Here is a 72,089-nt window from a genome sequence, read left to right as displayed (position 1 = left end):
CCAGCCTTTCAGTATCTTCCATGTGCCTTGTCTCACTTTGCCACTGAAAGGGATCACCTCAGGTTTCAAGATGACCCTCACCATACCTCCTTACATGTACCCAATGATTCACAACTCATAGAGCTGTGTACTCAGGCTAATCTTGGAACTGTCAACATAGAAAACATACCATTTTGTAAAGAAAACACTAAGGCCTGGGTAAGCAAAGAACAAGGGCAGGACCTGGAACAAGCTGTTCTGAGACAGGGTTTGTGCTCTTTATATGACCTCACCTGAACACCTATGCCAAGTCAAGGTGAGTTAAAAAATCCTCAACTTGATGTATATGTATTTAACTCACCTTCTTTATGGTGACTGTGGCCACCAGGGCACAACACCATCTGGCAGGCTAGCCTGCTCATCCATCATGGCTGCACCTCACACCACCACCAAGCAGGATGAACTCCTAAGCCTGCGCCCCAGCAAAGCACTGACACTGGTGTTGCTGGGAGGAGGCCCACCCAAGGAGCCCATAAAGCATGTCCCACTCATCCCCAGGAGAGGTGCTAAGGAACACCTATCCATCCCTTCCAACTCCCCTCTCACACCACCATAACATAAAGGATTTGGATGTCATGATCTCCAAGGACACTTTTGGCATTAAAGTCCTTTGCTTCTGTGACAGAGGTCATCTATCTGTGCATGCACTCATGAACAATGTCACAGCAAGGTCTGGATTAGCCAAACTCCATTCCAGGCGGAAGCATACCTACCATCAGGGTCTTTAAAGGTCAATGTGATGAATTTGCTAGCCACCATGAACATGAAGATCACCCAAAAGCATGCGGCCAACAGAAGCCACTGGTGGTGCATGTTGTCAAATGTCAGCCATTCAGTGATTCTTCCTGGAAAACACAAGCAAAATGCCCCTGGTGCTTACAAATAAATCGATTCAACAAAAGGTGATTTTAAAAAACAAAACAGATTATTTCAGTGAATAGCATCAATAATAATATTTTTGAATTTTCTGATATGATGGGTATTTTACTTAGTATTTAACATAATTTTACTTTAAATTAATAATATTAACTTTCAGATTTGGTAACTAAATCAAATGTAAGATACCTGAATGGTAAGGGATCGTTTCTATTTGTTTTTGGAATCCTGGTAAGATTTTTTTCAGGTTTGCCCTGTGGGTGCTTTCTGGCTCAGGCTAAAGCAAAATGTGTTGTTGGTCTCCAGCAACAGCCTGGAGTCTGGAAGTGGGTGGGCAGAAGGAGGTGCCAAGGGCTAGGCCTTTCCTGCAATTAATTTGCAGAGGGCAGAAGGTATACTGAAGCAATTATGAATAGGCTGTGTTTAAAGTCCTGACTTGGTGGCGTACGCAGTTAAGCGCAGCACTGTGAAGTTGTTCACAGCCTCTACAGTGAGGGTTCGATCCCGGCTGGCCTGGGAGATACCCACATGGCACGGCAGACCTCTCCTGTCTCGCCTACTGCTCCCTTCAGCAGTGTATTTCAGTCAGTTGGCCTGTTCTATTCCCCGCTCTGTCTCTGGTGAATCCTCTCACCCTCCAGCACATCTGGCCTATACACCAGTTCTTGTATAAATAAATAATAAAAAAATCCACTCTAACTTAAAAAATAAATAAAGTCCTGACTTGCTGACAACCTGTAGCCACAACTAGAGATTTTAAAACAGAATGGAAATAAATGCCAGAGCCTCTTCATCTCCATTCACTTGCCTGCAAGGGCCTGTGTAGAACCTTGGGGGTGGGGGGTTTTCATACTATCACCTCCCAGGAGTGATGCAGGGCAGGTCAGTCCTCAGCACAGCGCACAAGTCACACTCTGCTGCAGGGGACACACAACCGGAAAGTAGCAGTCAGTTCTTGACAAGAGAAACAAAAAAAGGGTGTTTTATTTTACCTTTAACACAGTGTTCCTTCAAGTCAAAGCAAAAGTTAAAGAGATGGGGAGGAGCTGGGCTGGTTTCAATCATCTGACGGAGGCCATCCAACCCGGTGGCAAAACACTGGTTCTTTCAAAACAGTGTTAGTGACAAATGATTCCAGAGAGCTTCTGTGCACTAGGTGGACAGAGCTCAGCCCTCACTAAGGACTTGGGTAATCAAGTCTCCTCCTAGTCTCAAATTTTACTGCTTATAATCTCACTGAACCCAGGCATGTGAAAGCTAGTTTCTCTCCACAAAACCCAGCAAGTGGGCATCTAGACTACACCTGAATATATCCTGTGATCAGGAGCTGATCATCTGTCATGCAGCCTATGACATATAAGGAGGGTCCTGAGTCAACCTCTATCATCCTCAGGTGCTCATTGGTTAGACCCAGTGTGTTTCCTGGGGTCTCCAAGTAGAGTTGCAAGATTAAACAAATAAAAATGTAGATAATTAAATGTCAGATAATTAATAATGTTTAACAGTAAGCATGTCCCAAATATAATATCAGATGTACTTATACTAAAAAATTATTTCTTGTCTCTCTCAATTTCAAATGTAACTGGTTGTCTTGTATCGTATCTGGTAACGCTACACACCGAGGGGATGTCAATCCCTCTTTAACTGCTGAAGCCAGCAGGCCTATCTCAGTGGCATCTCCCTTTCTCCCCTCTGCCACCCCTTGTTTGAATTTTGAAACTATTTCCTTGCCAGCAGAGTCAAAGATGTAACTTGTCCACCTGGCCATCTCCCAGTCTCCAAGTCATTTCCATAGGTAGAGCAGGGAGTATTCTAATCAGGCACAAGCATGGTATAACATCATGCATTGATGTCTAGGTCTCTAAAAACCAGCAGAAGTACCAATAAAATCTAAAATCTGCTAGGTTGGGTCTTTATGAATTCTAAAAGTAGTGTGTCTAGCTGGCTGTAACATGCTTTTGCTTAGAGATTATATGCATTCTGAATCTAGTTATCTACCTAAAGGTGTGGTTACCAGTCCTGGCTGAACATCAGAATCACCTGGGGAGAGGCAAATCAGTAAAATTTGAGAGGAAAACCCAAAAACAAAACTGATGACTCAAAATACTTAACGAAAAAAAAAAAAAGAATCAGCTGGGGAGTTTTAAAAAACTATAATAATGTCCTGGTCCCCAAAAACATCCCAGCTAAGATTACACAAATCTCTGGAGCTGTATCCTGGGAATATTTTAAAAGCTCTGCATAGGATTCTAAATGAACAACCAGAACCAAGAACTACTGTACTAGGCCCCCAATCCCACACAAATTCCCTGGGAACCTTGTTAAAATGCAGATTCTAGGCAATCTAACATAATAGCCATTCTCCCACCTCCTTCCATTATAAGAAGGAAAATTAGTAGCAAGAGAACATCTCAACAACTAGAGTCCATTGATACTCTGAATTACATGCACGCTGAATAGAGAACTTAAGGTTTAATTAGAATCAAAGACCTTCCATCACTGTTCCCAGTTACTTTCTTTTCCAGCCCTCCCTGGAACTAGACTCTGTAGAATTAGGATTTGGTCTGATCTTAGAAAAACCATAACAATTTGCTACATTTTTTTTTCTAAAGAAGGAATTTCAAATTCCCTTGGCCCCAGCACCTCCAAGCCTCCCCTACTGTCTGCATTGTTGCCTTGATTACATAAGTTCTCCATGGACTTTTCTTGAGTCCAAAAATGACACCCTCAAGGCTCACGGTTTCTGTCTGCAAAGTCTGGGGTCTTAATATCACAGTCCTTATCCCAAGGCTCTGCCAGGAGCCACTGCTCTCTCTGCAGTCCAGTAACAAATGGCCTTTCAAAAGCCTGACATTTTCTGTAATTAATTCTTTGTTCAAGAGCGAGACAACACCCAAAGTGTCTCTTGTAGCTAATGGTAGCAAATCTGACTGTCCCCTGTGGTCATGATGTACACTCTAAGCAAAGCCCTTCATACCCCAGGGGTGGGAATATTCAACTTCAGAGGAAATCCATCTTTCCTATTTCCAGTCAGTAAATGGGATTTCCATGTGGTCAAGATGTCAGGATCTGAAACCAAGTCCTTTGGAAACCCACAAAGCAGGCTGGTGGTAAAAGAACATAAAACCTCCTGGGAAAAGCAAGAGCCTAACTGAACCTAGAAAAAAAAAACAAAAAAACATTTTTTTTCTCTCTAAGAGAAGAGCAAAAACAGTACACATTTTACATGTTTATAATTACCAATACTGATACTATTATATCTTTTGGCCAAATTCTCCCTCCCCTGCATTTTCAAAAAGCTTCTTGTAAATTCATTTCGCTCAGCTGCCAGTAAGTTCCTGTCAGGGACTCCCCCCACCTCCCCCACACACACTGCGTTTGAGTTGTCATGTAAAAGCATAAAGCCTATGTGAATGTGTGCTGAAGACTCTGACTCCAACCTTCCATGTTCAATGTTTACTATGCATATTTGCTTATTAAAAGTTCTGAAAAGTCCTGGGGTCAATAAGCCCACCTAACTCAGCTGTTTAAAACGGTTTTTTCCCCAAATGTCACTCATTCATTCAGCAATATATACCAAGTGCCTACTCTTACCCAGGAGTTGTTCTAAGACCTAGGGATGTGGCAAAACACACTCCCATGTACTTTGATCCAACAGAGGGAGACATGGCATAAATAGTCATGCACGTATAGATCACACCAGGCACTAACTGCCATGGCTGATGACAAAGAAGGGTGTGAGGATAAAGAGGGTGATATTGAGGAGACATGGACTAGAGTGAAGGAACAAATTATGCAACCACTAGGAGCTTGGTTTGGGTCCCAGAATCCCCAAAGCAGTAAGGAGGCCATTGTCCCTCATGCAGAGTGAACAAGAGAAGGAGTGGATCAAGTGGGGAGTCCCATCAATGACACTTTATGAAGGTGGAAACTCATGGATCCCCATCCCATCACACGTGCACCCTAGAAGAAGATCCTGTGTCCAGAGTTCAGTTTTTAAAACATTCTTTCAAAGTACACCCAGATACTAAACGGAAGGTCATGAAGTAAATATGGTAACGCACAAGGAACTAGTAACCCTGGGAGGATGACCAGGGGAAAGGGAAACGATAGCTAGCTGAGGACTGAAAAAAATGGGGACATCTTATCGCCAGCACTTTTATACCTTTTAATTTTGAGCAAAAATTCATTAACTAATCAATGACATTATTAAACTACAAATTAATAAAATACTGTGCATTTAGCATATATATAAAGTTCTATTACTTTCACTATAATTTTTAAATTCACAGTAAGGATTTCTCTCAATCTAAGTTCAAAAATTTCCTCTGCTTATTGTGCCATCGTCATCATTTGCCATCTTAGAATGACTGATTGTCCTTAGTTACCAAAACGAAATACATTCCTATCTCTATCTGGCCAAAGAACATAGCTGAGTTAAATAGGTTCTCAAGAGAATGAAAATGAACAGCAACCACCTGTATGTGCTCCCTGCCCCTAAGGCACTGCTTTTCACAGGTACTGAATTCACCTAATCCCCAGCCTGAGAGAATGTTGCCATTATTATATTTAAGAAAACATTCTACTTACATGTGTACATACTCCTACTTGAAAGTTTTAAGTTTCCTAAAATTTCCATATGAACAAGAAAGGAGTCAGTAAGAACACTAAATAACATGGATCTCAAATGACTTTCAAGTTAACATTCTCCTCCCTACGGTCTAAGGCCTATGATCCACCTTTCCTTGTAGTATTTGCCTCCCCTGAGGTTCTTGGTTCCTCTTGTTACTGAACTGAATAACTGAAAAAACAGTAAGTACCATTAGAAGTTGTAAGATCAACTTACTGCACATAATTTGGTTGATATGTGAACTAGTTAACCACTTGCCATAACTCAAGCTTATTTTGCACAACAGGTCTCTCATAGAGATGGGTCATATTTTGATTTCTTGGTAAATAAATAAGTATCCTAAATATACCAAAAAATTTAATTGTTTTAAAAGAATCTTCCCTTGAATAAGAATGAATTGTTTGTAGCAAAAATAATCAATCCTATTATACCTGTTTTACATGTTTGATAATGGGTGGAGGATACCTATATAAGATGATCAAATCGTCCAATGGAAGATGTTTTCTGGGTTTTGTATTTCTTCAAGCTTTAGCAATCTGACAAATTTTAGTAAAATGTCTTATCATGGTCACAGAAGTAAAGAGATTTCAGATTTAATAGAATTAGCTGGCAAAATAAACATTCAACTTAATGAATACATGATAGAGCCCAAGCTGCCTGTAACACAGTTTAGCTGTGTTTCCCTCTACTCTTAAGTTCTTTATATTAAAATTAAAAGCAGGGCCTCCCCTGGTGGCTCAGTGGTTGAGCGCTGGGCAGCACCAGTTCGATCCGCCGCCACGAGTGAGGGTCCCACAAAAAAAAAAAAAAAAAAATTAAAAGCAATTTCATGTTGCATAGGTGGAAAGATTAAGCATGCTGTACTCACATCCAGAATCTTCCAGATCTACATCAGAAGAAAATGGACTTTTTGGTTTCTGTAATCTGAAAGGTCCACATTCACCTTTCTCCCCATTTTTATTTCTGGTTTTCTACCATCTTTTCATTGTGCAGCCTCAAACATTTAAAAACTGAGCCGAAAATAACTGCAAATTATTCAAGATAATTCTTTCCTTCCTTTGTTCACTTTTATAGACACCCCAGTTTTCATTCCAGGAAGGCAAGAATTCCTATCAGGTATTTCTTTGAGAATCTATTATTCAGGGTTAAAAGCAAAGGTGGATTTGTACTTCCATCTTGAAATTCCAATTTTGATCCAAGGATTAAGCGTTTATTATAATGAGGGAAAAAGAAGACCATTTCTCTCTTTGTGTCTTTTCTTTTTAACTCAGTCCCTGAAGAGTGAATTAAGTAGGTGTTGCAGATCGGCAAGCCACAGCTAACCTGAACTGCCTCATTTTAAGAACGCCTGTGCCATTTTTCACTCTGGCAGTTAAAACTAACCAAGACCCAACTCTTCATGGCCCAAAACCTAAGACTTGTTCCAGACAAAAACAAACAAAAAACCTTTTATTGACAGTCCTCCCATGTGGTTAACAAGAACCTGGCTGCACTGCCTGGCCCTTTCCTGCTTGGAGCATACTTGGAAAACAAAACCTACAGCTTTTGGAAAACCTGCCTCATCTTTCCCAACCAGTAGAGCAGAAATTTATGCCTCGATCTCTAACTTCTGACAGGCCTCGCGGATTGTCAAAATCAGAGATAGTCAAAAGCAAAGGCCAAAAGCACCCCGGCAGGAAACAGGCATTCCCAAGTATTGCTTCCTTCTCTCCCACCAGAGCAGCAGCGCTCAACTGGGCTCCTCCAGGATTGCACACGCTGGTTCTCTCTCCCCTGCTCCTGCTCTCTCTGCATGCTCCCTGGACGAGAGTGGAACATTTTCTTTCTTTCAACTGCACATTCTCACTCAAGGACCTCAGAAGTGCATCAGAGATCACCTAGTACCAATTACTCCACCCGACCCTGCACCCCTCAGCAAGGACGCCGCCTTCTTGCATAATTAACGTGAGAAGGTTGCTCTCCACAATCCCACCGACTAGAAGGTCCCCGAGTAGCCCAAACACGCCGGCGTGTAGCTCGGAAAGATACTCCGCCTCACCCGCTTCTCCGTCCCCCCGGGGGAGGCCAACAGCCCGGGGCCCGGGGATGCTCGAAGCTCACCCTCCGTGGAGCCGGGGCTAGCCGGGGTCCTCGGGCCCTCCCGGCCCTGGGCGCGGCTCCGCCGTGGCCTCGCGGGCCTGTGGGCAGCGCGCAGGGCGCCGGCGTCCCGGGAGCGCGGGGGGCCCGCCCCGCCCGGAGGCCTCCGCGCCGCCGCCCGCCAGTCCGGGGGCCGCCGCGGCGCACCGGAAGGAGGAAGACGGGGCGCGCGGCCCTCGGAAGGACCGGGGGGTGGCGAGGCCGCCGCCACACGCGACCCGCGCCCGCCCGTGCGCGCCGCCCGCCGGCGCTCGTCCCCGCCGTCCCCGCCGTCCCGCCCCTGCGCGCACCGCCCGGCCGGGGGGAGGCGCGGGGAGGCGCGAGGAGGCGCGAGGAGGCGCGAGGAGGCGCGAGGAGGCGCGGCCGCCCGGCCCCACGACCCGGGCCCCGCGGCGGACGCGCCGCCCATCCCCGCCCGGCCCTCTCCGCTCGCTTCCGCCCACGGAAGACGAATCACATTCCAGAAGGTTGCGGAGAGGCGAGGCCACGCCGAAGCCAAGCGCCGCGGGGCTCGCCATCCGGTGTTGGAGAGGGGAATAAAAGGCCCCATCCGAAACTTGAGAAAACGCGAAAGAGAACAAAAAGCCAAAGTTGGAAAAAGGCGAAATTGTGTTTTCTAATCAGCCCACCTCGAAAAAGCCCCCCTCTGCTGACAGGCTCAGGTGTGGAAGAACTGATGAAGGCCAGAACTGCTGATAGCCCCTTGGAGTTGCAACTTTTTTTTAAATGACTTTTTTTTAATTAAAATTTGTTTATTTAAAAAATATACATATATTTAGGGGCCTTCCTGGTGGCGCAAGGGGTTAAGCACCACACTGTGAAGCAAGCCGCAGCCTCTGCAGCACGAATTCGATACCTGGCCGGCCAGGGAGCAGCCCACATGGTGCAGCAGACCTCTCCTGTCTCACCTGCTGCTCCCCTCAGTAGTGTGTTTCAGTCAGTCTGCCTGTTCCCTTCCCCATTCTGTCTCTGGTGAATCCTCTCACCCCCTGCATCTCTGGCCTGTACCCCAGCTCTTGTATGCATAAATAAATAAATCTTCAAATATATTTAAAGATTTATTTATTATATTAAAATATATAATATATTCATATATATTTAAAATATATGTACGTCATTGTTCATTTTTGTACAATGCTTGATTTCTCCTCTCATGTGCAGTCCCCATAAAATCCCCCTATGACCCAGCAATCCCACTCCTAGAAATCTGCCCAAAGGACATAAAAACATTAATTCAAAAGGAAAGTTGCAACTTCTTAATCCATGTAAGTGGATAAGGTGTCAGGATTTTAGAGCCTGGTAGAGAAGGCAATCCCAAGAATGTTGGGGATTTTATTGCCCTGGAAAAGGTAAACTAGTTTTGATCTAACCTTCTTGTTTGTTAACTACCTGACTATAATCTACATCCGTTTAGCAAATCAGTGCAATAGATATGTGTTTACATGCACACTGTACATGTACACACATAAAATTGTCAGGTTTTCAAGGAACCAGTTTTTGTTTTGTTTTCTCTGTTGGTTCTCCTTAATTAATTAAAATGTAATATTGATGGGGTTCACCATTTTAGAATTTCATTTTAACATGATTACCATCATAGTTTTAAGATGGGTTTACTTAGTCTTTTGTTTGTTCATTCAGACGATTATTGAGCCTTCTATTTGACAAACATGACAAACCTGTTTGACAAACATTTGCTTTCTCCTTAAGGATTTGAGGAAACTAATGCACACAAGCCCTCAGGGCAAGGAGCAAGTTCGCCCCAGTAGTCGTCCTCCTAATAGCACTGACGTTACAGCAAGTGTCTTAATATTACAGTTGCTTTACAGTTCCAGTATTACAGCAGAAATTTACAGCAAATTTTACAGCTTGATTTACAGCAAATGTTTGTTTATTCATTGGGAGCTGCAAGACTGTAGTCTATGGGATACAAACTCAAGGCGCAGTTGATACCATGTCCAAGGAGTAAGCAGAGGAACAAGTTTATATAGGCAATTGGTGCGGGGCTCCATCCACTGTATGCACATGAAGTGTTCAGTCCCTGCAGTTCTGATTGGTGAAGAGTTTGTCAAGCAGTAATTGGTGGAATTTCAATCTGGGGTGTGGCTTGCCAGCATGGTTTCATTTCTTCTGGGCTGTGGACTTCACTGTGGACTTCACTGTCCATACTTGGACATCTGGACAGGCTTTGGGACCTGACATCCCCTATGGTGTGGCTCTTCATGTCTGCTGGGTGAGTGTAGCAGTTCTGCATCCCTTCTATTCCTTCATTGATACTTTCCTGGCTGGGTGATTAGGGGTGCTTTGTTATTACACCCCATGTGGTCCCCACTGACACCATAAGAGGCCCTGACTCTCCACTAGACATTCTCTAACACCAGCCAGTAGGGTATGAGAGGTGAGTGGGATGAAAATTCACACTCCTCGAATGGTCTCCACTGACACCATGGAGTGGGTTTATTCCCACCCAGTGGAGGTGAAATTCCTGGCTCCCTATTCTGTTTTTTCCTGACATTACCACGTCAGTTGGGTTGGACATCTGGCCATATCCTAGTAAGGGTAAAATCCTGGGCTCCCCATTTAGCCTTGCTTGCAGGAGTTAGGATGGGGCACTAGTGTTTTCTGTGATTATTTTCTAAATGTTTTCTGTCTTACTAAGCTGACCTTTTTTTATTCTTTGGGATATAAAAAGCAGGGTTTTCGTAGAGCTTTTTTGTTTGTTTAATCTGTATTCATTGGCCTTTCTGGGTTGTTCTAGTCTGGGATAGTTGATGCAAAAAAGAAAACCCAGAAAAAACACTACCATGTCATTCTTTAGGTCGGAAGGTTCCCATTCACTCTGCCTTCTCCCCTGTGCTTTTCAGAGTCTTCTCTTTTATATACAATGCTCAGTGTTTTCAGTTGTACATAGTGGGAAGAATAAAGAAAAGTGCCTCTGCTCCATCTCTTTGAAAGAAGGAATAATATGCACACAAACTGTGCTTCTAAAGTTGACTTATAATGACACACATGGAACTGAAAGCACAAAACCAAAATACAACGTGGGGGAAAGCCCTCTGCCTCAGTTAACCATTGCCATTACCTTTACAATACTTAGTTGTGTCTCTTAAATCACTAACATTTTAACTTCCCTAGTGTTGGGGGGAAAGGATGTCCTGAACAAACTCCACAAATAGGCTTTATGGACCACCATAAATGGACCACCATCACCCCAGACCAAAGAGATCCAAGACACCAAGGACTGCAAATCCCATAATGTCATCACCACTGAAGGGAGGATTTCTGGGAACTGAGGGTGAAATTAAGCAGCCAGGCTTGGTATATAGCCAGACATGTGGGCCTTGGGGGCCCCTTGGTTATTCACTGACTTTCAGCGTGCTATTGGAGTTCCAGCTCAGCAGAGCTGGTAGGACACATCACCAATTTATCTCTCTTTCTCCCTGAGTCATTCCTTTCTTCATTTTCCACTTTTTGTAAATAAACCCTTTATTAACCCTTTGTGTGTGCCTGCAGTTGAGTCTCATTATAAGTCCCTTTTAAGCATGTAGATGAGAACCCACAATCAGGCCAACCCATTTCACATAGGGGTTGCTCTGTAACACCAGAAAGTCTTAAGCAAACCTCCAGGAACTAACTGCATTCCCACTGAATTGCTATTGACAGGTGAATGACAGAGATTTGACCCAGACCCCACCCCCATTCTCCCCAACAGTACCAGTGCAATAACTGTGAGCTTATAAAAATGTGGAAAACAACAACCAAAAGACTAAAGATAACAGTAGTGACATAAACAGTCAGACTGATGTCAGGCTGACTGAAGATACCCTCATATAAGCCCTATGGGTGCTTTGGTGGTGGGTGTGGTATAGTAATAACACCAGACAGGGGAGATCCTACACCTCTAAAATACAATGTTTAAAGCCATGTTTCTGGGCCTCCCCGGTGACGCAGCGGTTGAGCTCTGGGTTGCGAAGCTGCCTGCGGCCTCTGAGGCACCGGTTCAATACCCGGCTGCTCCCCGGCCACTGGAGGAGGGTCCCACATGGCGCGCAGACCTCTCCTGCCGCCCTCTGCTCCCCTCAGCAGTGTACCTTGTTCCTTCTGCCTGCTCTGCTCCACGCTCTGGCTCTGGTGAATTCTCTTACCCTCCCGGGCTTCTGACTGTACCCAGTGCATGTATAAACAAACAAACAAATAAATAAACATGCCTCTATTTAAAAAAAAAAATTATATTAAAGCCCATGTTTCTTCATCAATAAAACAATAACAACAACTACAAAAAACCTACTCTAAACCCCAAGAGGGTAGGTGGTTTCTTTTGGATGTGCAAATCCACTATTTCCTCAGAATACTGGTTTTCTAAATAAATCTAGCTTTCCCAGCCCAGCTCTTGTCTCGTGTTTGTCTTGTGAGTGGTGGGTGGCTAGGCCTGGTTTCTTAGCAACAGAATGAATTCACTTATCTAACTAATTCCCTTATAGCATTCCATTGTGTGTCTAAACCTCAATTTATACCTTTCCCCCCAGTGATGGACATTGATGTAGCTTTGCTCATGTCTCCTTGTGCACATGTGAGTTTCTCTAGAGGACATACCTACTATGCTTTGAGGCATAGTAGGGTCTATATTTTCAATTTTTCTAGATATTCCCAAATTAGTTCCAAAGGGATGCACTAATTTTCTTATCCACCACTTCTTTGTCATGATATTGTCAGATTTTTTATTTTTGCCAGTCTTATTTGTATGAAATAGTATTTAATTGTCTTAATTTTAATTACTGCTAGTCTTTGATAATTAAATGTCATCTTCTCTGAATTACTTGTTCAGATCCTTTCCCAAGTCCTGGTTCAAGCCATTAACAGCTGTAATATCAAGCAAGTTATCTAAATTCTTCATGTTAGTTTCTTCATCTGTAGAGTGAAAAATGTATAATAGGACTCCATTATAACTACCAGCTGATAATTAGGATAAAGTACCTTCATGCCTGTTTAAAAGTTGACCAGTACATAGTAAGCACTATATTATTGCTAACTAGCATTAATTTGTAGCATATATATTAATCTATATGTGGACATAAATTCCTCATTTGTTATAAATATGTTCTCTCTGTGGCATGTCTTTAATACATAATTTTTCATGTAGTTTATAATTTGTATAATAATATACATCAACATTTTTTCTAGTCATTTCTGCTGTCTTAGAAATCACCTTGCCCCCCCTAAAAAGGTTATAGCATACTTTCTTCCAGTTGTTTTATTTTTTTTTTAAAGCTTTTTTTTTTTTTTTTTTTTATAGAGGCATGCTTTATTTATTTGTTTGCTGGTTTGTTTGTTTGTTTTGTTTATACATGCACTGGGTACAGTCAGAAGCGCGGGAGGGTGAGAGAATTCACCAGAGCCAGAGCGGGGAGCAGAGCAGGCAGAAGGACCGAAGTACACTGCTGAGGGGAGCAGCGGGCGGCAGGAGAGGTCTGTACGCCATGTGGGACCCTCCTCTGGTGGCCGGGGAGCAGCCGGGGATCGAACCGGCGCCGCAGAGGCCGCGCGCAGTTTCGCAACCCAGCGCTCAACCGCTGCGCCACCGGGGAGGCCCCTTCTTCCAGTTGTTTTAAAGTTGTGAATTTCACATTTAGATTTGCAATCAGTCTGGAATTTGTTTTTGTATGGTGTGAGGAAGTATAAATCTAATTTTTTTCCATGTATAAACTTGAGCTAGACAAGACCTCAAGTGCTGGTTGTACAAGGACTTGTGAGAATGATTACCTGTACTTAGCTTGGTTACTTTTCTGTTGTTTATCGTGATCCTGTTGGTGACCAGAGCAAAGGATCACAGGAACTGAATGGCATGCATGCGAAGAAACAGCTTTTTTTTTTTTTTGTGGGACACTTGCACCACCACCCCCCCCCCCCCAACCCCCCTCACCCCTGTGGCCTGGGAACTAACCAGGGCTGCAGAGGCTGCGGGCAGCCTCGCAGTCAAGCGCTCAACCGCTGCACCACCAGGGGAGGCCCTGAAGAAACAGCTTTTTAAAATGGTCTTGTCACTCAAGCACATCTGAATATTTTGTTATCTCAGAAGCCCTGGGGGGATTAAAAAAGAGTGCCAGAGGCTGCAGAAATAAGGCAAACTGTCTTTACTATCACCTTGGAAGTTGACAGGGCTGGGGGAAGGGTTTACGAAGCAACACTTAAGTAAGGTCCTGTGATCTCACAGAGATGTCAGTACAAATACTTTCCATTCTATTTCTAATCTGGCCTCCCTGAGACTTCAGCTCCATGACATGACACAATTGTCCTACTTCCATTTGTGACCAGTCTTTCCCTATGTTTTGTAATGTCTCCCATCCCAAAGACCCCTATAGGCTAAGGTCTCCTCTCTTTATGAATATAATAGTTAATATAATCTGGATAAAACAGAAAACTTCAAATGTTGACCATAATGATTTGAGTTTGTGGATTCTGAAGGTCAAAAGTCCAAATGCTGAAGTGGAAGAAAAATCAACCCTTACATTCCTTCTGATGATGCATTCCAAAAGATTCAAAGGACAGCCCAGAGTCTGTTCATCATACAGATGTCTATGGTTATAGTGTGAGTTTGTGCCTTAGATTTGTGCTCCCTGATAAATATGGTGATATCAGATATTATAACAGGGTACTTATAATTCTAAGAATTTTGTAGCCTCCTCACAGTAGAAAACTAAATCAAGTCATGAATTGGTTAAACCAACTCTCCAAACAGAAAACTAGCAGCATGAGAAGTGGAGGAATAAATGTGTTGTCGCAGTCCAGTTTTACTGCCTGTGAACTGATTACTTGCTTGGTGCCTTCTGGAATCATTTTCCTATAATGTCATGATAGATATTAAAAAAAGCAGAATCCTGAAGAAGATCATTGTTACCTGGTGTTAAAGTATAGCCCTGGGATGAAAAAATTATGAGCTTGTGACATATGACTAACAGGGAGATGGAGAATCATGAGAATTATTCATAATGGGTCATAAAATAAAAAGGCAGGATGTCCTCAGAGCAGAGCAGTCAGCAGTGCTCTGGTGTTATTTGCACTCTGCTTCTCCAAATGGCAAATTTTAGTCATCAAAACCTTCTTGAAACTTCCCATGTGCCAGGGCTGCTTAAGTAGGTGAACAGATGTTATTTGTACACATATAGATGACTGTGGACAGATCATGTGGAAGCCAGCAGCTGTGTTGGGGCCAGGCTGTGGTACAAATCACCCAAGACAGTACATATGACTTCTGGAGTTATTTTATCTGGTGTAATATTTATATTTGTGTTTATCCAAAACCAATATAAAAATACCTTTGTGTGTCCTGAGTATCTCCAAGTTGACAGCATGAGAAGAACCAAGGATCATGCTAAGAGAAGACAGAAAGAGTCTAAAATAGACTGAAGATGAACTGTCAGTTAAACAAGAGAAACTGCCTATTTCTGCTTAAACTGAGATCTTCAACCTGGGTCCCTGAACCTAAAAGCAGGTTTCTCAAACTCTGATTGCAACCTCATGAGCTATGTGGAAAGATAATCACCCTCCCCCCCCACGGAAATTTGTTTAAAATGCTGATTCCTGGGCACCACACCAGGTGATCCTAACTACAGAGTCTAGTATTTGTCTCAGAAACATGCATTTTTCATTACTGCATGTGTTTCTGAAGTCTGTTTCTGGGGGCTACATTTAGAGGAATGCTTTCCTGTGCAGATCCATGGCTATTTGTGGTGGGAGCTCATGAAAAAGGACTATGGAAAGAACTCTGTGTCTGAACCCCTGAAATGATATGAAAAAAATGGGCACCCTGATGTACCCTGGGCATTTTTCAGGAATGAGGATCCAGTACTTTCCTCTCAAACTCAGATGGATACATCTCCCCTAGGAAGTTACCAACTACAATAGTATGTGTTCCCCATAAAGCTAATGATTGGTCTATTTCCACAGGGGGTATTTAATTTCTTTCCACTCCCAGCCTCAAATCACTCCCCTAAATCCATCCAACATCTCACAGAAGTAGGGACATATTTGACATTGAAAGGTTTTACTCAAAGGAATTGCTGGGTCTCTGTAACACTGTCACAACTATAAGGAAAGTGACTCAAAAGGGACATCCTACTGAGGTAGATAGGCAGCTCATTTCTGCAAACATAGATAGCGGTACAGTCTACACACCAGACAACCTTGCTGATGGTTTCCAAAAATAGCCGGAGGAACATGAAGGAACAGAGGGGCTATTTCTCTCCATCAGTGGCCAGGAAATGACTTTCAGAGGTGGTCTGGCTCCCCATCAAAAGTCTGATCAGAAAGAGGGGACTCTCTAGCCCCCTCCACAGCTCCTAGAGCTTCAACAACTTTCCTCTCCCAGCTCTTGAGCTGCGCAACTGTGAAGAATGACCCACAGTTGTGGAGGCCCAAATTGTCCATGCTAACCTTAACTCTGACATTAGCCATTTTTTCATTTCCAACATGGTTTTTCAAGCATCTGTTACTGCTAATTTGCATGGGTTATTCTTTCAAATTCTTTGTTTAAATAAGATAACAGGAAAATTCATTTATTATTGTTTTACATCTGCATAAGTGAGATATTGCATAAGTGCCACAACCCTCTCCTGATTTAGGAAAAACACTCACAAATAGGTATGACTTTCAGGAAATAGAGCTCAATGAAACATTCTGCATCACATTTTATTTTTTTTTTTATTTTTTTTTTTTAAGATTTATTTATTTATTATTTATACAAGCACTGGGTACAGTCAGAAGCGCGGGAGGGTGAGAGAATTCACCAGAGCCAGAGCGGGGAGCAGAGCAGACAGACCGAAGTACACTGCTGAGGGGAGCAGCGGGCGGCAGGAGAGGTCTGCGCGCCATGTGGGACCCTCCTCCGGTGGCCGGGGAGCAGCCGGGGATCGAACTGGGCGCTGCAGAGGCTGCGGGCAGCTTCGCAACCCAGCGCTCAACCGCTGCGCCACCGGGGAGGCCCTGCATCACATTTTAAAGATCACTTAAGATTACCACCTTCGTGGAAGCTACAGGTTATTTCCACAAGCCATAGCAGCTACCTCTGAAGTTTAGATGTTTTATTATTCCTGTGTTAGAAGTGACATTGGCAAGAATATTTATATGATATAGAATAACACTTCTTTGAGTTTCCACTTTGTTTTAGTTAGGAAAAAGGGGATTTTTTTTTTCTTAACTGAGATTTCTTTCACAAGCAATTAGAAACATCTATTATTGTAAGCCCTGGATTTTCATTACTTAACACTGTGAGGAATAAAGCAAGTTTGCTTTATTGAAATATTTAAAATAAAAAATATGCAGTATGAGAAAGAGAATTTAATAAATTGAATATGGAAGATATGAGCTTTGGTATTTAAATTACCCTTTTCTACCCCTTGTATCTTCCCACAAAGTTCCAACTAGGTAACTTAGCCTACTCTTTCCAAGGAAAGTAGAGGTTCTCTGTCATGTATACTGCTCAAATTCCTTCCTACCTCTTCCAGACTTGCGTTTGTCTTGACCTCAGTCCATCCTGTTTCAGAGGCATAAGAGTCACCCCTCCTCTTGGCTTGTGCCACTATCCCCTTCCGTGACTCCCTCCTCTCCTTTGTCTACAAATACACTCACCTTTAATTTATTATGTAGGGGCAGGAACAGACATGGTGCAGGTTTTCTATGATCCAGCAGACCAGGTAAAGGAGGAGTCAGAGTCCTCAGTGATTTTTTGCAGGTCCTTTATTGGGATTTACCAGGTACACAGCGGGCAGGGGGGCTGCCAGCCTCCCAGCCCCCAGCAAGTCTTTACTCTATCTGGGCTCTCCTGCCTTCTCTGCTTCTCTCTCGGCTTCTGCTGCTGGCGTCCCGTGACGCCGCCCTTAAAAGCCCAGTCTCAGCCCAGGTGAATCCCATCTACCTATGCCCACACCTTACTCCAGGTGCCCGCCATTAGGCATGCATTCAGGACCACAAGGATCCATCATCTATCCTGATGGTGGGAGGGCAGAAAAGCCTGACATTTTTTCCTTACTCTACAATTATCAAACTTTCTTGTACCCAGGCTCTTAACCTCTCTCCTTATGGAAATTGTATTTGCCTCCTCTGCAGCCTCCCAGTTTGTGAATCCCCATCCCAGCGCCTGCTGACCAATAACACACAAATTGTTAAACCAAATTCTTCCATCCAGTTCCCATCCAATTAGGATCTTTTGGACCCTCTTCTTTTCGAAACTCTCCTCTGCTCCAGAGCGCTCACGCTCACAATTCCTTCTTGGATCCCTTTCTGGCTTCTGTTCCTCCCATGCCTTTGAACCCTGATTGTAAGGGCCGGACTGGGCACAGTGCAGGTTTTCTGATCCCATGCAGACCGGGTAAAGGAGGAGTCAGAGTCCTCAGTAGTTTTGCAGGTCTTTTATTGGGGTTCACCAGGCATATGGCAGGCAGGGGTGCTGGCTGGGGGGCTGGGAGGCTGGCAGGCCTGCCAGCCTCCCAGCCCCCAGCAAGTCTTCACTCTATCTGGGCTCTCTGACATTCGTTCTGCTGCTTCTCTGCTTCTCTTTTGGCTTCTGCTTCGGCTTCTGCTTGGGCTTCTACTGCTGCTGTGCTCCTGCTCCTGCTGCTGCTGTTGCTGCTGCTGCTGCTGCTGCTGCTGCTGCTGCTGCTGCTGCTGCTGCTGCTGCTGCTGCCCCCCGTGATGCCGCCCTTAAAAAGCACAGTCTTAGCTCAGCTGAATCCCATCTACCTATGCCCACACCCTATTCCAAGTGCCCGCCATCAGGCATGCATTCAGGACAAGGATCCATCATCTATCCTGATGGCGGAAGGGCAGAAAAGCCTGACATTTTCTTTACCCTACACTGATATTCCCCAGGATCTCTCTCATGTGCCTTAGTTTCATTCATTCTCTCAAAATGATCTCATCTCTAGTGACATCAGTTGACATGTGCTCTCATGACTTACTCTATACGCAGGATTTACTGTTTGCAGCACTGATTCTCAGCAACATCTTGGGTGCCTCCATTTCCTTCCTCCCAAGGCAACACTCCAACACATCAACCAGTGTCATCCCTCCAAGCCTGCATTCCAGGTCTCAGGATGGTCAGTCTCTGCTCTGCATTGCAAGCCTGACCCCTTGAAGGTCTGTTCTACTCCTTCCTTTCCTTTAACATTTAAGAGAGTTATCCCCAATACCAGCCAATTCTCCTGTTAAAATGTCTGAGCTCACCCCTTCCTTTCATTCCTAGTAACACTCCCTGGGTTTGATCCTCACCACCTTTCACTTGCAGGTGCCTGCTAGCAGATTTCCCACTTCAGGTCTCATTTCTCCAATGAGCTTCTGCTGTAGCCACAGGTGGCTTAGAACCATCGTCCTCTGCTTTCAAACATTGATGACTTCCTGATTACAAAACACACTCCTCACACCTGAAATTAGCTAGAAAGCTTTTCAAATAAAGCATTCTATACCAGCCCACTTTTAATTTTTTTTTAATTTAAATATTTTATTTTATATAATTCTTACATCTTTTTTCATCTTTGCACAATGTATGCATTTTTCATTTTGGTTATATTCCCCATACAATTGCACCTCCCCCCTTATTTTGACTCTAGTCCTTCCTTTCCCCGCCCATCCCTCTCCCCCACCCCCATAGTGTGTCTCTGGTTTATAGTTGGTTGATTTTGACTTTTACTTTGTATTGATTAGTCTTTTTCCCTGGTCTCTTATTTAGGTTTTCTAAATTCCTGCTATGAGTGAGACCATCTGGTATTTTTCTTTTTCTTTCTGGCTTATTCCACTGAGCATGATCCCTTCTAGCTCCATCCATGTTGCTGCAAACTGCATGTGTTTATCTTTTTTGATTGCTGAGTAATATTCCATTGTATATATGTACCACATCTTCTTGATCCACTCATCTATTTTTGGGCATTTGGGTTGTTTCCATAGCTTAGCTATTGTAAATAGTGCTGCTATAAACATAGGCGTGCAGGTGCTCTTTGGAATTACTGTTTCTGCGTCATTTTGGTAAATACCTAGGAGTGGAATTGCTGGATCATATGGAAGCTCTATGTTTAGTAGGTCAAGAAATCTCCACACAGCTCTCCATAGTGGTTGGACCAGTTTGCACTCCCATGAGCAGTGCAGGAGAGTTCCTTTTTTATTTTTATTTTTTATTTCTTTTTTCTTTTTTTTTCTTTTCTTTTTCTTTTCTTTTTCTTTTTTTATAATAAATTTTATTTTTATATTCCCCATACAATTGCAACCCCCTTATTTTGACCCCAATCCCTTCCCTCCCGCCCCTTACTCCCCATAGAGTGTCTCTGGTTCATAGTTTTTGTTGATTTTGATTTTCACTTTCTTATAGTTATTCATTTTCCTGGTCCCTTATTTAAGTTTTCTAGATTCCTGCTATGAGTGAGACCATCCGGTATTTTTCTTTTTCTTTTTGGCTTATTTCGCTGAGCATGATCCCTTCCAGCGCCATCCATGTTGCTGCAAATTGCATGTGTTTATCTTTTTTGAATGCTGAGTAATATTCCATGGTATATATGTACCACATCTTCTTGATCCAGTCATCTATTTTTGGGCATTTGGGTTGTTTCCAAAGCTTAGCTATTGTAAATTGTACTGCTATAAACATAGGGGTGCAGGTGTTCTTTGGAATTGATGTTTCTGTGTCCTTTGGGTAAATACCTAGGAGTGGAATTGCTGGATCATATGGAAGCTCTATGTTTAGTAGGTCCAGAAATCTCCACACAGCTCTCCATAGTGGTTGGACCAGTTTGCACTCCCACCAACAGTGCAGAAGGGTTCCTTTTTCTCCACACCCTCGCCAACATTTGTTGTTGCTAGTTTTTTTTAATATGTGCCAAATAATCCAGTCAAAAAATGGGCAGAAGGGCTAAAAAGAAACTTCTCTGAAGAGGAAATGCAAATGGCCAACAGGCATATGAAAAAATGTTCAACATCACTTGTAATCAGGGAAATGCAAATCAAAACTACCATGAGATACCATCTTACACCAGAGAGTTCCTTTTTTAAACGGTGGTTTCTTCTTCCTTCTCACACCCTTCCGCATCAGAGGCGACCGAGCTGGTGGTGGGCAGCTTCTTTGACAGATGTGGAGAATAAGCTTATAAAAATGACACCACTCTTTTCCTGCTCACTCTAAAGGTCTGAGACCTGATAACCCTGTTTCCACCGTGCCTTCATTCTGCCTCCCTAAGATCTTTGTCACAGTCCAAACAACATCCCAAAAGATGTCATAGCTATCACTCACACTGCAGCTGTCAGCAATGCCTCTGTCCCCAACCTCTGAAAATACAAACCACTTTTTTCTATTGCTTTCTCATCTCTTTACCTTTTATATTCCTATCCTATTCCCTGTCCTCTGCCTGCTCTGCTTAGCAAATCCCCATTTGTCCTTTAAACCCCCTGCCAATGCCACTTTGGCTGTAGAGATTTTCCTGTTTCCTTCTGCAATCATTGCCCCATTCTCACATACACTCAAAGGGAATCAGTGATGTGTCCATCTTTCCTGCTACCCTGAGACTTCTTTGAATTCAGGGCTTATGTGCTACCCCGTCTTCCTATCCCCGGTGCCTGGCATATAGCAAGAGTCCAATAAATGTTATTTGAAGAAATGAATGAATGAGTGAATGACTGTCATTGTTCTAGGTACCATGTGAAAGCAACAGAACTTGAAAACACTGCCCCTATCCTCCTGAGGGTTAAAGGTGATAGAGGAAGCAGACAAAATACATAGGAAGCCCCTTAAGACAGATTGGGCATTGGTATCAACTAATAAATGGTAAGGTTGAAAAAAGGAGGTACTGTTTCAGGTTGCCCCACATTCCAAGCAAGACCCATCCCCTCCTTCTTGATCCTACAGTCTTCTCCAATTTCTGAACCACCGAAGAGAAGGAATTATGCATCTGTCCTCAGCAAATCGACTCATGCCATCACCCAGTCTGTCCAGAGGGCTGGGGAAGCCACTAGAGCCAGTGCCAGTGTCATTATCAGACCCACCATTCCCATTTCCTGAGCCTGTCCTGAGGCATGTGGGCTGCTCATAACCTTGGTTTCTCCGTAATGAGTATATTTTGTTGATAGACTATTCAGCATTTAGTGGAAGCTGTTTAGATTTTCTTGCCTTCAGCAAAATTCTTATTCTAATAAGGCCAATGAAACCCCTACTTTTTAAAATTTGTCCTTACGTAGAAGTCCATTTGATGTAAACCATCATCTTTTCAGTTAATTGCCATTCCTAATTGCTTTCTTTCTTTCTAAATTAGTAACCTTCATCCATATAATTCCATTACTTAGTTTTTATTTCCAAACACTAGTTTTCTCTTACCCTTAAATATTTTCCATTCAATATCTCTGAATTTCCTCCATGTATTTGCTAGAGATTTGTTGTTTCTGTCCTATGTTTACACTTCAAATAAAATCTTTATATTTTCATTTCATCATAGCCTCTACCTGTCTATACATGATTCTTAATTTTTCATCCTTTCATAGCTCTGAGAGTTTTTCTTTCAATATCATTCACTCATTCATCTCACATATACTGAAAGTTGAGTCATTCAATAATCATATTGAGTCATCATCCAACAGGAAAATTAAATCACTCTTGGTATTTTAAGCAGAGGAACTTTAATCAAGGGCAATGGTTACAAAAGTATTAGAAGGTGTAGAATAGTTAAAATAAAAAACATGAATCATATCAAGTATCGATTAAGATGTAGATCAATTGGAATTCTTATGCCCTGCTGGTGGGAATATAAAATAACATAAATTTGGAAAACTATTTGACTGTTTCTTAAAAAGTTAGATACACAGCTACCCTATGACCAAGTCATTCCAAGCTTAGGTATTTACCTAAGAGAAATGGAAACATATCCATACAAATACAAAATAATAAGAATCATACAGCTTTATTTGTTATATCTCAAAACTAGAAACAACCCAAATATTCATCAAAAAGTGAATAGAGAAACAAGCTGTGATACTTACATACAATGGAATACTATGTAGCAATAAAAAGGGATGAATGATTTATAATGTAGCAGTATGAATTTGTTTAATTACACCAAGTAATACATTCTAGATGGCTTGGTGACCTTGGACAAGTTCCTTAATCTCCTCCAGCCTAAATTTTCCCATTCAATAAATTAGGATAATCATTTCTTATGGGTGCCTATGACAATTATCTGAAGCAATTATATGAAATGCCTTAAACAAATAAGAACTTAGTATATTAAGTCATTTTATTGTTATTAATGTCATGCTTTCTTGAATACTAATTTAACTTGAAGAAACTTTTAAAGGTCTAATTTCCAACAATGACTTAGAGATAAAAGAATCTTAATTGAAATTTTTAGTTTCTTGTAATTTTATATCCAGGGCTCCAAACTATGTTCTTCACAGATGTAGCAAAAACTACAAAATATCTTTTGTTAATGTTTGGAAATAAATGACTTCTTAGAAACAAGACTTCATCACACAAGTTTCTAAAGATTTATGTTCAGTTCTTTGATTAGAAAGAGAGAAAAAGCCTTTCTTGAGTCAGAAATGTTTCTCAAAAATCACTATAGAATAACAATTACAATTCTCCACTTTTTATTTTTATTGCTGGCTTAAAAAAGATGATTCTACAATACCTACACCAGGAAGATATTATTCTACAAATAGGGCCCCAGCGTGACATTTATGAGAAAACCGAAGTCCTCCTGTGCAAAACTGATTGGTGCTCAGTCAAATGGGCTCCAGGGTGTTGTAAAGGCACCTTCTCCACTGGGCAGATGACACATAGGTTGAAGGGCTGCCTCTGCCTTGAAACTTGGGGAAATGCTCCATTCCTGTCTTAGCAGCACACATCCATGACCAGAAAAAAGTAGGACTTTGAAGATGAAACATCTCCCCCAATTTCCTTCCATCTTGGCCATCTACTGCTTCTGCATGCTACAGATTCCTTCCTCAGGTAAGGTTTCCACTTGTCTTGAGCTCTAAGGAAGACTGAAATAGACCTTAATCCTTTAGGACAGTTTAGAAGGGAGTTATATTTTATTTTCTCTCCTGCCTCCATTTTCACCCTCTCTATGTCTGGCTTCCTATTTGTTGCTAATGTTTAAGAGAGAGTGGACAGAGGTAGATGCTGCAGTCTTTTGCTACAGGAGGTAACATGCTCCAGAGGACTGTCTTTGAAGAGCTTTTGCCACAGGGCTCTCCAAGAATTGTCCCTGAAACTGTGAGGGATGTGGGTTGTGGTGACTCCCAACATCTTAGCCACTTGTGTTTCCAGAATTGTGAAGAAAGGCAAATAAGGAAGGTAAAACTGAGTTTACAGTCCCAAACACTGAGGATTGTGGGACAGTTGGAGAGGGATGGGTAAGAGCACACACAGGAAAGGGGAGTCTTTTCGTACTTAGCCTTTGGACTCCTGGAAGGCAGGATAGCAGTGAAGCAGAAGCCCCAAGTCTTTCAGGACTGCTGCGCTCTCCAAGGTGCTGACCTTACAAGGCCTTGCCTTCACTAACTTTCCAGAACTGATGTGTTTGTAGGTAATCAGGGTTGGGGTATAGGTTCCACCGTGAGAATCCATTATCCACATCCAGTTAACACCATATGATGCAGGGAAAGATTTGGAAATGAAGCAGCTATGATTGGAAACACTGATATTTCAAAGTTGTAGTTGCTTCCATAGAATTTGAATTTAGGGGAGTTAAAAATTTTTGAAGATATATTCAAACAGAAATATATTTCAAACCATATGTTTGTTACATCAATTCCTGTAATGTAACTGCAATCTCTAGGCATTTTTTTTTGTGGGACTTTCGCCGGCCACCGGGGAACGAACCCTCTCTGCAGAGGCTGTGGGCAGCCTCGCAGCCCAGCACTCAACTGCTGTGCCACCAGGGGAGGCCCAATCTCTAGGCATTTTAAGGAACCATGAGGGTCATGTAGTTTAACATGGGGAACAGAGATTGCCTCTATGAGTTTCTTATTTGATTACTTTCACTCACACCCAATTCACTACCAGTCTAAGGAAATCAATAGCTCCACTAGGATCTTGTTTAAATCATACTTCTTGAAATATCTTTATATTTTATCTGTCTATATATTTATATTCACCTTCTTTTTCTTAATTAATTTAATGTTTCCTGAGGTTAAGGTGCTTATGGTATTTGTTATCATATTGTTAACACAGAACCTCTTAATAAATACTTACAGAATTTATTTGAATTACTTTGAATTTTTGAAATTGCTCCAATCTTTAAAAACCTTTTACCTTAAGGTGAAGTTTGATAACATGTAACTTCTAAATGTTAGCCCTCGTTCTGTTCTTTGGGGATATACAGACTAGACTGAAGACAGTCCTAAAAATATTAAAGCAGTTACCATACACATCTTAATTTTCCAATTTGCCAAGGAAAACTATGCTCAGCTTCTTAAACACTTTCTTCAACACAGTCTGTCATTTCAAGTAGAACTACCACCTTTCAAAGACTGGATACTGTTATTTAAATATAACACAAAATTTTCCAAGCTTTTTCTTGACTCATGCAGAGACTATAGATAACAAAATATTACTCAATAATTAGAAATACACATATAGTACTTTTGATCTGGATATATCATGTTCCATGTTTTAAAAAAATCTAAGTACAGGGTCTCATTTTTCCCATTTAACTTCATCTTACTAGTTTTGACTTATCCAATTGATACATTCAATTGTAGGATTAGCTATTCCTCTAAGTGTTATATCATATACAAATGAAATGAAGACTTCATTTGGATAAGATTAAGGTTGACTTGCACAGGATCCAGTTGCCTGCTGTTAGCAACCTACCCAGAATCTAGCCCCCAAGAGTCTGATGAAGTAGAGAGTCATCTATCCATATTTCTTAAAAGTTCCATGTCTGATTCTGATGCACTTACTTTGTTGATACTATTTTCTAATGTTCTAACCTCATAAATTCCATGAAAATACAAATTAAGTTCCCTAGGCATTTCCCCCCTCTTTTCTGAGTTGCTAATTCTTATTCTACTGCTAGCTCCTGGTGAATAAAAATCAATATTGTTTTAAAATAATTTTGCTATATAGCTCACTTTTGCTAAGTGGTAGGTAGAAGTGTGAGTTTTCTTTTTTAAAATCCTTTTGATAATATAGTATTAATAGACTCTCGGTATGTTTTTCATGGCAAAGATTTTAAAGTTAATGTCGTTTCTCCTCATTGACATTTTTATGATTTCTCACAATAGGATTTCCTAGACCTTTAGCTGATCCTCCAGATGATTTGGATACTGTACAGCTTGAGGTATGCTGTTGTGCAGTAAAGAGCGATATTTATTTAGTCTTGGCCTTCAAAATAACATGTGGATAAAGTTTACTTACATTATTTTAAGAGCAGATTCTTGGCTGCAATAGTAACTCACTGCTGCCATTTCATGGCCTCATTTAAGACATTTTGAGAGTTGTACTGAAATTCACTGCCACTGTGTAAGAAGATAATACAAGGTTCATAAATGGGAGAATTAAAATTTTTATATGTGTTGTAACAAAATTCTATTGACTAAGGAATTTACAGTTATCTTTGATTCATTTTCCTCTCACTTTTTAGCCGCTGGCATATTGGGCAACTCTTTCTAGACAACCTAAGGTAAAAACATTAATGTACATATAGTATTAATTTTTAATTAATCTTTCCATTAGAACAGTTCCCATGTTTATGCCATAATTGACATCTGTAATAGGCCCATTTTTCACTATCCACAGAAGAATTCTGTGTGTGTGTGTGTGTGTGTGTGTAAATGTGCAGCAAGAACATCATTTTAGGAGATAATAAGTGAATTTCTCAAGAATAAATTGCCATAAAATATTAGTAATGCATGTATATTCTTATAATTATCAGTATCCTATTTACATATATAACCACATTAATTGTGTATTTTATGACATACATTATGGATTTTATACTATGTTTCATCAATTTTTAATAACCACTTCCAGCAATTTTATGAATACAGACATGAAAACATGTACTATCATTGTGTAGGATGCCTTCTTCAGAGCATATTCTAGAGTAGGATATATTATCTGTACAGCTTTTCCAGGGCTCTCATCTCTGCAAATAAGGGCAAGTTGGTACTCTAACAAAGCTTTGGGTATTAAAATCTGGTCCCTCTGCAAAAACAGTGAAGATTCATATGAAAAGATTTTGGGAAAAAGAATGTGGTCAATTTGAGTCAATCCTAAAAAGTGAATATACACAACAGCAAATAAAAATTTTTCCACCACTTAGTCAGATAGTTACCTTGGAATTGATTAGGGCATTGCTTCTATGAATCATACAGTATATTTTCCCCCTAGAGAGTGAAAGATAAAATTAGATTAAGTTTCAAATTAATGATGCATTGCTGGTAACCTTTTTATGTAAGATCCTGGATTTCATTTTTGCCAATTTATTTCATAATATTCAGATACATTGACAAGGTCCCTCATATAACGTGTGCTGAAAACCTCATCATTGCTCGCCCCAGTAAAAGTCCATGTAATATACCCTCATAATTCCCTTTATAGGATAATCAAGACATATACAAAAGGGTGAGTACCCCCTAGCCACTAACAGTGCATGCAGCTTCCATATCTGCAGCAGGCGACGTTTATTACTAAAATCATTGTTGTTATTTTTTTCCTATTTAGTTTTTATTTCACTACTCCAGAACTCAGGAGCCAACACATGCTGTTAAAACTGGGGTCAGTATTTTATCATAAAACCATCTTTCTGTAAATCACTCTACTCCATTTTTTTTTTAAAGATTTATTTATACAAGCACTGTGTACAGTCAGAAGCATGGGAAGGTGAGAGAATTCACCAGAGGCAGAGCCAGAGCCAGAGCCAGAGCAGGGAATAGAACAGGCAGACGGACGAAATACACTGCTGAGGGGAGCAGCGGGCGGCAGGAGAGGTCTGTGTGCCATCTGGGACCCTGAACGGGCGCTGCAGAGGTTGCCGGCAGCTTCGCAGCCCAGCGCTTAACCGCTGCGCCACCGGGGAGGCCCTACTCCATATATCTTTTGTCCCTTCCTAATGAATGTGCCCAGACTAGGAAAGCAGGGGCTTCCAGACACTGTGTAATAGCTTCCCTGGTCCTTTCTCCCCGGGATTTTCTCTGCAGGGATTTTCTCTCCCTCTCTGGGGTGGCGGTGGGAGGAGGGTGGCAGATCTGAAGAGTTAGGGAATAAATTACAAAAAAGGAAAAATAATAACTTTTCATTATATGCTTAAACAGATGTACAAGAAAAACCTGGTAAAGACCTAGCTTTTACATTCCTCCATATTACCTTCTGTTTTTCAAAATTGAAGAATGCTTTGAGAAGTGTCAAATGCAATATCCCCAACAGTGATCCATGGATGTGGCTCTTCTGTAAGCATTATCATATATGTGAAATGGGAATAATAAGTATCCCTTCTAACTTTCTTATTGCAACCTTGAGTTATTCTCAGGAGCAGGTAGTACAAGTGAATTTCTGTGGGGTATGGTTTGAGGATATTGGGACATCATGGAATATAATTTTTAATTCAGGTGTCCAGCCATAGCAATTTTACCATTAGGAGTTTCTTATTTATATCATCATGGTTTTCCAAGTTTTTAGGAAGATCCTTATAAAAACAATACACAGAAAAGTATCTCCCTCATAGGTAAATACTCATCAGTAGTATATATTTAGCATTGGGGATCAGGTAAGGATGGGGATATGACCAAGAGGGGCCATGAACACTGCAAAGGGAGAATAGACAATGGATGGAGAAACATAAACCCCTCTGACAGGTACACAAAGTTATATTTATGCCGAGCCAAAATGCCCAGACAGGAGTCACAAAGACCAGATAAGTCACAGGTATGTATGCCTGAGGGTGTGCAGGCAGTTAAGACAGAGTTGCAGGAAAATTCCTCAGAGAGTGGATTATGGAAGCACCCTCCACCTCATCACTTATGTTAGGAGTGAGCACCGGGGAGCAAGAAAGGGTCTGTGCAGATCTGCCTCTTTTGTGACAGTGTGATCCACAGGATCAGTACAGAATGCTGGGGGTTAACTCAGATAAATCTGATTTACCCTAAGGGAATATTTTTAAGTGATGTGTTGGAATTGAAACCTGCTATCAAGGCAAGTGGTTTTTTATTGAAAACATAAAATTTCAAGCTGAGGCTCTGAAATCGATTTTACTCTGTAAATTAAACCCATTTGTAAGGGAAGTAGGAAAGAATGCACATTGCTCTGGGCTGGGTCCCAGTGCCAGGTCTGACCCTCTCTGCACCTCTTTGTTGCAGTTTCCTCCTGTGCACCCTTTAATGCGCCTGGCTGCAAAGCTTGCCAACCGAAGGATGAAAAGATTTCTGCATCATGTATGTGTTTTTTCCTTCCACCATATTTTTATGCTACTAACTGCTCTTGTAACCATGGCAAATGCGTTCCATTGCTTTGGGACTCATTTCATCCTCTCATGAATCTTAAGTCCCCACCTTGGGAGGGAGCTCTGACCTTTTGACCTTGAACAAAACTCAGCTTCTGCAAGCTCATTTGTGCCACTGTGACACCTCCTCACCCCAAGGTGGCTGCAGAGTCCAGGGTTTTGTCTTCATCCATATGTTTTATTTTAGTTTCTGTGTTGTGTTTTCACTTTTCTTGCCCCTTTCTCATCCTCTTGATATGAACATTCCCTTGGTGATATACTTTGCTTCCCATTGCCTTTCAATTCAATTCTCAGAGTTGTATTTCTTCTAAAAAACTTATTTAGGTTTAGAAATCACCATTTTTAATGACAGTTGCGCTTCTTCAAAGTATTAATCAAGGTTTTATTGCATGGTAGCAATAAAAGAAAAAAGAAAGAAAATTTATTTTGACACTGAACTCAAGTAGGCTGACCAACTCATCCCAATCTGCCCCAGACTTCCCTAGTTTAGCTCTGAAAATCTAAAAACACCCAGGAAACCACTGCGTTCCTGAAAAATTGTTTGGTCATCCTAAGCACAATGAACAGTTCCTCTGTGCTGTGGCTGACAGCATCCTCAATTGTTAATGTCAGATCTGTTCAGCAAAAACAAGCTGAAATGGCTGATCCTTGAAAGTCTGCCTAAACCAAGAGGTTGATTTCAAGTCTAAGTTGTTGGAAATGCAAACAAATTTAAATTGCCCTGGGCACAAATGGTGACTCAATCAAGAAAATATATTTGACTTTCTGAACAGGAAATTGTGATTTACTACATATTTCACTGTTCTCTTGAACTGCTTTTTTGCACCTGACTTTGGCTGCCTTAGAATGGAAGAAGGAACACAGCAGAACAGCTGCAGACTTTGGGGATGTGGTTCCTGTTAAATTAAACTGTACCTTATTCCCTTGCAGGATTCAGGGACTGCTCCAGTGTATTTTTCCAAGAAGGTATGTTAAATCTCATAGATGAAAAACACAAATCCCAAAGAAAGGCCCATGAGAGAAAGACAGGGGAGAACTTGGAACTGGGTCATCCTGCAGCCCCTCTTACCATTTTAGGAAGAAATCATTCTTGCAACATCACCCTGACAATCTTCTCTCAGGATGTGCATTAATTTTGGGAGTGCCTAGGCTTGTCCTGAGGCAGAAAGGAATCACAGGACAATGCCAGTGGCTATTAAATTTCATCCAGCCTCACAAAATAAGTTACTTGGGAACATCTTCTCCTGAGGGTTTGCTTTCTTTGGCTCAGAGGCTCATGTGCTAGTTGTACAAACTTGGGGAGAGTACTGCAAGAAGAACCACCCCATACACCTGTGCTTTATAGATACCTATAAACCTTGTTAAAATTCACATGGTTGGTCTCCAACTCCAGAGAGTCAGATGGGGCCTAAGAATTTGCATTTTTAGCAAATATCTGGGTTTGGTTAATGCTTTTCAGCCCAAGACTACACTATTTATTTATTTATTTATTTAAAGATTTATTTATGCATACAAAAACTGGGATACAGACCAGATGTATGGAGGGTGAGAGAATTCACCAGGGACAGAGTGGGGAACAGTAGGCAAGTCAGGAGATGTCTGCTGAGCCATGTGGGTAGCTCCCTGCCTGGGGATCAAACTCGTGCTTCAGTGGCTGTGGATTGCTTCATAGGTTGCATCTTAACCCCTGCGCCACCAGGGATGCCCCACTTTTTTAAAAGACTTATTTATTTATGCATACAAGAGCTGGGGTACAGGCCAGAGGTAGGGGGGGTGAGAGGATTCACCAAAGACAGAGTGGGGAACAGAACAGGCAGATTGACCGAAGTACACTGCTGAGGGGAGCAGTGGGCGAGTCAGGAGAGGTCTGCTGCACCATGTGGGTAGTTCCCTGGCCGGGGATCAAACTCATGCTGCAGAGGCTGCAGACAGCTTCATAGGTTGCATCTTAACCCCTTGCGCCACCAGGGAGGCCCCCGCCAAGACTACACTTTGAAAACTGCTGCCATGGATATCTTTGAAAGACTTTTGGCGTAATGGTTTGTGTTTTTATGTTGCAGGATCATGCTGCCACCCTGGGACTGCCATGTTTCCTTTTCAGGGTATAATACATTTCCTCTTCTTTGTTTTTAACTCTGAGTCCCACCTGCCACCCCATCTAAGAAATTCACAGAATGAGCACAGCAAGGGTCCCATAGCAAAACAATAAATAATAGTGGGGCTCCTCTCACCCTTTACTTAGGGAGTGATTCTCAAATCTCTTGCCGGACACAGACTGAAAGCTCTGGGGCTCTGGGTGCACAGGGGCAGGAGACAGGGCATCTGCTAATAGATATACATAGGGACCAATCACATTTGGAGTTTGTGTTCCTGAGAATACACTGGCAAGAGGGGTCTAGACACCATTCTCTCCTTCTTTACTGGTGGGGGGAGGGAAGCATATGGAACTTTTTGCAAAGGTCACAGAGTCAGAGAACCTTTGTTAAGTTTATGATCCTCCACTCACTGGCTGTGCTTCACCCCTGTGATCCTCAGTGTTTATATCAGAAAAGACTGGGAATCAGATGAGACTGTTCTTCAAACTGTATTCTGAGGAGAACTTGGCAAAGATCAAATAAGATTAGAAAACACCATACTGAACATTTCTGAAGGCTTATAGTGCATACCATTGTGTTCTACAGGGAACAACTTATTTAGTGGCTTAATCAAACTTACATTTTCTAACTTACATGACCAGTGAAACTCTTAACACTGCAGTATCTTTTTAATCTCATGACCTATACATGGTTGTTTTCTGGAAAGTGCTTTGAGAAACAGTGGGTTTCTATGATGTCTTTAGGGTAGGAAGTCCTATGATGAATGAGTTGAGAACTGTCCTGCCACATAAACAGAAGCTAAGGGCTGGGGTGGAGTCGGGGGCAGTGTCAGGACTGTGGGAAGAGAAGGATCCTGGGTCACTGCCTCAAGTCCCTGCAAACTAGCACCAGGCTAGGGTTTACGAGGTCACCCCAAGGAGTCAGCTGATCCCCAGTAGGAAGAACAAGACCACAGGACTCATGAGTAAAAGGATATGAAACAACATCCTTTCAGTATCTGTAAGATGCTTTATTTTTTTTCAGCCAAGGAATGGAAGAAACATGGAAGAGAACATCCAGTAGGAGTACCAAGGTCAGCCTCATTGCCGCTCTCCTCCCCCACGCAAGTATAAGTGTCAGACTGGGGAATGGAGAGAGGCAACCAGAGGGGTGACAGTTCAAAGAAAGGGGATCTTGTGGACCTCCTTAGGACTCTGCTTCCCACTTCCGGCTCTTGACTCCACGAAACCCCCATGGCAGCCTGGCAGAAGCAGGCTGTCCTGAGCAAACAGTGCTCCCCCCTCTTCCATGCCAGCCCTTCTCAGGTGTTTGTCCCCAACCATAGCTGTGAAGGATGAAAGAGGCACACAGCCCAGTGGTCCCCCCTGAGGCCTCTTACTTGGCCTCTCTGATGAGGAAAACCTACTGACATGCTTGGGAGTGGAGGGTGCTTGGGATTGGAAACACTTTTGGGTCCACCAGATCAGGCTAGTCCCTCCATTCAGTGATGCTCTGAGACCCAGAGTTTATAGCTGAGGAAACCCCTTGGCCTTCGGCAGGCATATGGAAGTGGAAGTCCATGAACAGGGGCACAGCTCTGGGCCTCCTCTGTCTCTCATAATGTGAGGCGGTCCCAGTATGGGTTGCAGCCTTCCTCCTGGAGCCTGGCCCCGGCCTGCTGGTATCCACAGGGTCCCACCAGCCAGGGTGCCTGAGATAGCTGCCCAGGTGCCCAGGTGCCCAGGTGCCCAGGTGCAGGGACACCAGCTGAAGCAAAGAGAAGATGTTCCCTGAAGCCACAGCGCTCACACAGGCCTGGTGCCTGGCTAGATATGACAAAAACAAGGACTGATTATGGGCATTTTACATGTCAAATTTTAGGCATAATTTAAAAATATGTTATGTAATAACATGCCCGTGAGTCTTTTCTTGATTCTGAGTATGTTTTGATCTGAGCTGTACATTTTTTTTTTCAGACTTCAGTGGTACAGGGAAGCTGGATCAGATGAGGCAATCAAGCAATTACTTTAAACAAATGTCAAATTTTTTCTGTGAATAAGTGAAGATAAATGTCTTGTTCCATAGTCTCTAGGATCTTCGGTTGTATCAAAAATAAAGTAACTTTGACACAACATTTTCACTTCTTATTGGAAAGTCTTGGGAGAGGGATTGGGCATGTAATAGGACATAGGACAAAGTAATAGGACATATATTTTAAAACATACTATTTTGGTATCACTTGAGCATGCTCTGACTGTTTTGTAATTATTGAGAGCACGGGCTTGGGATCAGACAGTTGACTTAAAATTCTCACTCCTCCATTTTCAGTGGGTTGCTGCCATCCTTGCACCCCCATCTCCTCCATGGTAAATGGAGGTTGTTAATAATAGTACCTTTGCATAGTGTTTGTGGCTACTGAGATAGATAGTCCATAGCTTACTTAGCCTGGTGGTACATAGTGAGCAGAAGGGTTGACTCTAATTACACTTCAAAAATGATTTTCATTACACAAATAGTCCCAGAATGACTTGCAAGCTGCTTCTATATGACAGGAGCTTGAGGTTACAGTATTAACCCCTAACTCCAGACTCCACAAGATATAGTGAGGCCCAAGCCTTTACCTTTTCAGTCTCCTCCTTTGTAACGTTTGCCTTCCAGACCTCCCAAGAACATCCAAAGGAGTAAACTCTGTTGGAAAGGATATGGACCCTAATGGTATTTGTGATGAGCCTAAACTACATGGAACTTTCCTTATTTAGATTTTTTAAAGTTTCTCTTTGCCTTTGGGTGCTTGCACCTATTGTTAAGATCCAGCTGCTTCAAATTCTGGGTTAGCACAAGTAATTGGTTCTATAGGCTTTGCTACTGGGTGGAGGTAAGGCAAGTGTTTTGTGTATCACAGGATGCAAATAATAGCCCGTTCAGAAGACACAGGTGATCCCTTCTAGCTCTGTCTGGTTCCTACTTACCTTGTGGGAGCCACAGGTTGGAGCTGACAATCATCACCTGCATCTCTGCCCTATCTGCCACAAACTCTGCACCCCCTTCTCCTGGGTTTTGAAGTCCCTAATGTGACCTGTGCCTTTGAGTTAACAATGGCAGAGCGGCACATACAGCAGCTGTCTCTCCCTCTCACAGGTTGTACTGCCCGGTATAGCTCTGACCTCAGTTTAATTAGCTTTTCTTACCCCTCTCTACCATAACATTGCTCTTGATAATACAATAATCATCCATTCATCATTCAGGTGGTGGTTGTGTAATTTGGTTGTAAATATGTAAAGGAAGCAAGACCATCTTCACTCTGCCACCACCGTGCCAGAACTTAAACCTCATCAAATTCAGAAGTCCTCCTTTTAAAATGTAGTTGAGTGTAGGGAAAATGAAAATGCTCAAGCTTTTGTGCCGTTGGCCTTGGTGGCTATCACCTGCAGCCTTGAATGCAGGAGGTGATTGGGATTCATGGGCTAGGGGTATGCATGCCTGGTGGGGACACCTGGAGTATGGTGTGGGCACATGTAAGTGGGCACCCCTGAACTGAGAGTGGGCATAAAAGGGCAGCATCACAGAGGACAGTGAGCTGGATAAAGCAGAAAGGCTATAAGAGGGAGACCACAAGACGATGCCAGAGTGTAGGATAAGGTAAAAGTTATCAGGCTTTTCTGCCCTTCCGCCATCAGGATAGATGAGGAAGCCCTGTGATCCTGGGTGCATGCCTGATGGCGGGCACCTGAAGTGGGTCCACCTGAGCTAAGAGACTGATTTATAAGGGTGGTGCAGCAGAATGCGGTGTGGTGGTGGTGCGGTGTTAAGGGTGGAGGAGTGGAGTGTACGGAGGCGTGCGGCAACTACAAACCACAGCGAAGAGCATGTGGCTGCTAGAACCGTTCATAAACCTGCTCGGAATGGGTTGGTTGCTTTACACAAAGAGAGCTCCAAGACTGTAAAGTTTCGCTGGGCATCCCATTCCTAAGTACCCCCCCCACACACACATCCTCCTGCCTGCTCTGTGCCTGGTTACTGTACCACAAGTGACATAGAAAGATACTGAAAAATCCTGAAGCCACTGAGGGCTCTGGACTCTACCCTTCTGCCCGAATCCCTAGAGAACCTGCTCTGTGCCTTCCCTCCAATATATTGAGACCTTTTACTTCTCGGATTTGTGTAAGTGGCAGGAAGGCCACTGAGCAGGTTTTCTGATCCAGCAGACCGAACCGGGTAAAGGAGAGAGTTCTGGAGCCCTCAGTGACTTTTGCAGGTTTTTATTGGGATTTACCAGGTACACAGCAGGCAGGGGTGCTGGGGGCTGGGAGGCCTGCTAGCCTTCAGCAGTCTTCACTCTTTCTAGGCTCTCCAACATTCTCTTGCATTCTCTCTGCTTCTCTCGTGGTTCTGCTTCTGCTTCTCTGCTTCTGCTGGAGTCTCTGTGATGCTGCCCTTAAAAGCCCAGTCTTAGCCCAGGTGAATCCCACCTACATATGCCCACACCCTATTCCAGGTACCCACCATTAGGCATGCATTCAGGACCACAGGGTTCCCTCATCTATCCTAATAGCAGGAGGACAGAAAAGCCTGATACTATTACCTTACTTACCCTACAATTTGTTTCTTAGTTTTTGCACTTAGAAGATTTTTAATAAGTCTCAGGCCTATTTTCTCAAATAGAATACTTAAAGATTCTTCAGAATTTAGTGTAAAATGCTGCAGATGCAGGTCTTCAGAAATTATATCGAGATTTTGAGATAGCCAAGGATGGCTATTTCCAACCAAAATGAGTCAAAATCTTTTTTGCCACATCAGTGATGATAAATTGCATCCTAATGGAGGATCACCAGCTTTGGCAGAGGCTGACCACAGATCTCTCTGGCAGATGGTGGTTAAAGAGAATGAGGGGTGGGGGGAGCTTCCCTCATGGCTCAAGAGGTTAAGTCTCAGCACTATGAAGCTATCCACAGCCACTGCAGCACAAATTGGATCCCCAGGCAGGGAGCTACCCACATGGCACAGCAGACCTCTCCTGTCTCGCCCGCTGTTCTCCTCAGCAGTGTATATCAGTCTATCAGACTGTTCTGCTTACCACTCTGTCTCTGGTGAATCCTCTCACCCCAACCCCCGCCCCACACCTCTGGCCTACACCCCAGCTCTTGTATGCATAAAGAAAGAAATCTTAAAAAAAAAAAAAAAAGAAAAAGAGGATGAGAGGTGGACAAAGAACCGCTGCTCCCAAGAAATACAGGTTATTTGAGCTAAAAGCTCTTTCTTTACCATGCCAGTCTCTGCTGATGGAGAGATGGAAACAGACTGCAATTTCAGACATCACCTCATTCCTTTTCCCCACAGCAGTGTCCAGCAACACCGACAGTGTCAATAAATCCAAGGAGGAAACCAGACTATAATTTACAGCTTCTACACTGTGAGAACTGGTCCTCTCTTCATGTAGTGTTATTTTTAGCCATGTTTCCTATGAAAAGGAGTCTTATAAGGCCACTCCACCCAGGTGTCCCTTCTAATAAGTTTGACTTCAAGCCCCAATGTCAGTTACTAGATGGAAAATTCCAACTTCTTGGTGCTGGTGGTCAGTTTATGGGGAGAGCCCACATTTCAGTCCATTGCACAGTGCCACTGAAGTCCTCCATAAGATGAGAGGCCCGTGTCTAGCCAGGACAGAATAGTGAAAGGGACTCTTAGAAACTTGGAGTGGGCAGGGGCCTGGTGATCATCCATCCCTGCCCTCTCAGGCTGCAGAGGAAAGCCAGGTGACTTGCCCAAGGTCACATAGCTGCTGGCAGCATGTCCAGGATGGAGCCCAGTCATTTCAGTAAAAACTCAAAATGCTTCCTTTATTCTGATGTTATTTTCCTGTATGAGTTTTCTAGGGCTTCTGTACCTCATTTGCCAACATTTGGCAACATAAAACTTATTCTCTCACAGTTCTGAAGGCCAAAAGTCTAAAATCACAGTATCATCAGGGCCATGTTCTCTCTGCAGAGTTCAGGGGAGAATCCTTCCTTGCCTCTTCCAGCCTCTGATGACTCCAGGTATCCCACCTGAATTGTGGCTCATTGCCCTTGTCTCTGCCTCCTTCTTCCTTCACTGCTGTGTCTTCTATCTTTCTCTCATAAAAATACTTATCATTGGTGAGGCAGACCTCTCCTGTCTCACCCGCTGCTCCCCTCAGCAGTGTATTTCAGTCAGTCTGCCTGTTCTGTTCCCCACTCTGTCTCTGGTGAATCCTCTCACCCCCTACACCTCTGGCCTGTACCCCAGTTCTTGTATGCATAAATAAATAAATCCTTAAAAAAAACTTATCATTGGATTTAAGGGACATTCTAATCGAAGATGAATATAGATGATATCTCTTTACTTACTTATCTCTGCAAAGACCCTTTTCCTAAATAAGGTCACATTCAAAGGTCCCAAGGTTTAGGAAATGGGTATATCTTGGGGGTGGGGGAGGATGGGGAGGAATATTCAAACCATATCCTCAGGTTCTTTTTTTGGCACTGTTTGCTGGAGCTCTGAGTTCTTTTGCTGACTCCTGTTCCAAGTGCTTCCCTGTCAGCCTGCACATCCTGGGCCAGTTATTTTACTCTCCCTTCTCAAATAGGTCTGTACAAATATCATTTATATAATCTTGTATGCTGGTATGAGTCTCACTTGTACGAACATTTAAGCATTTGTTAGTGAAAATGAATAAATCACTTGCAAAAATTTAGAAGTCTTAAAATCAGATGAGTGAAAGAAGCAAGAAACTTTTTATAGCAAGACAACATTTAGATAAGTCGAACACCATGGTGAGAACAAATACCAAATTTAGGAAAGCAGTGACTCCTGAGAGGACGAAGACTGACACAAAGCAGCAAGGCTTCAGGGGGGCTTCACTGGTATTCTTGGCAATTGGCATCAGTGCATTTTTTTCTTAAGGTGATAGCAGGCACATTGGGTATTGTGTTAAAAATTGTATGAAAAGCATATGTATAAATTGCTAAATTTTTAAATAAATTGTTTAAAAAATAATAACTTGTAAGTGAAGAAAATAATTTATAAATGAATTTACATGGAAGAATGGAAAAGGGAGTTGTTTGTATATAGGAGACTTAAGGGGAGAAATGGTTCTTGAATTGGTCCTTGAAGGATCTGTAGAGTTTCTATTGATAGTAATAGAAGAGAGCATGCCTGGACCTCCCCAGTGGCGTAGTGGGTTGAGCACAATGCTGTGAAGCTGTCCATAGCCTCTGCAGAGTGGGTTCAATTCCTGGCCAGTCAAGGAGATTCCCACATGGTGTGGCAGACCTCTCCTGTCTTGCCTGCTGCTCCTCTCAGCAGTGTATTTCGGTCGTTTGCCTGTTCTGCTCCCCGCTCTGTCTCTGGTGAATCCTCTCAACCTCCCGCGCCTCTGGCCTGTACCCCAGCTCTTGTATAAAAATAAATGAAGAAGAAGAAGAAAGAAGAAGAAAGAAGAAGAAAGAAGAAGAAAGAAGAAGAAAGAAGAAGAAGGAAGAAGAAGAAGAAGAAGAAGAAGAAGAAGAAGAAGAAGAAGAAGAAGAAGAAGAAGAAGAAGAAGAAGAAGAAGAAGAAGAAGACAGCATGCCTGACAGAGAAAATAAGCAAAGGTTGGAAAGTTGGAAATACAGAGCATGTTCAAGGGACAAGTAGTTTGACCCGACCATGGGGAGGAGTGTATATATTGTAGGGTGACTTCTTCCTGCCTTTTCCACCACAGGTCTTCTACACTTTACTCCACATATCCATGTACAACCAGCCCTGTTAGGCTAGTTAATATTTGGATGAGGCTAGAACTCAAGGCAACTTGGAACAGGCTATGAATCACAAGGAGATAGGACAAGTGTGGCTGAGTATGTCAGCAGTGCACATGGCCTGGCAACCGGACTGCCTGAATTCACATTCCAAATTTGCCTCTTACTGCTTGTGTCTTCTCGGTACATTCCACCATGCTGTACCTCAGTTTCCTCACCTTTAATGTGAACACAACACAAGCTACCATTTAGTTCTCAGTACTAAATGAGATAATTTTTGTGATGAGTTTAGGACAGTGCCTGATATAGGTATTCTATCTCATAAGTACCCCACTGGTGTGTTATTTATCTTTATTATCGTCCTTACAGCATTTAAAAAAGATATTCTACCACAGGGGCAGTCTGTAGTGTATTGCTGGGGTAGTCACCCTGACTGAGTCAGCTAAGAAATTTCTCCATCTCCAGCATCAAATTAATAATAAACTTTTGTGTATTCTATTCTCTTTTCTGTATTTTTTTGATAATAGTGGATAAGTGCTGGGTTAAAGGCCCAGCTCTAACAGTGACTACTACTTGTGGATAACATCCTCTCATAATCTTGACTTACTTAACTTCTCTGAACCTTAGTTTACTTACTCATTTCATCAGAAGGAAAGATTTTTATGGACCAGGACATTTCTTTTACAGAGCTCAGTCATGTGAGCATACCTGGTTGGAAAAGAGGCCAGGAAATATATCCCACATGTGGGACCTGGAAGAAGAGGCAGTTTTGGTGAGCAGATTGTCAGTGACTACTACAGGAAAATTATTATCCCCATGCATGAGAAAAATTATAGTTAGGGAAATTAAATTAAGTATTTAATTTCTGCCATCAATAAATGGCAGAGTTAGAATTTATACCCAAGTTCAACAGCTGTTTACCATCACAAGGTGTCTTATAGAAATATGGAGTTAGCACTTGGCTCAGTACAGGAACAGGATAGGAGGAGAGTGCAGGGTTGAGTTGTACATGAAGCACCTGCCATTTGAGTCCTTGACTCAATAGGTATAAATGATGAATCCAGTGCATGCACAGAGTGAAACAAAGAGTTTGCCAGGTTTGAGTCTGATTTGGGAGTGAGGAAAGATCAATAGATGATCTGCAGGGTTGAAGTTAAAAAGAGACCCTCTCCCACCTTTGTTTGGGATTTCATATTCTTTTACAATTCAACATGCTTAGAATCTGGCTTCCTTAGTTTTAATAAAGGTTTATATCAATACCTAAAAGAAACAAAGAAACAAATATGCCTGGCCCAAACCAACCCATTTGGAGAGTTGGAAAAATTCCACTTCTGGACAATTTTCTTTTTTACTCAATTCTCTGATTTCTTTGCTGATGCCTGGTATTTCAGTTTAATATTAAAACCATCAATTTGCCTCAAGAGATTAAGTCACAATCAATAGAAACCCTGAAAGAGAAGGCGGTAGGACTTATTTTATTTATAGAGTTAGTCTTTGTCTTCCAGACATTGGTGAAATGAATCTTAGAAAATTACTGTAATAAAATAGAGCCAGAAGTGAGTTTCAGTGCAGAGAAGCTACCAGGACACTAGGGTGCTGAGCAGTGGACTTGAGACCATGTAGCTGCAGACTCAGAATAGAAGTGGCCAAGGGAAGAATTCATCCGCATCCCCCAGGGAAAATTCACCATGACCTCAAGCAGGTGAAGAAGAGTCAAGACCATCTGTGAGAGTGAAAGCCACAGGAAAGTAATTTTATGCTTGACTGGCATTTGAGCAATGGACGGAATTATAAAATGTACCTTTTAATCAGAGGATGGTGTTTCTCCTACTCAGCTAGAGCAAAGAGACCTTTCAGTAATGAGACATGTATCACTTAAGATAAATGATCCACAATACTGTGTTTTGAAGAATCAATATGTTTTTCTCTCTAATTTATAATCCCAGGGTGGGTGTCTAAGGCCAAATGAATAGCTCTATTCTCTTTGAGCCATTCAGAGGCATAGAACCCTGAAAATCACTATCCCCTGCATAGGCAAAGCTGGGTTGGCACCAGTCTTTGTTCCAGCTTGGTAGGTTGCATACACAATGTTTTAAGTCCTGGATCTAGAAAGGGCAAACATCACTCCTTCTCCCTGCCCTCTACAATCTTGGTGAGAAATCTGCAATAGAACCACTCTCAGGCAAAGTATCACCTACCAGTGTGGCCAAGTGTCATTACAAACCTGCTGCCTTAGATTTAGAAGAGGAAAAGGGGTGTTGGTGAGAAACTTGCTGACTAGCAAAGACCTCAACATTGAGGTAGGGAAGGAATTCTTCTAGGCACTGCCCTCAAAGCCAGTCCTTTGGGAGGCACTTCCCATGCAAAGGGAATTGTGCTGAAAAAGTGGGAGTTGAAGCCAAAGAGCCAAGTTCTCCTCATCAGGAAGTTATCAGAGTCCAGCTGACCAAGGACTGGAAAAAAAAAAAAAATCACAGCCTTTGTGCCTAAGGATGATTGTTTAAATTTTATTGAGGAAAATTATGAAGTTCTGATTGCTGGATTTGGCTACAAAGGTCATGCTATTGGTGACATTCCTGGAGTCTGATTTAAGGTCATCAAAGTAGCCAGTGTCTCTCTTTTGGCCCCATATGATGGCAAAAAGGAAAAGATCAAGATCATAAATTTAGATGGTGAAAACATGGTAGCAAACATTTTCACATCCCAGAAAAAAAGTAAAATTAAATTAAAAAAAAGAATTTGACAGAGATTACATACTGCTTAGTTGTAGAACCCAAACTTAGTTTAAATCATCTCAATAATAATGCTTAGTAAGCCTCAGGCATAATAACACAGTGGTATGTGTATTGTGTTAAAGCCAGACATATCTATGGTATGTCAAGAGCTTATTTCTGCCATTTATTTAGCTTGTTTACATTTTTGTAAGCTGAGGATAAAAGGGTGTCTGTCAGGAATAAATGAAGTCATGCAGACAAGGTAGTGATTCTGTGCTTAACATATGGTAGTCTTCAATAAATGTTAACTATCATTAGTAGTCATATAAAAATAATGGGAATCAATTGGGCCGCTTTTTCATTTAAATCCTTTTGTTATAGTGCAGGGTGTGGGACACCCTAGACCCCCAAACTGTCTGCTATAAATACGCTCTGCCATCCACCACATACAGGACAAAACACACTCTAATGCATAAGACCTTTAATGGAAAGGAACAGTAACACAATTATTGTGCAAAAAAGACAAGAAAAAGAATAAAGTTTTCAAGTCAAGCACCCAAAGTTACCCATCCCCTCATGGGTAAATGCCTAGTCAAATTAGGATTAACATTTATCAAAATCAAGATAAAAGCTGCCATTGTTAACCTCCCCAAGGGTCTCTCACCCACATCTGCTTCAAGTGTTTCCCTCCATGCCTCCAAGTCCCTGGTACAAGTCCAAGGCTGAGAAGCAAGCACAACTTTTTCAAACATCTCTCTGCTCCATGTGCCTCCTCCGCGTCCCCCTCCTCTCCCCTTCCTTCTTGCTTCCTTCTCAGGCTCCTCTGCAGCTTCTCCTTCCTGCTCAGCTCCACCCTTCCTTGGGTGGGGCAGGAAATCTGCAATCCCCCCTTTCCTTGGGGACCACCCTGTTACGGTTTCAAAAAAGAATAGAAGATCAGAATGGAATAAGACATTTTCACACAGTTGGGGCAGGTGGTGAGTGTTGAAATGGGCCTGTGGATTGGATTATAACATGGGAACCATGATGACTTACTCATTGGGTGCTATGTGGTAGATCCCTAGAATATTTTGGTTACATACAAAATGGAATGTTGTGATAAAAACACAATGGAATGTTTCATGCTAAGTCAAATATGTGACAAGGTAGGAATCTGAGTATGAGAAAAAGAGTAGTTTCTACTGCTGTGAAAGTTTCCTGTGCATTTGAAGTAATAGAAAGTAAATTACTTTCCAAATGGCTCTCCAGAAAAACAAATGATGCTAAAATTCATTATGGAGTACAAGCCCTGAGCAGATCCAGTCCATCCAGTGTGGTGGAGCTAAGTGTCTTTGTAAGAGTCCACATGTTATTAAGAGACACTCTGGGAAGATTCTACTAGTAGACACTATATCTTGAGTGTTGGCGATGACCCACATTGTGGTAGCAATAGGAGTTTTTAAATTCCAAATTTCTACATCATTCCACCAACCGAAAAACAACCCTTTTAGAAAATATAAATTCAGTCAAGTTAGGGAACACAAAATCAATACACAAAGCTCACTTGTGTTTCTATACCCTGACAACGACCCATCAGAAAGTTTTAATAGGAAAATCCCATTTACAACTGCATCAAAAAGAACAAAATATCTGGGAAAACGTTTTGAGTCAAACATTTTGAGAAGCAAGAGGATAATTTCTAGGGTCAGAATAAGCCTTGCAGGAATAAGGGAGATTCTGAAAATAAGGGCAGCAATTTCCAAAAAGGACAAACAGGACATTCCTGGACAAGGGCGATAAAGAAAAAAGGACTCTGAGATAAAAGCTGGGAGGCAAGACGTAATTCTGGACACAGAGACATTAAGACAGAGTGAGAGAGACCACTGAGAATCAAACAATCACAAAGAGACTGATGCAGCTTTAGCATTATTAGGAAAAGAAGGAATATATGCCCTGAGCATATATTACTCCTGACTCCATTACAGCTTCCTTACCCCTCACTGGCTTGTTTCCAGAGGCCTGGGAGTCCCACTTTGTTTCTGTTTCTTTTCTCCTTAATGAACTTCTCATTATATCTAATTCTCTAAACAAATTTGCCTCTTTTCATTTGCTTGTCTGAGAGTCAGGGAAGTTTCTGCTGAAGCTTCATCAGACACCAGCCTGTGGTAGTCCAGTGGCTGGGACTCAGTACTGCCCCTGCAGCCAGGGATCAACTCCTGGCTGAGAAACTAGACCTGAAAACCTAAAAACCTGAAATTACAGCAACAGGTCAATGAAGGAGAAGAACCAGTATAATGAAAAGCTGTAAAATACTCTTAAAAGAAATTGAAAACACAAATAAATGGAAAGATATTCTGTGCTCATGACTGGAATAATCTGCTGCATTGACAACACCACACTGACAAACAGGAGTCGTGAAGCAGGCTACACAATACAGGATGCTGTTCAACGAGCAAGATCCTGCCTTTTTTTTTTAATTTTTTTTAATAGAGGCATGTTTTTATTTATTTTTATTTGTTTGTTTTTTGTTTATACATGCACTGAGTACAGTCAGAAGCATGGGAGGGTGAGAGAATTCACCAGAGCCAGAGCGGGGAGCAGAACAGGCAGAAGGACCGAAGCACACTGCTGAGGGGAGCAGCGGGCGGCAGGAGAGGTCTGCGCGCCATGTGGGACCCTCCTCTGGTGGCCGGGGAGCAGCCGGGGATCGAACCGGCACCGCAGAGGCCACAGGCAGCTTCACAACCCAGCGTTCAACCGCTGCGCCACCGGGGAGGCCCTTTTTTTTTTTTTTAAGATATATTTATTTATTCATACAAGCACTGGGTACAGTCAGAAGTGTGGGAGGGCGAGAGGATTCACCAGAGCCAGAGCGGAGAGCAGAACAGGCAGAACGACAAAGTACACTGCTGAGAGGAGCAGCGGGCGCAGGAGAGGTCTGCGCGCCATGTGGAACCCTCACCCGGTGACAGGGGATCGAACCAGCGCTGCAGAGGCTGCGGGCAGCTTCGCAACCCAGTGCTCAACCACTGCGCCACCAGGGAGGCCCCTAGATCCTGCCTTTTTTATTGATAGACTAATCATACAGCATCAGTTACACGGGGTAGAATTAAAAAATGGGGGAAACTGGAAATGTGCTTATGTCATCTAGGGCTTTAGAGGGACAAGCAAATAATTCTTATCTGCTTAGTGACCAAGTGTTATAATGGGAAACCTTACCCCAGACCCCTGGCCAAGGTTCCAATCTTATCAACAAGGCATTCCACTGATCAGCTTCTAGGGTCCCTTGTTATATATGTCAATAGTCTCCCAGGAGTTCCTGGTCATACCTCATGATACATATCCTTCCCAGGGTGATCAAACTTTCTGCTCTTGATTGATTTGAAAGGCACCTTGTAAGGCTGGGCTCCTATAATTGATTGGGCAGTTCTGACCTTGTTTAGGAATGCAGAACTGCAGGAAACAAAAATGGTGGCTGAACAGGCCGCTTAGGATCAGCAGACCCACAATAATTATTGAAAGGTACAGACTGCCCAAAGCAAATACAGATCAATGTATTCTAATGAAAATTCAGATGGCATTTTTCACAGAAACAGAACCATTCTGAAATGTACAAAGGACTGGGAAGAGCCAAAACAATCTTGAGAGTGAATCTGAAGGCATCTTGCTCTCTGACTTTGAACTGTTAATTGGACACAACATCTCAGTTAGAGCTTAATAGATAATTAAAGTCAGGATTGGAACCCAGGAAGCAGCCTGACAGATTTTATTCCAAAAAACCGAGTTTGAATTTAGTTTATATGCATAGGAAGAGTGAGTCATTGACATTAAGAATGTAATTATTCTGGATGGGAGAGTCTTCTATTCCAATTTGTCCTGACCTAATCATATGCTGATGCTGGAGGAAGGTGATGCCCATTTAACTTCTTCCTTTCTAAGAGTGTCCTGTGGGGATGGGAAGGCTGAGCACCCATTAATAAATCTTTATCTGCCTCCATGGTCAACAGTGGTGGTGAAAAGACTGGCTTCACCTTTAGGTGGCAGATGCCCTGGACAGTACAGAGTGGAGACTGTGGGAGATGGTTTTGCCCTCCTGACTGACTGCCAGACTTGGGGCTGGGAGGGAGGATGTCAGCCCCAGAAAATTTTACAATATGTTCCCCAGACTATATTATAAATGCACTGTAATAAAAGAGACAGATCAACAGGACAGAATGGAGAGCCCAGAAAATCCACACCAAGTGTCATCTATTTACCACAAAGGCATCAGGAGCAAAGAGCACAGAAGGATATGCTCTTTAGTCAGTAGAGAGAGAACATCAAGGGTCATGCTCAGGACTGAACCCGGACCTATGTTCCTTCAGGCCCAATAATGAACCCAAAAAAGGCCCCAGTTTTCTACATGCAGCCCTTCCTGCACTGGGTCCTCCCACTGGACCCCTCCGCAGTCAGTCACCCACAGGGAGATGTTCTCACCTTCCTCTCACCTTTGGCTCACCACCTCCTCTCCAGGCCCAAGGAGGTACCCAGATCAAAGTCCTGGGTCCAGAAGAGACCATGTTCCCTGCCAGCACCAACTCCACCGCAAGGCACCCAGGAGATGAGGAGCAGGCTGCTGGCAGGTGCGGGTGGGCAGGGACACTCCCCCAACAAGCTCTTTGTGGCCACGCCCACCTGACAGTCCTGCTGCAGCATGACAGTTTGTAAATTCAAACTCAAAGGGAAGCAAATATCCTGCCTCTTTTCCAAAAATAATGTCAATGAAAATTCCAGGAAGCCACCTGAACGGCAAAACGGATCTACCTGGATTTAAAAACTTGCTCAGGGTTATTTAGCAGTGACCACAGATGGCTCGACAAACCCAGCCGCTGCCCAGTATAATGACAGAATGGGTGTGTGAATTTGCTCTTTGCTCTGCGCTTTGCTGCCACCCCAGGTCCTTACCTGCCTGGGCACTATTATTTTCTCCACTGTGCCGCATGGCCCATCCTTGCCACTAGGTGGCATGCCGTTTCTCTGAGCTTAGTCCCACCCCCACCCTACCCCCAACCCTCAATTATTCCTCTGCCCTTCATTCACCATTGGCCCTCTAATTGCTAGATCACATTTTGTATATGCCGGAATTTACTTAACCATTCCCTGGGGTTTCATTTAGATTGTTTCCAATTATGTGTTACTATAAAGAAAGTGCTTGTGAATGTTTTCATATATCAAGATTTTATGTGTATTTCAAAACATTTCCTTAGGTCACTTCCCAAAAACAGAATGACTGCATTAAGCAGTATACATATTCTAAATTCACAGTTCTCTGCAGAAGGATGGTACAAATTTATTCTTTTCTCAGGAATGAATGAGTGTACATATTTCACCTCACCTCTGCCAGCATTTCACTCTATCCTTCAAGGGTTTTGATGCTATTGTGCCAGTAGGCACGGGACAGGGTCTCTATGGATTAAGGCAGATGAATAAAGGAGAGTCCTGGAGCTCTTAGTGGCTTTTTCAGGCTTTAATGCTCTTTCTACAGCAATTGTTGTGGGGCAAGCCCACAGGCTGGCGAGGCAGGGAGGCCTGGGGGCCAGGAGGCTGGCAGGGCCCCCAACCCCCAGAAAATCTTTACTCTTTCTCTTTGGTCTCTCTCTGGCATTCTCTTATGGTCTCTCCCTCTCATAGATGTTGCTTATCCTCTCATAGCCGCCCCTGACTCTGAGTGATGCCGCCCTTACAGCCTCAGCATCTAGGCTCAGGTGTGCATATTTACACACCCCCCACAGAGGCCAATGGCATAAAAGTTTGACCATTTACCCTACAGATGCAAACTTTGCACTAGAATCAAGTATACAAAAAAATTTTATTATGTGTAAGAAATATTTAACTACTTTAGATACTCAAAAAAACTGTGTACTTGTTATAGAGGACCCAAGGCAATGAGAGTCAAAACCACCGCAAATTATTCCTTGTCCTGGTTTCTGCGAATGAGAAAAATTCATTTACAGTTTGCTGCCAGATAAATGAAAACAACAACAACAAAGTTTAAGAGGTCTCTAATTCTGTGAGGAATTAGGTAAAATATTAGGATCCTTATAAATATTATTGAATCAAAGCTCCTCACCCTCAAGGAATCATTTGATTCCTTCCGTAACTGTGTTTGCACACATTAGCAATACCTGAGGATCTTTAAGAAAATCTCAGTCCCATGCCTCATCTTCAGGGACTTAATTGTCTCAGGAGCCCTGTAGTTTCTCAGGTGGCTCTAATAGATAGTCCAAGTAGGAATCCTAGTATACCCCATAGATGTGTGGGTCTGTAGTATTTCCTATGTCCGCTTGATTGCCACTAGGCAGCAAATTAGCTCAGGTCATACTCAGGAGCAAGATTGCTCTCTTACCTCAAAGTTGGAATGCTGTGTAGGCAGAAACCCGGAGCCCAGTGCCTGCATTTTACCCGTCAGTCTTGCTGACTTTTATTCAGCTCCTCCTGCATGACCACCACACGGTTATTCATGTTTGCAACTATCAATCACCTGCGGCTCTACAACTGAAACGCCCCCCACTTTTCTCTTCTTGTCTGTTCTGATCACTGTTCTATCTGCAGAACCTAGACTAGTGCCTGGTACATAGTAAACTCTCAAATGTCTGTTATGACCTAATAGTATTTTCCAACCCTGCAATGATAGTTCTAGGTGTTATAGTAACATTCCCATGTAACTGAATGCACGGAAATGCCTGTTTCTGCCTATATAAACCTAGATTGGGTGTGCAGCTGCACGAGATACACGTCACGCCCAGCACCTCCACTCAGCCCAACCCAGTTAGGCCGAAGACCTGCCCTAATAAGGCAGTGCCCGGAACGGGCTCGGCTCACTTTCGCTCCCCAGCAAGGACAAGCCCCACGCATGCGCACACCCCCCCTTCCAGGCGCACTTCCTCCTCGGCTCCACCCATCTCCCGGGGGCGGGGCGGGGCGGGGCCGGGCGGGCGAAGCCGGCGGTGGCTGCGCGCGTGCGTGGAAGAGCGCGGAGGGGCGGGGGCGCGGCGGTCGGCCGGGCGTGAGCGATCGGAGTCGAGATGCAGGTAAGCGGGGCCGGGGGCGCCAGGCCTAGCGGTAGCGACCGACCGAGTGCCCCTTCGGGTCCGCGCGGCGGCAGTGTCCGCCCGGCCTGCGGGAGCGCCGGGCGCCGCGGGCTCTGGGAAAGCCTCGCGAGCCGGAGCCGGCGCAGGCGCACGGTGGGAGGGCGGCTCTGGCCCCGGGACCCGCGCGGGGGCCCCCCCGCGCCTGTGTGCCCCACCCCTCGAATGTCTGTCTGCCTGCCTTTTGGGGCTACCAGCCCTTGAGAACCCCCCGCTTTCCCCCAGGGGGATTGTGAAGGACTCACTGGATTCCACCTGACAAAATTACTACGGATTAACTTTTTTTTAAAAAAAAGATTTATTTATGCACACAAGAGCTGGGGTACAGGCCAGAGATGCGGGGGTGAGAGGATCCACCAGAGACAGAGTGGGGAACAGAACAGGCAGACTGACTGAAATACACTGCTGAGGGGAGCAGCGGACAAGACAGGAGAGGTCTGCTGCGCCATGTGGGTAGCCCCCTGGCTGGCCGGGGATCGAACTCGTGCTGCAAAGGCTGCAGATTGCTTCATAGTGCGGTGCCCAACCCCTTGCGCCACCAGGGAGGCCCTACTACGTATTAACTTATAATAAGCACCTGAGTAGGTGTCTTATGAGTTATTGATCCATTCTGTGGAAGCTAAGGCTTGGAGAAGTGCAGGGTCCCGCAACATAAGAACAATGGGGAGACCGTGTTTCCTCACCTTATAGAAGGTGAGTGAGAGGTTAGTTACACTCTAATGCCGGTCAGGTTGAGGTCTCTCCGGCTCTGACTCAAGGCTTCCAGTACTCTCCGTAAGATGAGGCTCCTCTTTGCTTATTCCTTTCTTGGATAAAGCCAAATCTAGCTTCGTCCATTTCTTGTACCTGGAACTTGCTAATGAAATTGGGCCTCCCGGGTGGCGCAGCAGTTGAGCGCTGGGTTGCGAAGCTGCCCGCAGCCTCTGCAGTGCTGGTTCGATCCCCGGCTGCTCCCCGGCCTCTGGAGGAGGGTCCCGCATGGCGCGCAGACCTCTCCTGCCGCCCGCTGCTCCCCTCAGCAGTGTCTTAGGTCCTTCTGCCTGCTCTGCTCCCCGCTCTGGCTCTGGTGAATTCTCTCACCCTCCCGCGCTTCTGACTGTACCCAGTGCTTGTATAAATAAATAAATAAATAAATAAATAAATCCTTTAAAAAAAAAAAAAGAAATTAGACGAAAGGTGAGAGGAAATGAATGGAAATGGGCACTTTTATGAGCAGAAATCTTTGACCACTGCTTTTTGTTACTGTCCAAGTGTTACAGGGCAGCCCCGATATAAAACAGGTTGCCTGACTGTGGGTCCTCACCCGCGCTTAAAAAGAACTTAATACCCTACTGCAGGCACACACGAAAGCTTAATAAAAGGTTTATTTACAAGGGAAGGGGAAATGAGGAAAAGTACAACTCAGGGAGAAAAGAGGGAAATAAAGTCTTAAATGCGTCCTACCCTTTCTGCTGCCCTGGAATCCCAGTGGCACTCTGAGAGCTGGCTGCAAGCCACAAGCAGTGAAGCCAAGAGGGGAAGAGAGAGAGACCCCAAGGCCGGCATCTGGTTTTTATACCAAACCTGGCTGCTTAACTCCACCCCCAGGTCCCAGCCACCTTCCCTTTGGTGGTGATGGGATTTGTCTTTCCCAATGTCTTGATGGCTTTGGTCTGGAGTGGGGGTGGAGTCCACAAAGCCTGCATGGAATTAGCTCAGGACATCCTTTCCCCCTACATAAGGATCCTGCTCCAAGAGTTATTTTACTGCCTTCCAGACATTGCTATAGTCAGGAATTCTGATTAAATCCTCTGACTCAGTGGCAGATTAGAAATGTTGCTAGTATAGGTCTGGTTGGGGTGGAAAGCACCGGGAGCTGGAAAAGACTATCATTACATATACGGTATGTCTACCACAAACCATATACTCTTATGTGGTGAAGAGGAGGCTGTCCTCTGCATTCTCTTTCTTTCAATTCCCTCATTAAAAATGTCAACCTTTTTGGGTGTCAACTCTGACAACCTGGTGGAAATGAGTCTGTTCGTTTTGTTTTGTTTCGTTTTTTTGTAACTTGCTATAATATATCAGCAAGACCATGACACAGCTGGGGCCGCCCTTTCCTAGTGTGCCTTGATTTCTATTCCAAAGAGGTCTGAGCTCCATTACCGTGAGGGTGAACTAGCTACATATGGGTAAAAGACTTAGGAGAATGCTCACTACCTAGCATACTCAGTAAATGAGCTATTCCACAGGGTGTCAGTTCTTCCTCTCAGGTTGGCCATTAGAGAATTTGGGTAGCTCATCATCAGGTTCTGTACCCTCTCTGATTCTACTGCAGTCATTCAGCTGTGAGATTGTATCTCCTCCTGGCCTTCAATCCTTAGCATATGCTGTCTCTTTGTCTAAAAGTTATTTCCTAAGTTCTTACTCCATGTGACTGGTTACTTCCCACCCTCCAGGAATGAATAAATGCCACCTCTTCTGGCAATAATCCCACTGCCTACCTGTAACTATATAGGTGCCTCTTCTCACCAACTCTCTCCCTCTGCAGGGCAGCAGCCTTCTGCCTGCCCATGACCAGTCAAGGCTGCCCCCCTTGCAACCATGCAGGCCTCTCTTAGCAAACCTGTACCTTCTGAGGCAGCTCTTCCTGCCCGCTTATGTCTATGCAAGTGTCTTTACTCTTCTGTCCCTTGCCCTAATAAACCTGCCCTTTAAATATTAAATAAATAAATGCCACCTCTTCTGAGAGAACATCCCTGCTCACCCTGTAGAATGCAGACCGCTATAACACTCTAGGTCTGTCATCTGTTGGTCACTGCACTTGCTGCGGTTTGTAATACACTGTGTATGTTTGTGTGTTTACTGGCTCATTGCCTGTCTCTTCCTCTTGACAGTAATGTGGATGCCCCTTCCATTTGCCATGCTTGCCTACCATCTAATATGAAAGTTTAAAATAGGTACTTAATAAATATCTGTTAATTGAATTACTCCAAATTAATAAAACTATTAAACCGAAACCAGGTCATAGCCTGTTGTCAGCATCGATGCTGATCTGTGCAACCTGTATTCTGTTATATTCTATTATATTCTATTATGTTCTGATTTTTACCTTAAAACTAGCTCCCCAGGGGGCCTCTCTGGTGCACAAGGGGTTAAGTCTAAGCCTATCAAGCTAGCTACCGGCAGCCACTGCAGCACTAGTTCAATTCCCGGCCAGGGAGCTAACCCACATGGCTCAGCCGACCTCTCCTGTGTTGCCCGCTGCTCCCCTTAGCAGTGTATTTCAGTAAATCCACCTGTTCTGCTCCACATTCTGTCTCTGATGAATCCTCTCACCTCCCCCCCACTCCCACACACACACACCTCTGGCCTACACCCCAGCTCTTGTATGCATAAATAAAATAAATCTTAAAAAAAAAACTAGCTCCTCATAAGGGGATTGCAGGAACAGAGGCTGTGATCATTTGACACTTTATTAGAAATGGGCCACAGCATAATTTGACTTGCATTCCTCTCTTCCCATCACCTTTTCTGTTTGGCCTCTTACCCTTATGGTTCGTCTTTTCTAGGACCCCAATGCAGACACTGAGTGGAATGACATCTTACGCAAAAAGGGCATCCTGCCCTCAAAGGATAATTTGAAAGAATTGGAAAAGGAGGCAGAAGAGGAGGAACAGCGAGTCCTTCAGCAATCAGTTGGTGAGCTTGCATGTATTCTTCATTCTGTGTATATAGTATAAAAAACACCTTCAAGCCTATATCTACTGCAATAGAAAGACACTCTGAGCAAGGGTCGATAACCGAGGATTGGAGTGTTGGAGTGGTCCTGTCTGAGGGACTGCAAGCAAGTCAGGATATCTCTGCCTTCAACTTACATAGAAGTAGGGGCATTTCAGAGGGTTCCTTCATTTCCACAATTTTTTGTCTTTGTCAGAGGAGCACGTGATAATCCTGAAGAAATCTGAGTCTTGACTTTCTGGTCTGTGATTCACTTTGGATAATGTCATGGAAATTTGTTCAGCATTTTTAGTATTTTATTCTCCTGAGCTTATACTTTATTATTTTTGGGTTTGATGGAGAATATTTAAATGGCTTAATATGGGGTAGCATAAGATGTTTGAATTTGTGGGGCCCGAGAAAGGTTTTCATAAAAGTATATGTACCACCTCAAGTAAAATCCCTGGATGATCTGTAAGAAAACCAGTGGCTTCTGAATCAGAATCTTGGGCAGAAAGCTGCATTTTTTTTTCTTACACATTAAAGGGACAAGTTTATTAGGAAAAAGAGAAAAAAAAAGAAAGGCATCTCCATGGTCATAGGTGGGCAGGAGAGCTGCCCAGAAATCTGCATTTTAAACACGTCTCAAAAGATTTGATCCATGCCAAAGTTTTGAATCATTAATTACAGGGTCTAGTACTTTTGTTCCCTGTTTACATGTTAGAGCTAATTTATAGGAGGCTTTATTGCAAAGCATTTTCCCAGCAAATGTTTATTCAATGATTAATGTGTGTGAAGTACAGTTCTAAGAAGTGGGATTTAGCTGTTCATTGGCCAGACAAAAATCCCTGTCTTCACGTAACTTGAATTCTACTGGGAAAGAGAAAGAATAAGCAATACAAAAGTGAAATATAGGAATATAAGGCAGGAAAGGTCTTCAAAAAGCTTAGAGGCTGGTGAGTATTAATTCTAGATAGGGCCAGAGAGCCTCACTATGATGACATTTGAATTGACCTGAGGAAGATAAACTGAGCTACTTTATCAAGTGAAAAGCACTTTGGAGAATCTGATCCTGTATCCCTGGGGGAAGGTAGTAGAAAGTTCACGGGCGACTAAGAGCCAAACCATTTAAGACCTTGTATTGATAGCTAGCTTTTTTGCCTAATGAGGTGGAGGTCATTGGAGGTTTAAGCACAGGAGTGACATGTCCTGTCAATGGCACCATTCAGTTGTTGCCTTACTGAGCAAGGACTGTGGGGGACAAGGCAGGAAGCAGAGAGACCACTCTGGAAGCTTGAGTAATTCAGGCACAAGATACCGTTGGTTCTGACCAGCATGGTGGTAGTGGAGGAGGTGGTGGCCAGATCTGCCTGTGACTCATGAGAAAAGACTAAGAAGTAGAATGATAATTGCCTTCCCACAGGGGAAGGCTGTGCTAGGGGAGCCTAGCTCTAGGAGAGCCAACTGCTCTCCTTCGTCTCCTGAGAACTGTGGTGTGGATGTGCTTGCAGATCAGACAAGGGATTTCGGGCATCTACAGCTGTTGTTTTATAAACTTGAGAAACTTTGATTCATTTCCTTATTTCTGTGTGGCAATAAGATATTTTGCAGATATCAACACTTTTATCTTTTAAAAACGCTATTTACTAGCATAATATTAATACTTTAAAAACTTTTTTTAATGGAAGCTGGGAGTCTTCTGCTCCTGCTTTGTACAGAAAGGAAAATAGCAAAATGCCCGTTTGTTCATCTTGGAAACTTTTTGTCTTTTGCCAATTTAACTTAATTCAGTGAAAACATACGAAGATATGACTTTGGAAGAACTAGAGGAAAATGAAGATGAATTTAATGAGGAGGATGAGCGTGCTATTGAAATGTACAGGTTAGTGCAACCAAGAGGAGCTGTTGGTTTTATGTGTGTCCTTTGAAAAGTTAATTTTCCAATTAAGGTAACATTTGAAAGGACTATAATGAAATAATTATATAGCATGAACCAGACTTAGACTTTTGCCTTGAAGCAAATAAATGTGCACCTTTACAAAAGTTGCTTTTTGAAAGTGTGTGTGTGTGTGTGTGTGTGTAATACAACTCTCTCTTTCTGTTGTATAGGCAGCAGAGATTGGCTGAGTGGAAAGCAACTAAACTGAAGAATAAATTTGGAGAAGTTCTAGAAATCTCAGGAAAGGATTATGTTCAAGAAGTTACTAAAGCTGGTCAGGGCTTGTGGGTAATCTTGCACCTTTACAAACAAGGGTGAGTTGATTTTATGTACTCTTTAAAATGTTATTTTGATTATATGTCTTGAACATCAGTGGCTTAATCCACATTGGAGGGCTTTATTTTTAACTAGTGTTTTACGTGTTTTTGTTACTTATCTGCCCAAACCTTAGTGTCTGATTTTTGTCTTAAGACTTTTAAAGTAGTATTTGTGACAAATGCAAATAATTTTATTAAAATGTAGGGCCTCCCCGGTGGCGCAGCGGTTGAGCGCTGGGTTGCGAAACTGCGCGCGGCCTCTGCGACGCCGGTTCAATCCCCGGCTGCTCCCCGGCCACCGGAGGAGGGTCCCACATGGCGCGCAGACCTCTCCTGCCGCCCGCTGCTCCCCTCAGCAGTGTACTTCGGTCCTTCTGCCTGCTCTGCTCCCCGCTCTGGCTCTGGTGAATTCTCTCACCCTCCCTCCCGCGCTTCTGACTGTACCCAGTGCATGTATAAACAAAACAAACAAACAAACCAGCAAACAAATAAATAAAGCATGCCTCTATTAAAAAAAAAAAAAAAAAAAAAAACCTTAAAAAAAAAAATAAATAAAATAAAATGTAGTAGTGAAGAGTTTGCCTTTACTGAAAAGGAAATCCTAAGTTACTTATACTTTTTGAGGAACTTTGGCTTTTCAAAATTCCATGTCATCACTTGTGGACAGTGAGGATGACCTTAATGATAATTGTCTGTGTCAGGTCAAGCACTGGTCTACCCTATTTCTTGCCTCCAGTCTTGTGCTTAGCCTGGGAAGTCCAGTGCTGGTGTAGGAGTTTCCTTAAAGCAGGAAATGCTTTCTGACCTGTTACTCACATTGTAAATATTGAATGTTCTCTCAGTCTTACAGAAGGACATAATGATTACCTTTTACATTGAAGTTGTTTTTCTGGCAGATTGTTGGGTTAAATAAAATTGAACTTTGCATTTTGAGCGTTTTTTTAAACTTTTATTTTCTATTTTTTTGAGTAGATGAACTGGGGTGTAGGCCAGAGGTGCAGAGGGTGAGGGAAATCACCAGAGACAGAGTGGGGAGCAGAACAGGTGGATCTACTGATACACTGCTAAGGGGAGCAGTGGACGAGACTGAAGAGGTCTGCTATGCCATATGTGGGTCAGCTCCCTGGCAGGGCATTGAACTCAGACCCTAGTGGTGATAACACCGAGATTTACTTGCTAGAGCACCAGGGAGGCCCATGGATTTTGAGTTCTTAACTCATCCTGAACATATTAGAAAGTTTGTGAAAAATATCAAATTCATCTTGACTGGAGTAGCAGAATCACTTGTGAAGTCTTATTAATGAGATTTCACATAGGGCAGAAGGGTAGTTTATCTTTGTCCTTTATAAATACATAATTGTAATTGCTTCTATTTCTTGTCTCTTCTCACAATTGTCTATTTTACAGGATTCCCCTCTGTGCTCTGATAAATCAACACTTCAATGAACTTGCCAGGAAATTTCCTAATGTCAAATTTATCAAAGCCATTTCAACAACATGCATACCCAATTACCCTGATCGGAATCTGCCCACGATATTTGTTTACCTTGAAGGTGAAATTAAGGCTCAGTTTATTGGACCTCTAGTGTTTGGTGGCATGAGCCTGACAAGAGATGGTAAGTCCTCTTCGAGGTGGTCTAGACTTGAGAAGTGGCAAGGGGATATTTCTGTTACAGTGCATGTTGATGATTTTTTTAATTTCCCTTTGCTTCTATGTCAGTGGTTGTTAAAAAAGAAGAAAGACAGTTACAAATGGGTGCTAATCATTCTCAGTAAAAGAGGGTACAATTAACTGTAAAATATACATATTTAGTATCGATCGCTGATATGCTTTGTCTCTACAATTGAATTTGTTTTTTAAAGTTATACCTCAAGATCACATCATTTATTTTTTTATGTAACTCACATGAACATTAATGACAGATGCTTTGTGTGTGTGTGTGTGTGCGTGCGTGTGTATACAGCACTTTTAAATTAATAGGACTGAAGTAAAATTAGTTATCAGAGCAGAGCATCACTGCATTGATCTACTTTTAAACCAGATTATTTGTTGTAGACTCTCTCAGGGTGTCCCTTACTTCTGCCTGGGATCATTTCTGCAGTGGAAGAATGTATCCCTTGAATTTGCATCACAAGGTATCATACCTTGTGGCATTTCAGTGATTATAAAACAGTGAAATATAGGAATGAAGCTTTTAATCACTGATTATTTTCTTTCTAGTATTTCTTCTCTCTTTTTTTTAATTTTGTGGAACAAATTTATCAGTTCCAGAATGTCACACATTTTTCCTTTAACTTTACTACACTGAGGTGCTGAACATGAGAATTCGGAATTCTCTTTTATTAGCTAAATTATAGTCAATGATTAAGTTGCCTGCAGGCCTTCAAAGACTCTATCCATTAAATGTTTCCTGCTAATTTCATTCCTGGGATTGTCCAAGCTATTATCATAGTCATAAGACGATATGTTTAGTCTTTGTTTTTTATTTTGGTCACTATATAGGTTTGGATTTCTGTAGTATCTCATTTGGTCTCACCTTCTGGAACAGTGTTTGAAAATATTTTTGTTTTCCTTCTTAAATGTCTGATTACCCCTCCTCCTTCTAGGTACCTTATAATTATGGCACTAAAATTATAAATTGTCATTAAATATTGTTTCTACTTAGAAAAAAACTGAACGGGCTTGAGAGTGAGGGGAATCTATGTAGCTTGTCTTAGGTGACTTACTTTTTCTTTATCACGTAGAGTTGGAATGGAAATTGTCTGAGTCTGGAGCAATCAAGACAGACCTGGAGGAAAACCCTAAAAGACCAATCGAAGACAAGTTGCTGTCCTCGGTGCGGGGCTCAGTGCCCATGAGGAGTGGCAGTGACTCTGAGGACGATTAAGGCTGCAGCTAGGGTAAAGTGTCCAACCTTCTTGATGTGACGGGTCATCTGGATTTTTTAAAAAAAGGAAAATATAGGTTCAAATCCTTCGGTGTTAGCCTTTTTAGTTAAGACTTGAATCGCAGACCTCAGAAGTAATCATTGCCTGGAATCCTATCAAATTTCTTGGAACTCTTTTAAAATTAAGAACATTTCCTTAAAAAAAAAAAAAGGAAACAGCTATTGTTTTGGCAAATTTCTGTTTTCCTCATTTATATTTTAAGTAAACCATAAAACTATTTACTATTTGTTGACCTATGACAATGTAAAGGAATATGTAGTTTTTTTATAATATGAATAAATTATACAGTAGAAAAACTTGCAAACTAAACTTTACAGTAATGTTACTGTTCATTTTTATTCTTTTATAAAGATTGCAACATTAATATTGACTCAAATAATGGAATGATCTATCGGAAAAAATCTTGGTATTTATCCTATTTTTAAAAATTAGGAAATTTTTATGGAAAAAAATATTTGTCTTATCAAAGCAATAACTGGAAGATCCAATGAACTGCCATTTCATGGTGACTGTTTTTCCATTTAAAATAACTTTTTGTCTCAGACCATGGGCATGTCAACTAATCTCAGTTACTTAAATTCTTTTTTAGACATAAAAAAGATATACGTACAACATAGTCTCAATTAATTTAAAAAAAGCATATTAAGATGTTTTCTTAACCTCTTAGCATTTGGTACTTGTAAAATTAATACTGGTTTGAATCATAAAATTATAAATCAGACCAGGCACAGAATTCCTCCAGATTGCATTGTAAAGTACATTTTTGCTATAATTCAAAGAATAACAAGAATCTGTGACCCATTTTATCTGTGAGCAGTATCTGTGTTAGTGACTATTTAGTTTTCTACACACACGAGAACCACCACTGTTGAGAAAAACATTCTCTGTTGGTTTACCTTGAAGGCTTTAATTGCAGGTTTGAAACAGCTTGGACAGTTCTCTCACTCTCACTGGGCTTTGTGGGAGAGCTGACCTCTTGGATTTTCTTTTGATAGCTGACATTAAAGTGAAATGTGTGGGAAGAACAAAGGTGAAAAAGTTGATTGCTGTACTCTCCTGAGAGCCGCATTGTATACAGCTCCCCAGAAAGAGGGAGAGCTGTGAATGTGTGGGCACCAGCAGCCATGGCCATGAAGAACACCGGCTCTCTTCCACTGGGAAGCCCATGCAGGATGCTGTTCTGAACATTCACTAGACCACTTAGAAATGTGTAAGTGAGATAACTGCCTCACATTCTTGCCTCCACACCAGACTAAGCCACTTCATTTGAGCCCAGCAAAAGTAAGGTGCCTGTGGACTGGATGAACGAGCCTGTCTGTCCACTCTAGGCTCTCGGCAGCTGTTTAGTTTTGCTGACTGGACTTGATTTAAAATGATGGAGAAAAGCATCGCTATTCTAAAATTAATATTGTCATTTAGAACCTGACCTACAAATTTCTGCAGGTTAGTTAATTCTGGGATACTTGCCTATAATATTTGACATTATCTTCTTGCTGTTTCCTTTGGAGCGACAGTGATGTGCCAGAGGCCAGAGGACTTGGGACACATACAGTAAGCGTTTATAATTCCACAGCAGAAACACATAGTGACCAGGGGAAACTAGACCAGAAGGATACCAAGACCTGTCATGTGTTGTTGGAGGGAAAGTGATGGGGAAGGGTGTTTATGCAAGTGCTGGGAGGCCCTTTCTTAAGTGATTAGTGAAAAATGGTTCTAGAAAGTTGTAATATTAAATTATTGGGAGGACTAAAACTTTGTAATTCAATACGATTGAGCCCTCTCTATTTTGTACTTAGGTTGTATATCTTACCATATTACAAATCTAAACCAAGTTGGCAAACCATTGCTTAGTCAGAGTCCCAACACAGGGCAGCCTCCTCGGGTCAGTACTTCATAAAAGTTCCACTGGGCACAAAAGGCACTTTTTCAGACAAGAAAAGACTGTTTAGAAAGATGTTCTCTGCTACTAGTGCTATATTTTTTTTTTGGCCAGTTTTTATCTGGCTTTAAATTCAATTTTGTTATGTAATCAATCCAAATTTTAACAAAGTGCTTCTCAAGTGTGATAACCCAAATGTGCTGTGACTGTGTTGCTTACTTTAGAAACCTGTTCCTTTGAAAGCAATTTTGTCCTGTTTATGAAAGCCAGTTGTTAGTCATAAATATAAGCCTTTTTGACATGTGTCTTGATACTGTTTGCATTTACAGAGCGTATGGTCACAATTTCACCCTGTGCACACTGCCCCCTAGCAACCTTCACAAGAAACCTTGTCATTTGCTTGCTACCAGGAATCTCGTGGTCCAGTCTCACCACCTTGGAACCTGCACAGTAGCCTCACCTTCTCTTTCTGTTTCTTTAAGCCTCCAGTGAAGATGTGTCTACTCCAATTTTAAACCTTGCTGTGCTTTTGACCCTCTCCTCTCCCACATTCTTTAGGATTTTTGTTCCAGTAAATTATCATCTTGATTTCAGTCTCTCTCTCTCTTGTGAGGTCTCAGGCACTAAAAGTTTTTAGGTCTTGTGACAGAGACTGCTGTTTGCTTACCTAGTGTTCAGGATTCTGCAATTCTACTCTAGCAGTAGTGGGACCAGCTAAAAGATAAAATTCCTGACTTCTGAGCTCACCAGAGGGAGAGGTGGGCAGAAGTTGACTGGTAGTTTAAGAACAGCTTTCTTAAGAACAACAAATCAGTATGTACTCTTTTTGAGCTTAACCTCCTCCTGCTTCCTGCTAAAATGTATGTATGATTGCAGCCTACACAGGCCACAGGGCATCTTAATAGAGACTAAAAGTAAGGATAATCCTGAAGGCATAGAACCTCTGTAATTGACCTGCCCCCTCTGGACTTGTGTTTTGCGAAAGAATTAACTTCCACCTTGGTCTCTTTAAGTAACAGCAGATGCATTTCTTACTGAAGTCACAAGCTCATCACTAGAGGAATCAGCTTCAACCCCACTTTCTCCCCACTTTGAAATTGCTCAATAAAAGAGCATTTATATTCCTTGTCCCCTGCTGCTACTTCATTTTCATTGCCTTTCAATTACTTTATGAAAGGACTTAAGGACTTCTATTTCCATTGTGTGAAGAACTACATACTTTGAACAACTCACCTGATAATAACTCAAAATGTTGGGTAAAATTTTTATAATAAGGGATTTCTTTCAAATGACTGGAATCCCAAAGGACTGCCTTTAGTATTAGGGTGAGTTGGTACTACTTAGACACAGTCATCTATAAAGCCTTCCCTCCTGTGTGTTTGCAGTTTGAATTCTCATGGTGTATGTGGTCTAAGTTCTGAAAGAATCAAGTTCTTAAAGAGGCCCTAAATTGTTAATGCCTAGAAGCTCATGACCAAAGCAATTTTGTAGAATAACACAGTAGAATAATACAGCTTTAATATGACCCTCAAACACTCATGTCCTAAGTTCAGAAATCACAGGATGCCTTAGATAATGAATCCTGAACAAAACTGAGCAGAAAGTAGTACAATCAGACCTGCAAAGACAGTATATTGGATTTTCAGGCAGAATATAAGATGAATCCATTTAAGATGTTTCAATAAAAGAGTAATGAATTCCTGATATAAAAATAAATCTTTTACATAAAGAAGGTTTGAAAAAGAATTAGTGAACTGAAAAGTAGAGTCAGATAATTGCCGAGTCTGTAGCACATACAGAAAAAAGGTGGGAATATAAAAGTTAACTTAAAGAGATGTGAGGAAAGACTGAGAAGGTCTAACATACCTCTTAGCGTGTTAGAAGGACAATGCTGGAAACACTTGAAAGTACTATATGTTGAAATTTTGGAAAAAAGATTTCTAGAATTGATGAAAGACACCCTCAGATTTAAAAAGCTATATAAATTCTGAATAAGTTCAATAAATCCATACCTCCGTACACAGGGTGAAACTGCAAGATATCAGATATTTATAAAAGATATCAGATATTTATCAGATATTTAAAAAGTTAGATTTCCTACAGCTCAGTAACAGTAAGGCTTATTGACTTCTTAACAGCAACAATGAAAGTTTGAAAACATAATATCAGTGGACTAAGAAAAAACAACAAAACTATGAGCCAAGAATTGTTAGTAACCAGCAAAGCTCTATTTTAGGAATGAGGATGAAATAGACACTTCAGACAGAATGAGTAAGTTTGTCATTAGCAGACGCACTAGAGGAAACGTAAGAGGAATTTTGCTTTGTGCAGAAGGGCAATGAACTGATAAAAGGTTTATCAGCTGAGGGAATTTGAAATAAGGTCTGAAAACATGTTGACCAAAAATAAGATGGGTAAATCTGAACAAACATTGACTTGACAAAATATTACAAGTAATGTCTTTCTCACATTAAGAGCGAAACAGAACTAAATAAACAGGACAATGCAGCATAGAACAAGCAGCAATTGAAGAAGTAGTCAGGATTCTCTAATTCCTAGATTCTTACAAGTGTTCAAAAGGTTAGCAAAGATGTGCACGTTAAAGGTGGGTTTATTCATGGTGACAGTAAAAGGGAAAAAAGTGGGGGTGGATGGCTCAGTTAATTCAACAGAAGACCAGAAGGAAGAGTAAAAAGAAAGAAGACCCATAGAAAGTCTAAAATAAGTTGTTAGAAATAAACTTAAAACAATAGTGACAATAAATGTAAGTGAATAGTACTCTTAATGGTTGTACCATATGTTCTGGCAATCATACTCCGAGTTGTTTGTCCAACTGATTTGAAACTACGTTTACACAAAAACCTACTCACAAACAACGGCAACTTCACTCATAATTGACAACGACAAAATTAAAATAGCAGTTGATGAACGGATACACTAGTACATTGACACAATTGTATGTTATTTCAGCAATAAAAATGAGCTATTAATTCACAAAAAACATGGATGCGAAGTGAAATAAGCTTGTCTAAAAAGACTTGTTCTACTTATGTAACATTCTGGATAAGGCAAAACTGGGTATACTAAAAAATCAGTGGTTACTCAGTGGTTCAGGAGCTTGAGAGAATTGAAAAGGAAAAACTTACAGGATTTTGGGGACTGGAAGTGTTCTGAATGATACAGTAGTGGTGGAGGTATAACATGCATTTTTTTAAAACATAGAATTTTACACCAGAGAGAATGAACTTCATGTGTGCAAATGTAAGAAAGTTGAGGAGTTGGGGTACCTGGATCAAATACAGGATGTGACAAAATAATGTTACAAATGTGTGAAAAAACCTCACAGAAGGGGGTAGGGTAAAGGTGCTGATATGAGTTACTTTGGAATTGAGTAGAGTCTACAAGATGAAAGGCAGAAGAAACTACATGAGCCCAGTGCTCTAGCTGATGAGGTTTTCTCACAGCGGTACAGGTTAGCAATTCTGATAACTGCGGATTGAACCATTAATCCTGATACCAGGATTGAACGATTAAATAACTGGATGGCAGGTGGTGGGAACCAGGTTTCTCGCTGTTGGTTGTGAGATTAGAGCAACAGGAGGAGGTTGGAATGATCTATGTGCTAATGGATTGTATGAACTCATGTTTAGTTTAATGTAGATACGGAGGGTTATTATATATTTAGTGTACAGACACAGGTTAAGTGAACATTTCTTTGCTCAGTTGAGGGAGTTTAAAATAAGCAATGACATCCAAGAGCAAAAACCACACCTCTCACTCAGATGTTTGTTTCTAATACCATCCTCCAAAAGAGGAAGCAGAGCCCTCTAGAGAAAGTTAATTCTTGAAACAAGAATAGTGATAGACAAGATTACCCTGGGTCATCTTGTGCCATAAAGAAGTGCTCAAGGGGCCTACAGGTTATGTCTAAGCACTGTCACCACTACCGCCTGAGTTCCATCCCAGCCAGGGAGCTAACCCATATATGGCACAACGGATCTCTCCTATCTCGCCCGCTGCTCCCCTCAACAACATATTTCAATAAATCTGCCTGGTCTTCTCCCCACTTTGTCTCAGGTGAATCCTTAAATACACCACCCCCCGCCACACCTCTGGCCTACACCCCAGTTCTACACAAAAGTTTAAAAACAAAGTGCTCAAAACTAAAACCTTAAAGATAGGAATATGTCAAAAGGATACAGGAATCCAACTGAAAGATCGCCTAGTGGCTAAAACTGGAACAATTTGAGCAACAAAATAAATACTGGATTATAACCCAAAGCATAACATAAATGTCCATGAGCCCATAAATAGACAAGTGGAGGAGAAGAGACGATCTCCCATGGGGAATTATAATTTATATAAGATGCTCTGCACTTCAGATATTCCACTCCCAGTATGGTTTGCCCAGAGTATCTTCCTTCCAAAGTGTGGAAAGGGGGAGAAAGAGTTATTTTACTGTTTAGAAACCTGTCAAACACTATCCCAACCAAGTGATCAAGGTCCAAATCAAGTGATAAATCATATCGTTGATAAGGTCCCTGAATGTGATGTGATGAAAATGACACAAGGTAAGCTCTTTAGTTGTCCTCCCCCAAAATCCATAGTTATGCACAAACATATGACAAATCTCAATTGAGGGACAATCTACAAAATAGCCAGAACTACTCCAAATTTGTCATCAAAAATAAAGAAAAACAGAGAAACTGGCACTCAAGCTGTGCCTAAGGAGACATGACTACTATGTAATATGGTGTCCTGGATGGGGTTCTAGGGTGGAAAAAAGAACGCTAAAGGAAAATGAAGGAATTCTGAATAAAGTATACACTTTATTATATTAGCAATACTGATTCATTAATTGTAATAAATGTACCATACTAATGGAAGATGTAATTATAGAGGAAACTGGGTGAAAGGTATATGGTTACTATCGTCTTATTTTTTTTTGTAAATCTAAAACTATAATAAATGAAATTTATTTTTAAAATACATTGTTTTTTTGAATCACATCAAAATGGAAATTGTCATTAAGAAAGCTCAGTTCTTGGTTGTCATATGTTCATGGAAAAGAGCAAGAATTAAAGAGTGTAAGTTTGAGTTTGGGTCTACCCAATATAGAGCCTGAGTGGTGGGCTTGAGTGTAGAGTGAGAGAGGACCCCAAGGAGTAGGAGTAAGGAAGCTGGAATAGGGAAACTGCGAAGAGAAAAGGTCAGTACAGGGGTGGGAATATAGTTAGTGTTGTCAACAGTGGGAACCCAATGCCTTTGAGACTCTAAGGACACAGAGGAGTCCATCCGCAGGGGACCCTGAGTTGTTTATCATCCAGTCCTGGCCCCCAATGTTTGATGGCTGCTCCCAGTGGGGTTAAATCCCTTGCACTTCAGGGTTGTATTTTCACAAGGACTGAACAAGTGTCTCTGCCTTGGAGAAGGACTTGGGCGCACAGACCAGATGTGCCTTTTTGATGGAAGGCTGATGGTATAAGGTGAGTCTGAACTTGCATATTTAGTGTACTTGCATGGACATTAGTTCTGTTTTACACATTTGAAAAAATTTAGACATACTCAAATTTTTGAACCACTTTTGTGTATACACAAAAAGGAAAAGAGAAGCAAAATAAGTTGGTTCAGGTATTTGTAAAATGTTCTTCCAACAGGAGTCCTGCTATGACACTTTGTTCTGTGTTTTAAAGCTGGCACAAATAAATAAATAAATAAATAAATAAATAAATAAATAAATAAAGCTGACACTTCCTTGATCCTACCAGAAGGTGGCAGTAATAACAATGCGATCACCAGCGTCACTTGGACAGTAGCTACACAAGAGATGCCAGAAACTCAGAAGTAAAAGAGGGGGAAATGTGCTGGAATTGATGAATGAGGTACTTATATCCCATTGTGGATGAAGCTACATTAGGTTATTTTAACTTTACCTTTATAGCTTTTAATTCTTTTTTTTTAAATTTATTTATGCATACAAGAACTGAGGTACAAGCCAGAGGTGTGGGGAGTGAGAGGATTCACCGGAGACAGAGTGAGGAACAGAATAGCCAGATCCACTGAAATACACTGCCAAGGGGAGCTGCAGGCGAGGCAGGAGAGGTCTGCTGCACCATGTGGGAAGCATCCTGGCCCAGGATGAATCCACAACTTCATGGGTTGTGTCTTAACCCCTTGTGCCACCAGGGAGGCCCTAGCTTTTAATTCTGAAAGATCATTAACTTCCTGAATCTATTGACATTTAAAATATTGATAATAGCAACTTCAACAGGAAAAATACTTCTAGTATCCCTTTTAAACCTCTTAAAGTGGGTACATTTTTCAATTAGAAACACTTTTTGTGCCTTTCTCTGAGATGGTGATTTAAAAATTCTAAGGAAACATTTCAAAATGCATACATAGTTCATAAAAGTTGTAGTTAGTAAGAAGTTGAATAATTAACAAATCAATCCTTTGCCTTCTCGCAGATATTAAAGAACATTTTGAAATGAAAAAGACAGAACTCTTTGTTCAATCATGGCATTTGATATACCTTGATGATGAAGTAGCATAATATGCACACACACACACAAACACACTCAAGCAGTCTATACAGGACTACACTAATACCAAGTCAGGGCAGATTGGTCAGCTCCAAATCATCTCCCTTACTGACTCAGGGTTCCAACGGATTTTCTAATTTTGTTTTGGTTTCCCAATGCTACTAGGAAGAAAACGTGGGAAGTCCAGTGTTTGACAGTTCCATCTCTTGGTCAAGTTAATACAGCTTCCAAAGTGTGTGCCAAGGTGCCCCAGAGTCCCAAAACAAGTTTTTGGGAGCAGGATATCTGAGTTTTTAAGGAAAACAGCAATACTGCATGTTTATGAAACCACAGGAGCTCTTATATCTATGTGGTTCATAGATTGCTCTAACATTCCTTTTGATGGCGTCAGATCTTTCCAAAACTGTGTTTGGGCAGTTGCTGTGATAATAGCAGGTTTGGCTCAAAAATCAATGTGGAGTAGGAAATGAGGGGTGGGGACAAGGTCAATTTCAAGGCCAGAGAAAGCGTGTAGTGCCCAAAAGGTACTCACATCACATTGGCAAGTAATAAGTATACTGTTTTTTTTTTTCAGTTTTCATATATGTGTATATATTTATGAACCTCTAAAGGAATAAATTGGTATTCTAGCTTATAATTAAATCTAAAACCACGTACTTGAAACAAATCAATCCCCAAATTTTTATTATCTCTGTTAATAAAGGGTATTCTCAAATATGTCAGGCTCAGGACTACACCTGGAATTCTGGGGTGACCCATATTACCCCAAGGACCAATCTTTTTAGGGCAGATTACTTAATTTTTATCATCACCTGAAGCAGAGCTGGTGCTTTCTCATGGTGCCCTTGACAGTGGGTCTCACCCTCTGTTCTGCTCTTTTCATCTCTAAAAAGAATCCAACTCATGTGGTTATTGTGAGGATTGAATGAGCTAAGATGTTAAGTACTTAGAACAACCTGTCTATGTTCTAGAGTTGCTAATATTCTAATAATAGTAATTGCCATTGACATCATCTTGGTTAGCAGAGGCAGCAGCATCCAGTTTTGAACAATTTGATGTTTGGCATCATGATAGATTTGCTCATTTGAGATTAACTGCTTGGTCCTAGTATTTATGATTATAAACTGGGCCTTACGTGATGCAGAGACTCTTAAAGTAAGTTTTGTCTGTACAATTTGGAAGAAATTTAAATTACATCTTTTAACATTCTTAGAGTTTTTTTCTCTGTAAATTTCCACCAGTATATAATCTACCTTATGTAATCTACTTTTTCTTGTGTTCTTCTACATTTTTCTTAGGATGTTAAGAAACGTCCATCTCTCTCTTTAGGTTGTCCTCTACTTTCTTGCTGTCCTAGTGAGTAAAAACCTCTGTATAATGCACACGAGGCATTTAAGTTCTCACAAGAGGCAGTTACCACTCACCAAGACGTCTCTCCTCCACATGGATTAAATGCTGGGGTTTGGGGGGATTTGGCATTGATTTTTCTCTAGCTGAAATCTCTACTGCATAAATAGTCGATTGGGTTATCTCAGACTGTTCATGGGACTTCTTAAAGGATTCACCCTCTAAATTAAGGGAACTGCATCACCGTGGAAAGAGGGGAGTTAGTGCTCGGCCATGTGGCATCTGGATCATTCCTGTTTTCTTCCAGAATTTAGGAAGTGAATTCTTTCAAAATAATGTGCAATTCACAGGGGTATGGCTGTATTCAGAGACAGTAGGATGAAGCTCACTGGATTCAAGGCATATTTCTCACTTTTCATAGTATTAGAATGAGTATGAGAAACACAGAATCAGGTAGGAACAGGAAATAGCACAGAATGAAAATTCTCTCAATTTCAGAACTCCTTCCCAGGTGTATTGTTTAATTTCTCCTAACTTGCCTCAACAGACCCTGATGCTTACATTCTGCCCATCCTATTCTTGGCAGTGAAAAGTCTTATAAACACGAACTTTAACTGTAACATATTTATTTATTTATTTGTTTGTTTGTTTGTTTGTTTATTTTTAACAAGGTATTTTTTTTTTTAAGATTTATTTATTTATTTATACAAGCACTGGGTACAGTCAGAAGCGCGGGAGGGTGAGAGAATTCACCAGAGCCAGAGCGGGGAGCAGAGCAGGCAGAAGGACCGAAGTACACTGCTGAGGGGAGCAGCGGGCAGCAGGAGAGGTCTGCGCGCCAGTGGCCAGGGAGCAGCCGGGGATCAAACTGGCGCTGCAGAGGCTGCAGGTAGCTTCGCAACCCAGCACTCAACCGCTGCGCCTCCGGGGAGGCCCCATATTTATTATTTTTTTTTAATTGAGGTAGCATTGGTTTACAACACTGCATATGACTGAGAGGTATAGGATCACGCCCTTCAGGATTCTGGATATGTTTTTATGCTTCAATCAGAAAATAATGATTGTTGGGAGGTTTCTTCAAAATGAATTCTAGAAGCTGCTTCTAATAATTTTGTAATATGTCGTGGCTTATTTCAAATATTGTGCAATTTCTCCCAGCACTTCCACCACGTCCACTGTATTTATTATTTTCCATAGTTCTCACCCTAAATCCAATAAGCACACAATTGAAAAAAAAGAACAAAGGAAAGCGGGGTGGGGTGAGGAATAGGAAAGAGGAAGGATGGAAGGAAAGTGGAGGAATCAGTGATATATGGAGGACATGTATTGGAAATTATGTTTACGTTAATATGTTTGTCTCTTCTGCAAATAGAACTTTAAGTGGGTAAGAGGCTATGCCATTTTTGTTTGGGGCTTTTATTTGTTTAGGATGGATCCATCAAAGGGAAGGCAATGTTAATTTTTGATTAATACTTAGAATAAAAGAGACTTCTGAACAGATCTTTGCATGGCCTAACAGCACCACAACCAGTTTGACCCCACGGTTTTAGAAAAACTTCTTGGTGGCAGAAGTAGTTTGGGAGAGTTTCTGCTAAAAGACCGCAAAGCATTATCTTTTATCGATTGGGATTTGCTAGTGGGTGCATATAAATGTTTGCTGCTGTAAAGAAATCCGACACCTAAGGGCCCCCAAAGGCCCTTCAAGGCCACTGTCATGCAGTGTCCTCTTTCGGAGACAGCAGGCCTGCTGAGTAAACACACAAGAACTCAAGGAACTCAACATGCAAGCAAATAAAATGACTGTTAATCAGGAGCTTGCAATTCAAGAAGCAATCTCTGGTTGCATGCGTGGCTGCAGCAATGTAAATTAGCCTCTGCCTGGGGCCTGCAGAAAATCAGGTCAGAACCAGGAGTCATCATGAGTCTGACCTGAAAGGTGCATAATGAACTTGCCCTTTCCTAGGGAGAAAGCATCTTTTTATTATTTTTCCTCGAGATATGCTATTTAAAATACCTGGGTTACCCTGGAGCCTCTGATCAAGTCTTAGCAAGGCCAGGAAGAAAGAAACAAAGTCTACTGAGCAGATCTGGGGCCTGCACATGGAATAGATACATAAAATTTAGACTATAAAGATTTGGGTGGAACCAAAGCACTTACCAAAGTAGTTTAAGAATGTGCGTTCTACAGCTAGCTAGCCACAGTTTGAATTGCTACCTTTGCTACTTGGTGGCGGTGCAACTGGGCAAGTCACTTAAATTTTCTGACTTTTAGTTTTCTCAATTGTTTAATGCAGACAGTAATATCAATAGCATGGACCTCACAGGGTTGTTGGAGGTTAGTATTATAATACAAGTTAATATCTGTCTTTCTTAGAACAGAAACTTGCACATAGTAATGATGCAGGGCTCTATGGGTATTAAGGCCCTCAAGGACAGTGTCTGATGGAGTACAGGTGACTATGTTCTTCACCATGCACACAATCACAAGACCACTCAAGTTTAGGGACAAATAGAGGAAAGAGAGTCACTAGGGCCACAAGTGGCCAGCAATCTCACCCTAGAGTCCATAGTGTTCAGAAGTCCCAAACAAAAGGACTCTTCTCCAAGATGAAATCATCCCACCTGGAGGTAATAAACAGTGTCAGACATTGGAACAGACAGCAACGGAAGCAGCAGCAGCAGGAGATGGAGAATGATTCCATAAACAGCTCTTTGTGAGTCTTAGGCCCACACTAGCAATAGCTTAGTGAGATACTAGGCTAGGGGCCTTTGCTCTCTTTCCAGACAGCAGTAACAAGACTGCAGTCAGATTCAGCTGCCCAGTCACTTGCAGAGCAACTTGGCTTCACTTCCAAGGTTGACTGCTGGGAGACTCTTCTTTCTTCTTCGGAGGCCAAAAACAGGGTGTCCATACTCTGGGCTCAAGTCTGGGCCGTTAACTTTGGGGTCTGGCAGACTGCATGTCTCAGGGGCTTGCTCCTCTATTTCCTTGTCTTTTCTTTCCAAAGTCCCCCAATCCCCCATTGATACTTCCCGCCTAAACTATTCACCTTAGTCCTTTCAACCTGGCTGCAGCCCCAGGCTGGGAAAACCCATATGCAGCAGTCTTTGGCTCCAAAGGAAGAGAAGCCACATTTCCTATCTCTTAGTAAGATGCCAGTCTTGCCCTGTAGTTGCACTACAGGGCCCCAGTTATAGGAAGAGTTTATTATGTGAGCTCACACATCAGACCTGGAGGTTCTCTTGTTATTACTGCCCAGTTGTCCACCACACACCTAGATCCCTGAACAGCCACCCTTTCATTATATTCACATATTCTGTGGATCAAGTGGGTGTGGCTGGCCTTGGCTTCAGGAGTCAGAATGCTGAGAGAGACACAGGGGGCTGGGGCTGTCTGCAGGCCTGTTCACTAACAAGTCTCAGGCCAGGCAGGGGTTCCCTAGACCAAAGGCTGGAGTGCTAACTCCTGTCTCCTCACTCCCAGCTTTGCACATCCAACAGGGAGGTCCCAAGAATGTGTGAAAAAGAGCAAGTGAGCTGTGCTACCTTTTGTGACTGAGGCCCAGGCATCACAGGGAGTCACTCCCACTACATTTCACTGGTTGAATGTCACCGCTATTCAAGGGGAGGTGACATGGAGTCATCCCGGCTGTGGTGTTAGATTGAAGAGGAGGGTTCCAACAGCCCTGTCTGTTTGGAAGTCCCCAGCCCTGCTTGAGTGGGCAGAACTGCCATCCCAGCATTCTCCCAGAGGAGCAGAAGCCCTGGCTGAATTTGACCCACTGAGTGGGACTGACAGAAAGGACTCTAAGAACCAGTGCTCCTTTTCATAGGGACTTTGAAGTGACCAGCAAGGCCTCTGAACCAGGATCAGAAAAACTTGTTCTCCATTTCCTGCCATCTAGCACAGCAGCTGATAGATCCTGTTACCTGAATTCCGTGCTGAGTTGCTATTCTTATCCCACCGAGGTTGCCTGTGCTCTACTGTTTTAATTACAGGCTGTTATTTCATTTAAAAAATCAGCGACAGGATTAAGGGTATTGTCATTTTAAAAGTCAGACTCCTTGGCCTGAAAATTCATCAGTGAATCAAAGGACAAATGTTCCCATTGTGCTCGTTAAAAATAGGAACGATGGAAAAAGTGACAGAATGAGATGAATGCCATTAAAGTGTAATTACATTTACTGTAAATGTGAGCCTTGGGAAGAGTCTATTCTAGGCAGAAAAGTTCTACCAGGGCCTGTGACACTGAAAACCCAAAGCCTCAGCTAATGGTGGCTTTTATGCTTTGATTTTTTTGTGTGTGTATTGTTTAGATTGTTCTTAGTGTCTATTAGCCTTATTAGGAGTATTTGAAAAAATGCTGTCACTCCAAAGGAAAGTAAAATCCATACAGTTCACCTTGAATCTCAGGATTCTGATTTTTCTGTTCTTCTCACAAGACAACATTTCTCTATATCCATATCGCATCTATGTATTAATCTATATACTTATCTGTTTCTGTATGTTTATGTATCTCCTACCTCAGCAGTCAAGTGTTGTAGCTGGATTGGACATATTTGATGGCAAGCGTTAATTTTTTTTCCCATGAATATGACTTGCATTTGTCTGATTTTAGGAAA

The 72,089-nt window shown here is 42.1% G+C and overlaps 3 protein-coding genes across 3 annotated transcripts in view; 2 read left to right on the top strand and 1 right to left on the bottom strand.

Moving 5' to 3' along the window:
* CHST10 (carbohydrate sulfotransferase 10) overlaps window positions 1-888 on the bottom strand; it is a gene marked incomplete at its 3' end in the record, with an annotated part of 13,777 nt that extends 12,889 nt beyond the window's left edge. Inside the window, exon 1 of the mRNA XM_084235271.1 lies at window positions 753-888. Within this exon, the coding sequence (XP_084091397.1) occupies window positions 753-852 (100 nt within the window). The 5' untranslated portion in view covers window positions 853-888. The remainder of the gene's footprint in view (window positions 1-752) is intronic.
* Window positions 889-23,575: 22,687 nt separating this feature from the next.
* On the top strand, window positions 23,576-48,205 carry NMS (neuromedin S; the record flags this gene model as incomplete). The annotated part of the gene is made up of 9 exons (XM_084234796.1): window positions 23,576-23,648; window positions 25,931-25,986; window positions 26,290-26,328; window positions 27,249-27,272; window positions 27,372-27,425; window positions 29,003-29,077; window positions 30,076-30,111; window positions 46,180-46,289; window positions 48,136-48,205. 9 exons carry the CDS (start codon window positions 23,576-23,578, stop codon window positions 48,203-48,205), a joined length of 537 nt encoding a protein of 178 aa, XP_084090922.1.
* Window positions 48,206-48,731: 526 nt separating this feature from the next.
* PDCL3 (phosducin like 3) lies at window positions 48,732-57,637 on the top strand (the record flags this gene model as incomplete). Its single annotated transcript, XM_084234795.1, has 6 exons — window positions 48,732-48,890; window positions 52,346-52,475; window positions 54,285-54,379; window positions 54,607-54,746; window positions 56,157-56,365; window positions 57,495-57,637. 6 exons carry the CDS (start codon window positions 48,732-48,734, stop codon window positions 57,635-57,637), a joined length of 876 nt encoding a protein of 291 aa, XP_084090921.1.
* Window positions 57,638-72,089: the final 14,452 nt, after the last annotated feature.

This window comes from Talpa europaea (genome assembly GCF_964194135.1).
Source record: "Talpa europaea genome assembly, chromosome: 6".
Taxonomy (NCBI): Eukaryota; Metazoa; Chordata; class Mammalia; order Eulipotyphla; family Talpidae; genus Talpa; species Talpa europaea.
Note: the sequence above shows the minus strand (reverse complement) of the source record. Positions and strands in the feature narration are given on the sequence as shown.